At 45.9% G+C, this 71,874-nt stretch overlaps 1 protein-coding gene across 8 annotated transcripts; it reads left to right on the forward strand.

The window, feature by feature from the left end:
• Positions 1-25,122: 25,122 nt before the first annotated feature.
• LOC137806820 (alpha/beta-Hydrolases superfamily protein) lies at positions 25,123-36,436 on the forward strand. Of its 8 annotated transcripts, none has more exons than XM_068607118.2 (14): positions 25,123-25,396; positions 26,022-26,254; positions 26,960-27,041; positions 27,160-27,263; positions 27,384-27,510; positions 27,623-27,717; positions 28,295-28,418; positions 29,677-29,757; positions 30,378-30,476; positions 30,581-30,760; positions 34,679-34,816; positions 34,896-34,964; positions 35,743-35,880; positions 36,058-36,436. In XM_068607118.2, the coding sequence occupies exons 2-14, from the start codon at positions 26,214-26,216 to the stop codon at positions 36,274-36,276; spliced, it is 1,497 nt and encodes a 498-aa protein (XP_068463219.2). In that variant the 5' UTR covers positions 25,123-25,396; positions 26,022-26,213; the 3' UTR covers positions 36,277-36,436. The 8 variants fall into 8 exon arrangements, with proteins under 8 accessions (XP_068463219.2, XP_068463220.2, XP_068463221.2 ...); XM_068607119.2 differs by having other exon boundaries at positions 34,679-34,813; XM_090300303.1 differs by having other exon boundaries at positions 25,148-25,396; positions 26,960-27,045.
• Positions 36,437-71,874: the final 35,438 nt, after the last annotated feature.

Raw genomic sequence — 71,874 nt, forward strand, 5'->3', positions numbered from 1 at the left:
CCTCATGAGTGACTTCTAAGACTTCCCACATCTCCTTAGCTGACTTACATTGGGATATCCTGAAGAACTCATCCATTGTCAATGCAGAGGTTATGATGTTCTTGGCCACAAGATCATGTTGAGCCTTCCTCCTTTCGGTCTCATTCCATTCTGATCTTGGCTTTACCACTTCTCCATCCTTGACAACCTGCATTGGCACATATGGTCCATTGACCACAGCTTCCCAAATTAATGCATCAATAGATTCCATGAAAATTCTCATTCTAACTTTCCAAAATGCATAATTCATTCCATCGAACATAGGTGGTCTATTAACAGCAGATCCTTCATCAAAAAGCACATTAAACTCAGACATTATTACAAACAAACTTGATTAAAATACAAGTCCTAGCTCTTGATACCAATTGTTGGGTTTAATAGTGCCAAAGTTCAAGAGGGGGGTGAATTGACCTTTTAAAACTCTCTCGCAGAAACAGTGTTTAACACAGTTTACAGAAAATAAATCGATTTATGTGAAAATGAACAGATTTATTTCAGCACTGTTTTTGTTTGAAAAGCGTTTATACAGCAAGGTTAATCACAAGATTATGCAGATAGATTTTCCAGATGCACACACACTGATATTAGAACGAAAACCAGTGAAACACAAATCAGCAAACTTCAATTTCAAGCAAGTGATTAAGGTTCAATTGATAGCATGCCAATTAATTGAGTAACCTTTACAATCAACCTGAAAGAAACTTAATACCTTTTCAATTGATAGATGCCCACGCCCACGCGTCGATATGGTACCCTGACAACCATATTGCTTTGATTACGCACTCTAAGGGAGTCAGTATGTGGAGATGAACGGGCCAACGACGGGGTCCCCTTCTTTTACTTCTATCAGGTGGTTTTCAAAACCATCGGCGTGCGCCTGCCCTTCTCCAGGTTTGAGAAGGAACTGCTGACGGAGATCAATGCCGCTCCGGCCCAGTTATATCCTAACAGCTGGGCTTTTGTCAAGGTCTTTGACATCCTTTTCGGGTTTCTGGGTTGTGCACCCTCGGTTAACCTCTTTCTTCACTTCTTTGAGGTGAAGAGGCAAAGGAGCAACCTCTGGGTAACCCTTAGTAACGTTCCTGGCAGGGTTCTCCTGACCCCCTTCCAAAACTCATTCACTGGGTGGAAAGGCCGGTTCTTCAAGATCTGGTGCTCTGACCTCGTTCCCTCCGCCCTGGATGGTTTTCCACTGTACTAGGTGAGGGAGACGAGGGCCCTCAAATCCAAACCCTTCAAGAAGCTAGCCCCAAATGACCAGGTGGTTTGCCGGATTCTTGCTGAGGCGGGAGGTTTTGACTCCGCCACCTTGATCAATTTGGAGTTCAACGCTGGAACTCTCGAAAAGTATATAGGTATGAGTCACTGCCCTAGAAACTTCCGCCTTTATCGTTCTCTATCTGGGTGTGTTTTGCTTCATGGTGTGTCCGACACATTCATCTTCCTTGGTGCTGGTTCGAAAATAAACCAAGAGCGGAGGACACGACTTACCCGAGCTCTGCGGGCTGAGAGCGAGGCTTCGCCTTCCTCCCGTGCTGACTCCGATGGCCACTGAAAAGTGGTTCGTTTGTGTTTTTGTATGAGTTGTAATGTTTGCCCTACTCGCGTTTCTCCCGTCTGTATCGAAAACTGCTTGTAAAATCAACTTTACTATACCATACTTGGTTTCTGTAACGCCACTTTATTTTGCATACGTCTCATATATTGTGCGCTTTTCCTCCGTCATGTTTCTTAGCGGCGCCTGCACTCAGGCGACACCCTTCTTCTTGGCGACGCCCTTTTTACTAGCGACGCCTCACGCTACTTCAAACGGAGAAAGATAAAGACTGAGAACCAAGGCACGGTTTTTTCTCAAACTTGTTTTTTCTTTTATTTGGGTGACCTCATTAAAAAACCCCGGAAAGGGAAAAAGAGTGTCCGCTTTAACAAGGCTGTTACATAGCTGTTTTACATAACTCAACTAAAATAAAACTTAGGTTGGCTGCATTCCAACTGCGCGGGATGGGACCACCTTCCAAGGTCTCTAGGCTGTACGAACCGTTGCCCTTAGCCTCGGTAACTCTGAAGGGTCCGGTCCACTTGGGAGACAGCTTATTCTCCAGCTCGTATGGGTGGGCTTTCCTCATAACTAGGTCGCCAATCTGAAACTGTCGCGGCTTTACCTTAGAGCTATATTGCCGCTCTACTCTTCTCTTCACCGCTTCAGCTTTTATTCTGGCTTCTTCCCTGGCTTCGTCTAGTAGATCCAGGTTTACCCGCCTTTCTTCGTTGGATTCCTCCACCACAAAGTTTTGAAAACGTGGTGAGCTTTCAAGTATTTCTACCGGGATCATCGTGTCCGACCCATACACCAAACTGAAAGGCGTCTCCATGGTAAAAGATTGGGGCGTGGTGTGGTATGCCCATACGATCCTTGGAACTTCCTCCGCCCACGCCCCTTTGGCCTTCTCTAACCATCTCTTTAACCCCCTCAGCAAAACTCTGTTTGCTGACTCCACTTGCCCGTTGGTCTGGGGGTGTTCGACTAATGCGAACACTTGCTTGATACCTATCTCAGCGCACAGATTTCTCAACTGCTGACTGGCAAACTGGGTCCCGTTATCGGATATCAAGCGCCTAGGTACGCCAAAGCGACACACAATGTTCTTCCACACAAAGTGTTGTACCTTGTGCGCAGTGATCTGTGCCACGGGCTCTGCCTCTATCCACTTGGTGAAGTACTTGATGGCAACGGTCAAATACTTCATCTGCCTTATCGCCAGTGGGAACAGGCCCAGGATGTCGATTCCCCATGTATGAAAAGGCCACGGGCTATATATGGATCGCAGTTCTTCTCGCGGCGCCTTGTGCCAGTCAGCATGCTTTTGGCATTGCCTGCAGCGCTGGGCGTGTCGTGCGCAGTCCTCTTTTACTGTTGGCCAGAAGAACCCTGCGCGTATCACCTTGGAGGCTAAGGACCTTCCCCCTACGTGGCTCCCGCAAATGCCTTCGTGGAGCTCCGCCATTATCCTGGTACACTCGTCGCCACTTGCACACGTTAGGATAGGGTGAGTGAAACCATGCCTGAACAACACTCCATCCACCAGAGTATATCTTGCGGCATTTCTCTTGACCTTCTTACCCTCTTCCAGCCCCACGGTGAGCGCCAAATGTTCCATCCGGTTGACCTGGGGCGTCTTCGTGCGCAACCTCAACCGTCAGCTAGGGATTCCTTCCCACTGATTACCTGTGGATTCCTGCAAAGAAGGACAAAAGGGCGCCCTAGCGGCCGTTTGCACTCCGACGCTCAAGTCAGCCAGCAAGAAGCACCAAAAACTATGCACCTCCGTATCGGAGCACCGCGTATGGCACTCTGAAGGTGGTAAAAAAGAAATTGTGTCTAGTGTGTATTTCTCCTTCTAGCAAAGATCTTTCCCTAGTCCTATGTGCGTAACCTCAAGGCTCGAGCAAGCAACTAGAGTGTTTCTGGAAAATTTGCCAAAAGTTCAAACCCCGTTCCCAACATTCTCGGCGCTATTTAAACTACCCAAGCATTTAAAGCGCCTTAAAGCGCTTTTAATCATAAAATGTAACGCACTTAATTAACGCGTCTAATTAGAAAACGTAGCGCATTTAAGACGTTGAAACGCTTGGGAGCCTTTATAGTACCTTAAACGCTCGAAACAGAAACTGTATTAAATGACTTTAATTACCTGGTACCTGACTAAATGGTGTTTCTATTCTGACCTGGCTGTCGTACACGTGGAGGGCCTCACAGCGCCATGACCCCATCTGGGGACGTTTCTACGTGTGAGTCCTCCTGCTTGAGAGTGCTACTGCGCAAGGGGTGACTTTTTGGGTGCCAACTCATGCCCCCAATCATCTAGTCACTTACTTTGAGAGCGTATATGCCTTCCTCTCGTACCCTGCACCTGGCTACCCTGGGTGTGACCCTCCCCTTGAGTCGTATCTGTCCCAAAGGCGTCTCTGGGGCGGCAGGGGTACTTCACGAGTCAGGCTGCCCTACACTGGTGCTATCACTATGGCCTTGAAGCCACCTTTTCCTTCTCTTTATCACTACCCCGGATTATCGGGACCTAAGGCTTTCCCACAGCGTCGCTCCCTCCATGGTCTTTCCTACCCATGGGTATCGGGGAACCGCGCTGTGACTGCCTTGACTTAATGATATTTGATCTTAGCGACGCCCTAGTTGGGTGACGCCTCCACCTAGGCGACGCTTCCTCTTGGCGACGCTGGTACTTGGCATCTCTTCACCTAGGCGACGCCTTGTGTTGACTTTGACTCCTGGCGTTGACTTTGACCTTGACTTTGTCAACACCCGGATACGGGACGGTACAGTGTTTTTTGTAAAACATGTGAAAAAACAGTTTAAGAAAACTTATGCTTGTTCTTATCACATGGCCAGTGGTTATGAGGTGAGTTACTCAGCAAAAAGCCCACTCTTAGACAACTTCTAAGCACTACCTAAGACACACTTAAAGCATAGCAAAATACACATGAAATGTACATAGAAGTCTTCATCAAACACAATCTTGAAGGGGCAGCAACCATATTCAACACTAGAGACTTTGGAAGGGGGTCCCATTCCGTGCAGCTGGAATGCAGCCAACTTGAAGTTTTATTTTAGTTGACTTATGTAAGCAGCCATGTAACAATCTTGTTGAAGGGGACACTCTTTTTCCCTTTCGGGGTTTTTTAACGAGGTCACCCAAATAAAAAGAAAAAGAAGTTTGAGAAAAACCTTGCCTCATTTTCAGTCTTTATCTTTTTCCCGTTCGAAGTGGCGACAGGCATCGCCAAACACACGCGTCGCCAAGAAAGAGGACGCCGCCAGGCGTGCGCATCGCCAAGAAAGAAGGCGTCGCCAAGATAAGGCGTCGCCAAGGTAGAAGGTGTCGCCAAGAAACATAACGAAGCAAATACGCACAATATATGACGAGCGTGTGCAAAAATAAAGCGGCGTTACAGAAACCAAGCATGGTACCGTGGAGTCAAATTTACAAGTAGTGTTCGAGATAAATGAGAGTAAGACAAATGGGGCAAACATTACATGCCCTGTGCTCATACAAAGAGTACAAACAAACCACTCTTCAGTGGCCTCCGGAGTCGGGATGGGAGGAGGATGAAGCTCCGCTCACAGCCCTCAAAGCCAGGGTAAGTTGTGACCTCCGTTGCTGGTTTATCTTCGAACCTGCACCAAGGGAAACAAACATGGTAAAGACACCACGAGGCAAGACATGCAAAGATTTAGAGAGGATCGAAAGCGGAAGTTTCTAAGGCAGTCACTCGTACATATATACTTCTCTAGGGTTTCGGCATTGAACTCCAAACTAATCAAAGTGGCAGAGTCAAAACCCCCCGCCTCAGCCAGGATCCGGCAAACCACCTGGTCGTTCGGGGTCAGCTTCTTGAAGGGTTTGGATTTTAGGGCTCTCGTCTCCCTCACCTAGTACAGCGGAAAACCATCTAGGGTGGAGGGCACGAGATCAGAGCAACAGACTTTGAAAAACCTACCCTTCCACCCAGTGAATGAGTTTTGGAAGGGGGTCAAGAGAACCCTGCCGGGAACGATACTGAAGATCACCCAGAGGTTGTTCCTTTGCCTTTTCACCTCAAAGAAGTGAAGAAAGATATCAACTGAGGGTGCACACCCCAGAAAGCCAAAGAGTATGTCAAAGGCCTTGACGAAAGCCCACCTATTAGGATACAACTGGGCCGGAGCAGCATTAATCTCCGTCAGTAGTTCCTTCTCAAACCTGGAGAAGGGCAGGCGCACGCCGATGCTCTTGAAAACCACCTGATAGAAGTAAAAGAAGGGGACCCCGTTCGTCCCCGCACACCGGCTCCCCCAGGGTGCAAGGGAGTACGACAATGTCGTCGTCATGCCTCCTAGCGAAGGCACGATGATCGTAGGAACACAAATCCCCTTTGTGTTCCCTTATGGCCCTGGTAGAAAGCAAGCATGAGCACTTGTCAAGGAGCTCGCGCGAGGCCCATGCATACAGGTCCTTGGGGTTAACCCTAGGGGGAGGAACGTGGGAAGACATGGCGCTACGAGAGGTGAGCAAAGAGCAGGGAGTTCAAAGAAGAATGGCGCGTTAGGAATACGGGAGGTAAAGCGCCAACTAGGAGGAATGCAAAAGGAACTCTGTGTGTAGCGATGCAAGAAGGGTGCGAAACACAGGGATGATGAACGCAGGTATAAGATTCTGAAGATCTAAATATTACGGTTGGAGCGCCAAGCGACACAAATGGGAGCACCATGCGATGGAGCCACGTGTCAGATGATGGAAGGACGATCCTGGAGCCACTGGTTATCATTCAGAAAACGTCGCGTCGACAGAATGCCCAAGGGTACGACGCGCCGCCAACAATGGGAGCGTCTTGCCAGAAGCTCAGAAAATGTCAGGATGAAGTCAAGTGAGGGAGTGTCCCATCACCCACACGAGAAATGCCACGTGGATGGCGCGGGCGAGACCCTGAGCTCTCCTCTGCCCCCAGGCGTCGCCAGTATAAGAAGCTGATGGCATCGCTAGCATGAGACGCCGACGGCGTCGCCAGTATAAGTTATCAGCGGCGTCGTCTCCCTGATACCCACAGGTAGGAAAGACTGTGGAGGGAGACGAAATCGAAGAAGTCAAACTAGTCACCAACGGCGTCACCTCCCCGATACCCACGGGTAGGAAAGACTGTGGAGGGAGACGATATCGCCGAAAAACGAGTGAACCACCGGTGAGGTCGCTCCCCGATACCCATGGGAAGGAAAGACCATGGAGGGAATGATCCCCTGGGGGGCTTCGAGCCTCCCCGGTGCTTGGCATTTCCAGACACCCTGAGGACGATACGGCGCTGCTGTAGCAGACCTCTCCTTAGGCGTGGGCGCCAGGCACCAAGAATCAAGGGATAGATCGCCTCGGTGCTTAAGACAGCCCAGGGACGATACGGGACTGACAGATAGGCCTCTCCGCGGGCGTGGGCACCGAAGCACGACCTTGTCCCAAGTGTTTAAGACCCAGAGTAGGTCTTAGCTTTCCCGTTGCAGCAGTGGCGGAGCTGCCATCGCCTTCACGGGGCAGAGGCCTCATAGATACGAAGGCGGAACAGGTTCTGAGGTACACGATAGGAGTAAGGCACCGGATGTACAGGGTCACCCAACACAGCGAAAGAAACGGGTAAAGTGCAGGCAAAGCAATCGAAGTACGTAAAGGTGAAGAATGAAGGTAAAATCATACAGACAGAACTCGATACCTCAAAGGTACAAAATTGTCATGCAAAACCCATAGTTCTGACAAAGGTGCAAATAGTTCAAAGGAGTTACAAGTTTATCAAAGATTGGAAAAAACAAGTATAAAGCGCGAAAGGTAAAGGTGGCGGGTGAGAGTCGGCGATTCAGTCATCCAAGTCGAGAGGCACGACCTTCTCGTCGACGACATGGTGTGTGGAATCGCAGTTTGAAATGTTGATGCCAGGGTTCTCACAAGACGCCTGAGTCAGAGCCTCTTGGAACCCCAGTCAGTTCTTGGACCTCCCCCTCTAGCTCTGCAATCCTAGAGTCCTTGGACGTCAACTGTTTCTCCAAGAACTCCTTCTCCACACGGAGCTTATTGGCCTCGGCTTGGAGAAGGCCCAAGGCTTCGACCTTCACCGCCAAGGCGTCCTCTCTCTCACCTAACTTCTGCCTCCAAGCAGCGTCCAGTTCTTTGAGTTTTTTCCGCTGTACTTCGGAGGCAAGAGCCGCCTCTTGGAGGCCAATGCTTTGGATTTGGTAGGAAGTGAGCTGGGCCAGTTCAAATTCGCGCGCGTACGCCTTGGCCCCCTCCCTACCCTCGTGGGCCAGTTTTAGCGAAGATTGGGAAGCTTCCTCCTTGAGCCCCCAGTTTTGTTTCTCCTCCTTCAGCGCTCCTACTTCTTGTCTCAGTTTACGGAGAGCCTCCCTCCCCTTGATAGCGCTTCGGGCCTGGGTGCGCCACTTAAGTGCCACCGCCAGGAACGCCCCCATATAATAAGGCATGCCTCCCCCCTTGCGAGGATCCGTTGGCGACATTCCTTCAGTAAAACCCTGCGTCAACTCCCAGTGGATGGGACGGGGAATCCGTGGCCTGCGGGAAGTCGAAGCTGGAACTGATGCAGGAGGGGCAGAGCCCGAGGCCCCAGCCGCGTCACGAAGCGGTAGTGACGGGGGCGGGGGAACCGAATCAGTCCCCTCCTCTCGTTCCTCTTGGACTGTTTGGGGTGGAGGCGATGTGGCGCTTGGAGGGTCGTCCCTGAGAGAACTCCCGCCACTGGGAGACGCGACAGTCAAGGCAGGAACGCCCGCAGCCCTCCTCTTATTGGAAACCAAGGCGGCGCCCGAGTCTTCACTGTCAGAATCTATCACCAGCACCCTCTTTCCTTTGTTGGGGCGTGCTGGAGCAGGAGTCGACGCCACGGCCAATGGAACCACGGCAATGGGAGGAGGAGAGGCAGACGGAGGAGGAGTCGGCAGGGAAGCGACGGTTGGCACGTCGGGGGCGACGGCGTCTCCACCCCCTTTGGCAGATTTTGCCTTCTTCAAGAATTTGGCAAGTGCAAGTCGCCTCGAAGAAGTCATTACTGAGCCTGCAGCAGTGAGAGTAATAAAGCAAAGACCAATTCAGATAAAACAGAATGGGAGTGCTTATAGCCAAACACGTGCAGATATTCATAGGGGTACAAGCGATGCAAGTAAGTTCACATAACCACGACAGCCCATACAGTACAAACAATCAAGAGCAGGTACAGAAGTAAGTGGAGAGTCCATGGGCGTTGAATTCGTTGGCAATGAGCTTGGCGGTATCAAAAACCACCCCGAGCTCCACCAAAGCTTTACACACGTCCCGATCAGCCGGGGCGAGTTGATCCAAAGCCAAGGCCTTGATCGTTATTGGCTTGTCCGTCCAGTACAGGGGAAAGCCTTCCAGTGCAGTAGGATCGTACTTGGTCGCACGCACTTTGAAGAACTTCCCTTTCCAGCCTTTGAATGAATTCTGGAAGAGCGTGAGGATGATGCACCCGGCGACGCTAGAAAAACTCACCCACAGGCTTTTACCTTGTTTCTTCACCTCAAAAAAATGAAGGAAGACATCAACGGAGGAGGGAATGCCCAAATACCCGCAAAGAATTTGAAAACCCCTCACGAAGGCCCAGCTGTTGGGGTGAAGCTGGGCAGGGGCGGTGTTGATTTCGGTGAGCAGCTCCCTCTCGAAGGAAGTGAAAGGGAGACGCAGGCCCACCCTTTTGAATACCATTTGGTAGAGGAAGAAGAAAGGACTTCCCCCGGTGGCCCTCGAGTCCACACAAACGGGTACCCCGGGTTTCACACGACATACCAAGGCGTGGGAGTCATGAGTTTTGTGGAATGCATTGAAGTTGTAGAGCGCGGGGTCCCCCTTGTGGGCCTCCACGTCGTTAACAAAGTTTAAGGTGGAGCATTCATCGAGGAGATCGTCGGAGGCCCAGTCATACTCCTCTTTATAGTGAGACCTAGGGAGCGGAGGAGGCGCGGTGGTCTTGGTTTTCGCCATTGACGCAAGAGCTGAAGAGTAAAGAGAACAGAAAGGGTTCAGCGAAAAGGGGTGTGGAGAAGAAAAGGGGGGAAAAAGGAGAAACCCTAGTCAAACCTTACCCATGCGAAAGAAAGAGGAGCGAGAGAAACAAAGAAGCACAAGAACGACATCAAAAGACAAGCAGATGGACAATCCCAGGCAGTTCATCCGTACATCATAGTCATGCAGTAAAGGAAGTCAACAAGGGAGGGAAAAACCGTACCTTTAGGGGTCGAAGTGTGTGATGAGCGGAAGCACGCAAAAGCAAAGATTGCGAGAGAGAAAATTCGAAGAAGATGAACAGTGAGAGAAGGCAGAGAAAGTGGATGTAACAGTGGTTTCGAGCGCGGAGTTTGGGTAACTTAAAAGTTACGAGTAGCGCGAGGGGGAACAGATGGTAACCGTGAGATGATGCCACGTGTCGCAGGATTAGGCGCTCACTGGGAGCGTAAGAGACTCTTAGGGCTAACCGCGTGATGAGCCACGTGGCAAGCGATTAAGCGTGGCCCTAAAAGGTGTTGCTTTCCCCGTTTCAAAGGATGTCCAATCAGCCATTAAGGGCACCCCAATGGTTCAGAGAATGTCACGTCAATAGTTCGAGAAGTGTCACGTCAGCAAAGAATGACACGTCACCAGGGTGACACGTCGATGGCGTGGGCGAGACCTTAATCTTTGCGCTGAAGACAAGTCTTCAGCTTAAGACTGGGGGGCTTATGTACCGTCCCGTATCCGGGCGTTGACAAAGTCAAGGTCAAAGTCAACGTCGGGGTCAAAGTCAACATAAGGCGTCGCCTAGGTGAGGAGACGCCAAGTGCAAGCATCACCGAGGCGGGGCGTCGCCGAGAGGAAGCGTCGCCAAGGTAAGGCATCGCCTAGGTGAAGGCCTCGCCAAGTCAAGGCGTCGCCCAGCTAGGGCGTCGCCAAGGTCAAATGTCACAAAAGCAAGGCAATCACAGTGTTGCTCCCCGATACCCATGGGTAGGAAGGACCATGGAGGGAGTGACACCATGGGAAGGCCTCAAACCCCGATAACCCGGGGTAGCAATAAAGAGAAGAGAAGGGTGGCTTCAAGGCCATAGTAATAGCGCCAGTGTAGAGCAATCTGACTCGTGAAGTGCCCATGCCGCCCCAGAGACGCCCTTGGGATAGTTACGACTCACGAGAAGGGTCACGCCCGGGGGTAGCCAGGTGCAGGGTACAAGAGGAAGGTAGATACGCTCTCAAAGTGAGTGACTAGAGGTTTGGGGGCATGAGTTGGCACCCAAAAAGTCACCCCTTGCGCAAGTGCACTCCCAGGTAGGAGGACTCACGAGGACATACCCCCAGATGGGGTCACGGCGCTGTGAGGCCCTCCACGTGGACAGCAGCCAAGTCAGAATAAAAACGTCATTTTGTCAGGTACAAGGTAATTAAAGTTATTTAACACAGTTTACGTTTCGAGCATTTTAAGGTACTTTAAATGCTTCAGGCGGTTTCAACGTCTTAAAGGCACTGAACGTTTCATAATTAAATGCGCTTTAAGGTGCTTTGAATGCGGGAGTAGTTTAAATAGCGCCTTGAATGTTGGAAACGGGGTTCGAACTTTTGGCATACTTTCCTAGAACACACTCTGGTTGCTTACTCGAGTCTTGAGACTACGCACAAGGGACTAGAGAGAGAGAGAGGTTGTTTGCCAGGAGGAGAAAATAGACACTAGAGATAGTTTCTTTTGACCACCTTCAGAGTGCCATTCACGGTGCTCCGATACGGAGGTGTAGAGTTTTGGTGTTTCCCGCTAGCTGACTTGAGCGTCGGAGTGCAAACGGCCGCTAGGGCGCCCTTTTGTCCTTCTTTGCAGGAATCCACAGGTAACCAGTGGGAAGGAGTCCCTAGCTGACGGGTGAGGTTGCACACAAAAACGTCCCAGGTCAACCGGCCGGAACATTAAATATTGGAAATAGAAAGGAGAAATGAATACACGAAAAAAGAACTTATAGAAAAAGGAGAAACAACACTAGTATTCATATGACAAATACTATTCCATACTATGATTTTATTTTTGTTGGTGATAATTTGCATTGTAAAAATTTATTTAGTTTGATTAAAATTTATATTTAATCAAAATAAAACTAAGTTGAATAATCGGTAAATTTATCATGTATTACTACTATGTTAGCTATGTTTTGATAAAATTTGTTGTTCCTACCGGTTGACCAAATTGTGCTTCGTGCGTAGCTAAGACTCGCGTATCAATGACTCCTTCGTCTTTGTTCCAAATCTCCACCCTTCGTCGCCGTGAGTACCTGAAACAGAGAGAACAAAGGGCGTCCTCGCGGCCGTTTGCACTCCGACGCTCTAGTCAGTATGGCAGTAAAACACCGTGCACCTCCGTATCGGAACACCGCAACTGTAGTGTTCTGAAGGTGCGTAACTGTTTCCTAACTAACTTCTCTCTTGTGCTCAAATCACTCGTGTGTACAGAGTGTAAGCGCAAATGATTCAAAAACGTACCTCACTAAGCTTTCGGAAAAGCTTATATACCTTGGGTTTCAATCTTTTGTCACGAGTCACTCATGACTTAAGCACAACTCTGGGTGGAGGCCTTACGACGTTGTAACCCAACTTAGGGAAAACCCAGCGCGCAAGTCTCCCTTCCTTGAAGTGCATCTGGTGCAGGGGGTGACTACCTGGGTGCCGACTAATGCGCCCCATCCTCTAGTCATGCGCCCTGGGGATATCTCTGCCTTCTTCTCGTACCACGCATGCAGAATACCCCCTGGGACGTGGCCCTCTCCCGGGTCGTATCTGTCCCAGTGGTTCTCCAAAGGTGGTGTGCACTGCCGCGTCTCTACACCTCATGCATGGGTACTCCACAAGTCCGGTCTCTCCCTGCGGGTACTGGGAGTATGGCTTTGAAGCCACCTTTCTCTTCTCTTTATTACTCTTCTGAGGTACCGAGGCTCGAGGCCTCCACGCCCTTACCGTGGCCTCTTACCATGTCGCCCCCTACATGGTCTCCCCTACCCGTGGGTATCGGAGGGTGGCCCTTCCTATCTATGGGCGCGTCCTAGGGTGCCGCCTCCTCCACGGTCGCTCCTACCCGTGGGTATCAGGAGGTGTTACCCATTGGATGCAAGAACCCCTTGACTCGGACCCAGTCAACGCCCGAGGCCGGTCAACGCTCGAGGCCCGACCATCTTCCTTCCCATCTCCCTGTGCCCTCAATGGGTTCTACCAAGTGTTGACTTTGGTCAACGCCCGTGGACGGGTCGGTACATTTATGTTTACATGTATTCGTATTTATGAAAATGAACTTAAATTTATATTGATAATATAAGTGTGTGAATAATAATTGTACTGGCCAGACCTCAGACATCAACATCAAAGATCGGTATCGGACATTAACATCGGACATCAGTGGTATGGTCGCAATAATAGGCCACGTAAGCGCGACCTCGGGAATAATATGAGTTAAAAGCTAGATATAAGAAAGACCTAATTCACGGGAGAGTCCTTGCATGCGGTGTGTATAGTACATTCAGGTGCAGCACAAGGAAGTATTCCTTGAAGGGGGCCTAAGCCCACGAGCACTAGGGTTTCCAAGGAAAGCTGCATGCATGGCACGTGAAAAATTAGGGCACCTGCAGAATAGATGGCTCCGCAGTGGTGGTGCATGAATTGGTACCCTGACAACCATATTGTTAAGATTACGCACTCCAGGAGAGGAAGGTTTTGTGTGTCTGATTACGCTAAGATTGTGTAATGCGGCACAAGAATCTCCTCCTAGTAACCCTAATCCCTCTAGGGGCACGGGGAACAGTGAGTTGACCTACAAGACAACCTATAAAAGGGAGACGACATCCCTGGTAAAGGTACACCGTTTCTAAGCTTGAAACTATTTTACTTACTCATTGTTTTTTAGCCCAGTACTGACTTGATCGCCGGAGTGCAATCAATAGGTAGGCCCCCCTCTGTGTCAACGGAGTCGCTTTCTAGCATCCAGAAGTGAGCGCGGGAACTAGGAGGAGCCACCGCCAGCCTTTGAAGTCAACGGCGGCTGAGTCAACCAACGAGAACATTTGGCGCCCACCGTGAGGCCCGATAAAACTAGGTCTCACCCACAATTGTGTTGAGAGCCATCTAGCAACATGAGAAACACAAGACAAGGTGCATCTGTACTAGAAGGAGGAGACAGCGTCACCATGCAACAACTCATGGAGACCATTCACGCCCTTCAGCAAGCAGTGGCAACGTCCAAAGCTGACCAGGACAGGATTCTGGCCGAAGTTCAGGCTGAACAGGTAGCTAACCAGGACCGATTCCAAGTCGATTTGGCCGCGTCACAGGCAAGCAATGAAGAGTTGCGTGTGCCAACGAGGAACTGCACAGAGACTTGCAACACATAGGGGAGCGCACGAACGATGAGCCAAACCCAGGCGATCATGGATACGGAAATACCAGCTAGTTTCAAGGTTCCGAAAATCACCTTCACAGGTGTTGAAGACCCGGAGGCCCACATCACGACCTTCCACACCCAGATGATGATCTCGGGAGGAACTGGCGTTATGCACTGCAAGCTGTTCATGAGAGCATTCTCAGGAACAGCGTTAGACTGGTTCATTAGTCTCCTCAATGCACATATCACCTCGCTTGACCAGTTCTCAACCTTGTTTAGAGAGCAGTTCATTGTCAACCAGACTCCCCCTCCTGTCTCTTTCAATCTCTTTGATGTGAAGCAGTATTAGGGAGAGCCCTTGAAAGATTTCCTGAACCGGTTTGGGGCACTGGTGGTGAAGCTGCACACTACAGACGAAGCCATGGTGGTACACGCCTTCAGGTGTGAGATCTTGTCAAGGCCTTTCAGTGACTCCCTGATAAGGTGTCGCCCAAAGACGTTTAGTGAGATCCATCGCCGAGCCGTAGCCCACATCGGCGCAAAAGAGGAGGTGTCTGAAAAACGTGGAAGTGTTGGCCCAACTAGACCTCGGGGAACTGGTCGCCCTCAACCCGTGAGGGTGAATGAAGCCACGACAGGAAAGAAACCCCCAGCTAAACAGACAACGTATGAGCCCGGGAAGCATCAGACTAGGGCACGAACTAGAGAAGGCACACCCACCAAACACTGATTCAGAATAGACCTTAAGGAGTTGATCGTTATCCCCAATGTAGCGGATAGGCTGAAGTCACCCCTAAAGACCGATAGGAGATTGGGGCCAGGCAAGGACACTTGGTGCAAGTTTCACCAAGCCTTTGGCCACAACTTGCGCAACTGCTTAGCACTGGGGCACCAACTAGATGAACTGGTGAGGAATGACTTTCTGAAAGAATATCTACAAGAACAATAGGGAGCTCCGACATCAGCAGCCTCAGTAAGAGACCAGGGGCATGAGGTACCCATCCACGGGGAACTCAATAAGGGGGTTTCTCAGGAGGAGGATGCACCGCCTCCCAGCGAAAGAAATATGCCAGGAAAGTAATGGAAGTGGAATCAAAGGAGTCAGACCAATCCCCCGAGCCTGACCTCTTCTTCACCAAGGGCAACCTGCAGGATATGGTCCCACATGACAATGACCAGTGGTGATATCAGTGGTGACAGTGGGGAAAAGAGTACATTGTGTCCTTGTCGACCAAGGAAGCTCGGTAGACGTGATGTTCTGGTCCACCTTCAACAAGTTGTAGTTGTCGCCCGACCAGTTAAGACCTTATGACGGCTGCCTATACGATTTTGCTCGGGACCACGTAAAAGTGCGTGGACATGTAGAGCTAAGGACAACCTTCACTGACGACACGGCGTCCCCCACCGTTAACATAAGGTATCTTGTTGTCAATGCTCCTTCAGCTTATAACATACTTTTGGGTAGGCCTGCTTTGAACAGAATTGGAGCAGTAGCCTCTACAAGGCATATGAAGATGAAGTTGCTTTCCCTTGAAGAGACTGTGATCACCATCAAGTTCGATTAGAAGGAGGCAAAGAAGTTGTATCGTCCTGTATCCGGGCGTTGACAAAGTCAAGGTCAAAGTCAACATAAGGCGTCACCTAGGTGAAGAGACGCCAAGTGCCAGCGTCGCCAAGAGGAAGCGTCGCCAAGGCAAGGCGTTGCCTAGGTGAAGGCGTCGCCCAACCAAGGCGTCGCCAAGATCAAATATCACTAAGGCAAGGCAATCACAGTGTGGTTCCCCGATACCCATGGGTAGGAAAGACCATGGAGGGAGCAACGTCGTGGGAAGGCCTCAGGTCCCGATAAATACGGGGTAGTGATAAAGAGAAGAGAAAGGTGGCTTCAAGGCCATAGTGATAGCACCAGTGTAGGGCAGCCTGACTCGTGAAGTACCCCTGTCGCCCCAGAGAAGCCTTTGGGACAGATACGACTCAAGAGGAGGGTCACGCCCAGGGTAGCCAGGCGCAGGGTACGAGAGGAAGGCCGATACACTCTCAAAGTGAGTGACTAGATGATTGGGGGCATGAGTTGGCACCCTAAAAGTCACCCCTTGCGCAGTAGCACTCCCAAGCAGGAGGACTCGCACGAAGAAACGCCCCCAGTTGGGGTCATGGCGCTGTGAGGCCCTCCACGTGTACAACAGTCAGGTCAGAATAGAAACACCATTTAACCAGGTACCAGGTAATTAAATTCATTTAATACAGTTTCCGTTTCGAGCGTTTAAGGTATTATAAAGGCTCCCAAGCGTTTCAACATCTTAAATGCGCTGCGTTTTCTAATTAAATGCGCTAATTAAATGCGCTACGTTTTATGATTAAAGGCGCTTTAAATGCTAGGGTAGTTTGAATAGCGCTTTGAATGTTGGGAACGGGGTTCGAACTTTTGGCAAATTTTCCAGAAACTATCTAGTTGCTTGCTCGAGCCTTGAGGTTACGGACAAGGGACTGGGGAAAGATCTTTGCTAGGACGAGAAAATATACACTAGACTCAGTTTCCTTTTTACCACCTTCAGAGTGCCATACGCGGTGCTCCGATACGGAGGTGCATAGTTTTTGGTGTTTCTTGCTTTCTGACTTGAGCGTCGGAGTGCAAACGGCCGCTAGGGCGCCCTTTTTTCCTTCTTTGCAGGAATCCACAGGTAACCAGTGGGAAGGAGTCCCTAGCTGACGGTTGAGGTCGCGCACAAAGACGTCTCAGGTCAACCGGACAGAACATTTGGCGCCCACCGTAGGGCCGATATAAAACATTGGTCTCATCGTAAGTTTGAAAGGATCTATCAGGTCACGATAACGATCGAGAAAACAGTGAAGAATGGCCTCCACTAGACAAGCTACCGCACGCGCTGCGCCAGAAGAACTGTCCATGCAGCAGGTCCTGGAGATAATGCGGGGGCTGCAAGATGATATGGCGGAGTCGAAGTTGGAACAGGAACGCATGCAAGCGGATCTCGAAGCCTCGCATGTGAGGAACGAAGAGCTCCATCGTATAAATGAGGAGTTGCGCCGGGGCTTGCGGAATAATCGGGGGCAACGCGAACATGACGAGATGGAGAACCTCTCCCCGCCAAGGGAGTTTTCCACTCCCTTCTCGCAAGAGATTCTGGATGCAGTGATCCCCAACACGTTCGCAGGGCCCAAGGTGATCTTCACCGGGATGGAGAATCTTGAGGCGCATCTCTCTGCATTTCACACACAGATGGTCCTGGTAGGCGGCTCCGACGCTGCCAAGTGCAAGCTCTTTATGAGCACCCTGACGGGGATGGCTATGGATTGGTTCATCAGCCTCCCGGACGGCCATATCACCTCCTTCCGACAACTGTCGCGGTTGTTCAGGGAACAATACCTAGCAAACAAGGCCCCGCAGCCGGTTTCCTACGATCTGTTTGATGTGAAACAGTATCAAGGGGAGACCCTAAAGGAATACATCAACCGCTTCGGAGCCCAGGTAGTAAAGGTTGGTACGACAGAGGAGCCCATGATTGTGTACGCGTTCTTGAAAGGTGTATGCCCCGGCACTTTTGGCGAATCATTCGCAACCGCCCTAGGACTTTTGCTGAAATACGCCGTCGGGCGGTGGAACATATCGCTTCTGAGGGAGAGGTATGTGAGAAGCGCACCAGCGTCGTGCCCTCATGCCCGAGAGGACCGACGCGAACTCAGCCCGCCAAGGTCAATGAGACCACGACGGGAAGGAAGAAACCAGAGGGGAGACGCCCCTACGAGGCCAACAGATTTGAACAAAGCCTGCCCGAAGGACTCATACCTGTTCCCCAGCATTGATGCCCTAGTGGACAGTGTGTCAAGTTGCAGACTCCTCAATTTTTTAGATGCTTTCTCCGGATAAAATCAAATCCAGATGCATCCCAGGGATGAATGCAAAACAACATTCATGATAGAGCTTTCCAGTTATTGTTACGAGGTGATGCCTTTTGGGCTCAAGAACGCTGGCGCAACTTATCAAAGGTTGATGGACAGGGTGCTCGCCCTTATGATAGGGCGGAACGTCCAGGCCTACGTTGATGACATGGTGGTCACCTCTTAGGAGAAACACCAACACGTTGCCGACCTTGAGGAGCTATTCACCACAATAACCAAGAACAGGTTGAAGCTGAACCCGAAAAGTGTGTGTTTAGGGTAGAGACAGGGAAGTTCTTAGGGTTCTGGCTTACCGAGCGGGGAATAGAAGCAATCCCTGAGAAGTGTGCGGCAATCATAGCCATGAGGAGCCCGATCTCAGTGAAGGAGGTGCAACAACTAATAGGATGGATGGCAGCTTTGTCCCATTTTCTATCAATAGGAGGGGAGAAAGGACATCCATATTTCCAGTGCTTAAAGAGGAACAAGAGGTTCGTATGAACCAACGAGTGCGAGGAGTAGTTCCTCAAACTAAAAGAATACCTTGCCAGTCTCCCAATATTGTGTAAGCCACGACCAGGTACTCCACTCCGCCTATACTTCGCCATTACAGAACGGGCCATCAACTCGGTCATCGTCCAGGAGCATGACCACGTGCAGAGGTCCAACAGGTAAGCACCTCAGAAGGTGATCCTGCCTGTTGACCGGAGCGCTGGAGAATGCCTCGTCAAAGGATCGACGTGCGCGCCGCTTCTCACCTCCGTTCCTCCTCTGGATCTATCTCAAGAACCTGCAAAGAAACGATACGGCGCCGCTGCGGCCGATCGCACTCCGACGCTCAAGTCAGTGACGGTATCACCAAATACTAAGAACTGGAGCCGTGCAAATCTCTCTCACAAACAGCTCTGTCACTCGCAAGCGTAAAGTGTATGAACTGAACGTGCGTACCTTAGAAAATCTGTTAGGAACTCTTATATACCTGATGGTTTTCTCTCTCCTGGCAGTTACAGACTTGGACACGTGGCTTGTATCCAACTGTACACGTGCCATCATCTGGGGCTCCCTGACTTGGCGCTGCTTCTTCTCTCGTTTTGGCTAAGTTACCTATGCATGGTACTGCCCAGTGCATAGCTAACTCAGGAGTGCGATCTCTACTGAAACTGGCGAGGTAGGGCCTTCATACACCTTCCCTGTGGTCTCGCCGGCCGCCTTCATAATCTGCTTCTCCTTCATCTTCGGCGATGTGCTTGTTCTGGCGATCTCCGACTGCCTGGTCGCCTGAGTCCGCATCTGGCGACTTCATCCCCAACCTGGCGATCGCCTATTCTGGTAAGCTGGAGGTCGGAACACGCCAACTTAACTATCGGCGACTACACGTGCCTCCCGACTTCCTTCCCAACTGTCAACCTGGCGCCTTGTCAACACGCCTATACTGTAGCAGGATGCCACGTCATCGCATCCGACCACCAGGGCGGTACAGAAGGTGAAGGAAGAAGCCACCGATCGTTGACTTGGGAAACAGTGAGAGTGTACAGAATAAGCGCATACAACTTGTCAAGGGAAGAATTGTTGCACGTTTTCCTGGTCGAAGAGGGTAAAAATTGGATGACGCCCTATAGACGCTACTTGGCTGATGGGACACTCCCACTGGAGCCAACAAAGGCCAGGGTTTATATGATTCCAATAGTACATTATGAATGATTCTTGACATTCTTAAGAATCATCTTGAGTTGGATATGAGATAGGCACTTTATCATAGAATTGGATCAAGGTTCTATGAACAAGAACTCACCAAGACTAGTACCAAAACCCAAACTCATATGGAAGTTCCATGTATTGTCAAATTGAACCGATTAAAATGGAACAAAAGGCAAGATTACCGAATAGAAATGCTGGAAACTTAAAAGCACCGAACCAAAATCAAACAAAAGAAGAAGAACCAGCTGAGAATTGAAAAAGCCGAACCAAAAAAGGCAACACAAGCTAAGACATGAACATAAAAAGAGAAGGAAGGAAGGAGAAGAGAAAGCTCATGAAGATGGAGGAATGGTTGGATGATCACGCCACTTAGAGGATGGCGACTCCAAGATGAGTGTGCAAGCCGCCACTTGAGGTAATCATTGAACTCTCAAGATAAGACTAGTGAGGAAGGCACAAAGCTCTCCAATGCTCTCTCAAAAATTGAGTATAGTTTCTCTAATCAAAATTCAAATCTGAAAAATACAAAGGCAGCACCTTAATTTATAGCCTAGAGGTGCTAAAATGCAAAGCTAAATGAATTCAAAATTCCCCCCAAATACAAATGAAAGTGGCGCCAACTATAGTCATGAGGAAGGTGTGACCTTCTCTCTCACTTTGGCACCTCCCTAATTACTCCTACACCTATCTATAACGCACCCCCCGTAAGACTCCTAACTAAAGACCTAAAGATGCTTTAACAAAAGAGGTTTCTAATGTTTCCCTCTAAGCACCTTCAAACAAAGAAATTACAAAAAAAGAAAATAAACGTCCATTAGCTCCTAAAGCTTTGAACATGCTTCTTGTAAGCCTTTGAGGTGGGCTTTGACCTCCATGGGCGTCCTCCATTTGAGCCTCAACCTCTTCTTGCTCTTTACGATTGGCCTCCATGTCCACTTGAGCTTGATCTCCATCAAGGGTAGTCAAGAAAAATGCAAGTAAATATACCCTGGTTGACGGAAAATTGTTTAGACACGGGTACGCTCACCCTATCCTGCCCTGTGTAAGTGGTGAACAATGCACACGCATCATGACAGAACTCCATGAAGGTATATTGGGGAGTCACATCGGCGGCCGAGCTCTTTCGTCGAAGGCCGTCCGAGCAGGATACTACTGGCCAACTATGAGAGAAGACTGCACGAGGTACGCACGATGCAAGCAGTGCAAACAGCAAGCCGATTGCCATCATGCGCCCCTAGAAGAATTACGGTCAATATACAACCCATGGTCTTTTCACACTTTGGGGATTGGCATCCTGGACCATTCCCTCTAGCAATTTGTTAGATGAAATACCCCGTAGTTTCCATCGAGTACTTCACCAGGTGGATAGAAGCTGAACCCGTTGCACAAATCACATCACACAAGATTCAGCACTTTTTGTGGAAGAATATCGTTTGCCGCTTTGGGATTCCAAAACGCTTGGTGTCTGACAATGGCACCCAATTCGCAAGCCAACAATTAGGAAAATTATGCATGGAGCTCGGTATCAAACAGGTGTTCGCATCAGTCGAGCATCCCCAAACGAATGGGCAGGTCGAATCAGGCAACCGATTCTTGCTTGGGGGCTTAAATAGAAGACTGGAAAAAGCTAAAGCCAACCTCAGTGATCTCAGCCACCCCTTTGAGCCTCTTATCTTGGGTAGAGAGGCCAGGGGCAGAGAGGCCAGGGGCCTGGGGCAGAGGGGCCAGGAGCAGAGGGACCTGGAGCAACCTTCATTTGAGCTGCCACAACAGCCAAGTCTCTCCTCTTCTCTGCATTAAGCACCATGCCTGCATAAGAAGATAAAAACGCATAAGAGTCCAAACAAGCAACACACAAGCAAGAAAACACTAGCAAAAGTAGGGGGGAAAGGGGGGTACCAATGTAACCCTTAAAGGATTTAGGGTTGTATTCGAGCTTGAGTAACTCGACAGAGCTAAACACCACTCGAAGGTTGGGGAAGAAGTTGCACACCTCTTGTTCCCACAGGGTAAGTCCTCGAGGCATCTGGATTTCTTGAGCCCAAGTTCCTTCACCCAGTAAAGGGGAAACCCATCAAAGAGGGTGGAGTCTAACTTGCTGTAGAACTTCCCCTTGAAGCCCTTGTAAATTGCTGGAAGAGGGTCAGCAATACTCTCCCAACGACCCCATTGAAGCTCACCCACAACTTCTTCCCTGGGCTCTTGGCTTCGAAGAAATACAAGAATGCATCCATAGACAACGTATGGACAAAGTGGTCGCATAGGATGGAAAAGGCCCTAACGAATGCCCAGCTATTGGGGTGTAGCTGGGCAGGAGCGACATTGACCTTGGTGAGGAGAGCATGCTCGAAACCGGTGAAGGGTAGGCGAAGGGTAAGTCTTTTGAAGACAGTTCAATAGATGAAGCAAAATGGTCCCTCCGGGTCCGACGACTCATCAAAGTAGACAGGTTCACCTATCCTACAAGACACGACCTTCACGAATCTATCATGCTCCTTCCCAAAGATACGAGATTTAGGGCAGTCCTCGCTTTTCATAAAATGCGATCGTAAAACGAAGAACAGAAAAGCAGAAAAACGAAGAACAGCGATAGTAAAATGCGGAAAACATAAACAATCCCAGAACAGTTAAAGCATGTCAAGAGCATCAGAATGATAGAACAAAGGCGATGATGGAATAAAAAACATACCTTGGAGTGATTATGCTTCGGGGAGTTGAAGTGGTTGGGGAAGAAGACAGAGCGTTTGAGAGGCAGAAATGTTCGAAAAATGCTTAAGAGAAGTAATGAAATAATGAAAGAAGCGTAAGGGTTGAGGGGTTTAACGTATAAGGGGAAGCGCAAGCGGCAACAGGTCTCGACCGTTGATCTTGCCACGTGTACGCTGATTAAAAAGTATGGTGAAACGTCACTTCTGTACACGTCTTGTCATTCATTCGCCACATAGGTCGCCATAGGCGATCACTTAGCCTCTTCGCTGAAACAAGTTCCAACTCGAGCCTGGGGGCTTGTGTACTAGCCAGACCTCAAACATCAGTATCAGAGATCGGCATCGGACATTGACATCGAACATCGCTGGTCTGGTCGCAATAATAGGCCACATAAGTGCGACCTCAGGAATAGTATGAGTTAAAAGCTAGATATAAGAAAGACCTAATTCACGGGAGAGTCCATGCATGCGGTGTGTATAGCACATTCAGGTGCAACACAAGTAAGTATTCCTTGAAGGGGGTCTAAGCCCACTAGCGCTAGGGTTTCCAAGGAAAGTTGCATGCATGACACGTGAAAAATTAGGGAACCTGTAGAACAGATGGCTCTGTAGTGTTGGTGCATGAGTTGGTACCCTGGCGATCATACTGTTAAGATTACGCACTCCAGGAAAGGAAGGTTTTGTGTGCCTGATTACGCTAAGATTGTGTAATGCGACACAAGAATCTCGTCCTAGTAACCCTAATCCCTCTAAGGGCGTGGGGAATAGTGAGTTCACCTAAAAGACATCCTATAAAAGGGAGACGACATCCCTGGTAAAGGCACACCGTTTCTAAGCTTGAAACTTGATCCGATCGGTCATCGGTAGTTGATGACGTCAGCAGAAGATGAACACGTGGGCCACTCGTAGGGTGACGCGTGGACCGGGTGACAGAGAGATCAGGGAGCAGATCATCCAAAGAGGTGATCGGTGGTCAGTAGCCAAGTGGCCACCGACAGATCAGTCGGCAGAGAAGTCAGGGGACAGATCACCCAGAACGGTGATCGGTGGTCAGTAACCAAGCGGTCACCGACAGATCAGTTCCCAGATGAACACCTGGGGGCAGAACGCGAGAAGCAGTAGGGCACCGATCAGTCATCGAGTGCATGGTCATCGGGGTCTCATGTTACACGCAGTTAAGCTGGGACTGAGGTTCCCATCGAGAGCGTTACGCACGGACCTCGCATGAACATATCTAAGAGAATTGTGCATGAGGGTGGCATGAGGGAGCTAGCGAGTCGGTCAGTGATTGGCGACTCCCTCAACCCGTCACGTGCATGACATCGTGAAGGGGGAATCGTCAACGCCAGAGAGCAATGCTTGGTGAGTGTGCCTAGACCAGCCACACCTGGCGTTCTCCTGAGAGTATGCGATTTACCCAGATAAAAGGAATGCACTAAGTTACTCCGCAAGGGAATAACCTAGGCACACAGAGAGAAGTGCTAGAGCCCCTTGAGTAGTGACACGTGTGTGGTTAGTTGCATGCCTCCACGTGTCATCATCTGAGAGGGGCGCGGTCCAGATAAAGGTGCACTCCGTACCGCTAAAGGTACAGACAAGCGCAGACACGCGCAGACACTCCCGTTTTACTGATTATGGAGGTACGTTGCCACAGAAAAGCACAACAGGGTTCTGACACATGCTAGAGAGGCATAACAGAATTCTGTTAGGCGCAGATACAGAGGGAGGCATAAAAGAGAATCAGGGGGAGATTGAGAGGGGAGTTTTTTACACACTGTTTTTACACACATTATTTCTCTAGTGATTCTGGGATCTAACTTGAGCGTCGGAGCGCCACCGGCCGCAGAGGCGCCACTGTGTCTTTTTCAGGTTCTCAGAGAGGCTATTTGTGGAGCGGACTTGGAGGGCACGTGGTGTCAAGCTGGTGAGGAAGATCGTGACGAGGCAACGCTCTTGCGCTAAGTCAACAGGCAGGATCAAAACTATTGTACTTACTCATTGTTTCTTAGTCTAGTACTGACTTGATTGTCGAAGTGTAATCAACAAGTAGGACCCCCTCTGTATCAACAGAGCTGTTCTCTAGCATCTATAAGTGAGCACAGGAACCACTGTAGGTAGGAGGAGCCACTGTGTGCCTTTGAAGTAAACGGCGACTGAGTCAACCGATGAGAACAATGATATTGTTTATTCAATTTTAATATTAAATATAATTATATATAAATGATAAAAATTAAAAATACAGATATACAGACACTGATGTGCCTATATTCCCGCTAATTTATAATAATGATATTTATGTAAAATTGTAACTATAATAACTAAATTTTTTGTTTATTTTGTTTACAATCATATTTATTGATATTTATGTAAATAAATGTTACTATAGAAATTAAAAGTTATGTATAGTATATTTTAAATAAATATCACTATGATAGGTAAAAGTTGGTGTAGTGGCATCATTTAATGCTTACATATGTTTAATGATTTTACAGCCTAATACTTATATTTAATGAAATATATTATATTGAATATTATAATTTATATAACATTTAATTTTATGGATGAATGTTATTTTTAATTTTTATATTTTGTATACGTTAAATTTTTAAAGTCTCATAATGGTATTTTTATTTGTTTTTGAAAAATAACATTTCTTTTAGTTATTTAAGATTAAAACCCTAAATATGTTGAGATAATTAGTTGACGTCAGTAAAACATTAAATATGTAAAAGAAAAAACTAAACCATTGAATAAAATATATTAACATTACTTCATATAAAAATATTTATAATTTCTTAGCCACTTAGAGCTTTATAAGATCATGAAGGGGTAAGAAATAAAAGGAAAAAGAAAAAAAGGACAATGTTACGTTTTGATGAACAATAAACAGTACTGAACAGAAAGAAAGACAGCTGGCTATTCCTGCTCTTCTCTTCTTTCTTACAGTCATCTCTCATCTTTCTTCACTTCCCATCTTCTTCCATTCAAATTCAATTCTCCTTCTCACAAACCACAAAACCAACCAGCAAGCAAGAACCATCTTCTTTTTCAATCCACCCTCTTCATTATTTCATCTTCTTCTTTTTCTTCTTCAGACAAACATTTGCTTTTGGGTGGTAAGTCCTAATTCCGGTAAAGTTGTTTGCTTTTCTCCCATTCTTTGCAGCTTCTCCGTTTCTTTTGTGGAGAAAGTAAGAGGGGAACTGCATCCATAGGCTTCAACGTGGTAATTTGGATGTGGGATCTCATCTGACTTGGAATTCGTGCCTGTTATCTTACCCACATTTCTCCTTTACGAACTTTTGTCATTTTAAAAACTTTTTCTTGTTTTACATTTGGGACCCTTCTGTTGAATTGAGGTGTACCCAGTCATCCAAGTTTGATTTTTTTTATGACATTGGATAAATAAAGTTTTTTCCCTGCAATCATGGTACAACTACAAGGGTTTAAACTAAGCTTTTTTCTTTACTTTTCTTTTTCTTTTCTTTTTCCGGGGGAGGGTTGTGAGTGAAAATTTATGGTTACCGAACCTTTTTCTGGTTTTAGGATATGCATTACTTTTCAGGGCATTTGGATCTGGAAGAGCCTTTTGAGCCTGAAGATTCTTTTCTCTCTTTCACCCTCTCTCTTGAGTTCATATAATTCCTTGGGACTTGCTTCTTTCTAAATTTTTGAATTTTTTTACCACTGCTGACACTGGGTTTCTTGCTTATTTTTTTGTTATTGAAATGCAAATACCAGTCTAAGTGAGCACTGACAGCTTAGCTTGTGAGTCTGGCATTGACATTGATGAGTAAAAATATTTGTGAGATTTGAGATCTTTTAGTTGCGAAGATGGTGTGGCCATATGCCTGTGAGCTTCTTAGTGAGGTGAACTTGTAAGGTCATGAGGTGGAGTTGGTGGAGTTGCAGTGAGCTACATGTAGGAACAAGATGATTGAGCAATTCATCAATTTCGTTATTCGGCCTCCCAGGTATTAATTTTTCCTTCTCTGGTTGGTGGCATGACACTATTCATGTAAGCAGGTACCGTTATGATGTCTACAGGAAAGAGAATGTTAATTGTGTCATATTCATTAGGGCTCTTTCTCTTCACTAGAGGGTTCCTATTTTGTTCCCCACCCTTGTAATTACGTGTGTCCTGTACTTTTTTGTTTTTGTTCTCATGTTTATCTCCTGCCTTTAATTTCCATACCTGTTTTTACTAATATAGAATCGTATTAAATTTTCAAGGACATGTCATCTTAGTTGTTGAGAATTAAGGGGGAAAGTACTTGATATGCACCAAAATCATCTTTACCTTTTTAATATGCTGGTTCTTTCCTTGATAAGTTGTGTTTAAACAAGTAGTTTTTTTTATTTGATTTTGAAATTTCATTTACGGCATGTTTGTTTATAGGTTAAAGTTCTAAGCGTTCAAATATCTGTTCAGTCCAATCCAGATAGAGACATACTTTTCCGTTGAGATGCTTGGAAAGTTTTGAAACCTGTAAACCAAGCACACACTCATTCATCTTCAAAAAAACTATGTTAGACAGGCTTCACTATAAATCTTATCAGCTTTTTCTTTACTCCAGTAAATAACTATGAAAGTGCCCGTGCATCCATAATTGCTCAACTTGTTATTATCTTTTCCAGCAAATTTAGTTACAACTGTATCTACTTTGTCATATTTACAGGGCGGAGTATAATCCTGATCAGTACCTGTGGGAAAAGGAATTCACCCTTGCAAGTCGAACATACCAAAGGCAGGATTTGGAGGCAAGTATGGACATTATTTATTTGATGGTTTTTTGTAATTATTATCGTCTATATTTGGTTAAATCATGATTCCAATTGTTTTGCATACTGTTAAATTATCTGTTTTCCAATTGTGCAGCTCAAGAATGCTAGAGGCTATACCTTGAAGTGTAGCCATTATCTCCCATCTCCTTTCCCTGAAGATACTTCTCTTCCTTGTGTTATATATTGTCATGGAAACAGGTATCTGTTATTTAAATTGCTCTTGTCTTGGTGCTTTGTATATGCATGATCATAAATATAAATTTTTAGCTATTCTATTATTCTCCCTTGTGATATGTGTGCATATGTACAATTATGCAGTGGATGTAGGGCAGATGCCAATGAAGCTGCTGTAATTCTTCTTCCTTCAAATATTACTGTTTTTACCCTTGACTTCTCGGGTTCAGGCTTATCTGATGGAGACTATGTCAGTCTTGGTTGGCATGAAGTAAGTTATCTCTATATGCTTATTCCTTTATTAATTTCTGGATTAACTTAAGTTTTGGTCTATCCCATATTTTATGAAACTACTAATATGTGTCCATTCCTTTGGGTGGTAGAAAGATGATCTCAAGATGGTGGTGTCATATTTGAGGAGCAACAAACAAATATCTCATATAGGTCTTTGGGGACGATCAATGGGTGCAGTCACTAGGTATTACATTTTTACAAGTATTTCTGCTCCTTTTATACTTTATAGTTGCTATGTGTACCTGTACAAAAAAAGGTCCTAGGTGGATGATTTTAATGTTGGTTGTAGTATTATTTGATGACCTAAGTTATACTTCTCCCGTGCATATCCGTGTGTGTGAACAAAACTGTTGAGGCCTTCCTATGGGAAGTCATTTTTTTTTTAATTATTCAAGGAGAATGGTAACAAATGTCTTTAGGACAATGGTGAGGAAATCAAAAGTGGAAATTTTATGTGTACCTTCATTGTGATTTCCAATAGAAGTTTTTATCTATTAATTCTTAGCCAGTGTTTGTAACACATTTGTTAGCAAGACCCGCCACTCTTTGAGAAATTGGTACAGAAAAGAGGAAAATAGTTGAGCCCACCCCCCCTTTTTGGAATGCATATTTTTCATAATTTTGATGGTCAAGTTAGTGGGTTTTGTGGTATATCACATTCCCAACCTTACTCTGTATTAATGTCATTATGAGCTACCGTTATGCACATATTTCTTGTGTCATTGACATTGACTATTCACTTTTGCTTTGGTGTGATGTAGTCTTCTTTATGGAGCTGAAGATCCTTCTATTGCTGGAATGGTGTTGGATAGTGCCTTTTCAAATTTATATAATCTTATGATGGAGCTTGTTGATGTCTATAAAATTCGGCTTCCTAAATTCACTGTAATCTCTCTCTCTCTGGATGCCAACTCCCTTTGTAGTAAATGCTCAATCAAAAGAGAAAAAAAGGGACTCTATCTGGTCCCGTCCTAATATGATTCCAAGATAGAACTAACTGTAGAATTAGGAATTTAGGGTTTCGAAGTGAAATCAATTAAAAACAATAATAATGAAAACCTGGATAGAGGGAGTCGCCACAAAAAGGTTTGATAAGCCTAAGGATGATTGCCACAAGAATTGGTGAATTCTTGATAACGTTGCAAGATGCAGGGAAGAACCCTATCAGAGATATATTCTCTCTTAAATTGCCAAAACATTCATCCTCATTCTGAATTCCCTATATTTCAAGAAAGGATCATTTGTCCCAGTGGTTAAGTTGATATTTTTTAACTGGGCTTGGATGTCCTCATCACGTCCAAACAGTCATGCATGCAGTGATATGAATCTTTTGGGCATGATATCTGTTAGAGGTCTTTAAAACTATTTGTAAATTATGTAGTAAAATGGGGCGGTGTGTTGTTTGTCAAAGTTGTTCAGATTGAAAAAGTTTTTAAAGATGCTGCATTATTATAACTGCATTTAAAATCTAAATATGCTTTTCATTTGTACTAAAAAAATTGTCATACAGCTTTTCTTTTACATCCTTTTCCACTCATTTACTGGTTCTATATACCTCAATTTGTGTTTAGCTGGCTGAAGAATTTGATAGAATTTTGAACTGGCTCTTCTAATTTACAAATTGATTTGATTGACCTACTTAAGCAACATGCAAGGTGACTTTTGGTGCAGGCGTCTTAGATTAAAAATTTTCTTTGTATTAACCTGAATATTGTTGGAGATCCTACATTGACTAGAGATATGGTCAAATTATAATATAGATGGATGCAAACATCACCTTACCAAGCTGGTTTTGTAGGGTTTAGTTTGGGGTTAAATTTTAGTTTCTTAATATGATATTAGAGACATTTAGAGTCTATCTTAGTCAAGATATCTTTCCACCACTAACAACACACTGTCCCATTTTACTACATACACCACAAATAATTTTTAAAACCCTAAACCCTAAAGATTCATATCACTACATGCATGACTGGAATGATTGCTATACATGCAACTTTTTTTAACCATTATTGTTGTAAGGGGATATTGGTTAGTTTGCATGGTTTACTTTCTTCATGAAAACATTCAAGCAATATGGTAATACTATAGTTGTGAACTATGTTTATTTAGTCTGATATTCTGCTGGATTTGCCTCAATTAGGTTAAAATGGCTGTGCAGTACATGCGACGGGTTATTGAGAAGAAGGCAAAGTTTGATATCATGAACCTGAATTGTTTGTTGGTATGTATTAATTGTGCAGTTCTGTTGTTTTCCTTTTCAGAAGAATGGCAAGGCATATTTCAAGCTGTTCCACATTTTTTAATTATTAAAATTATTAATGTAATTATGTAAACTTCATTAACCATGAGAATGGTGCATTGACACTCCTCTTGTTTGAGGTGTTCGATGTTTTACCAACTCCCACATTGACACCTCCCTGATATCCTTATGACATGTGCCAGACAGTCTAGTCTTCACTATCTGTCCAATGAAAAATCTATTTTTTATCAACTCAGTTAAACATTTGAGTAAACACTTTGGTATGCATGGACACTTGCAAGGTCACTAGTACTATGATAAAAGTTTTCAATATTTTATCTAACTTTTAGAAAAAAAGATAGCTTAAAATTTAATATAAAAATATTTAATGACTCTTCTTGCAAGGCTTATATGTGTTTGTGTGTGTGTGGTCTCCCATTATCCTACATTTCGAACACTAGTCATGTTAGAATGTTCATATCATGACATGCTTATTTTTACCATGGAATCTGGGTGTTGTAGCTTTTATTTTCTGGCTAAACAATTTTTTAAGTTGAGCTATTTCCTTTCCATGTCTGAATTAATGTGTTTTAAACCCACAGGTTGCACCAAAGACATTCATTCCTGTTTTATTTGGCCATGCAAGTGATGACAAATTCATTCAGCCCCACCATTCTGATCTCATCTCTGAATCCTATGCGGTATTGCTTTATTCCAAATCTTTGAGGACAAACTTTTCTGAAAGCAATTTGCACCTTTTCTTAATTTGCAGCCAAAACATCTAACCTTGTTTCTGATTCTGTAGGGTGATAAAAATGTCATAAAATTTGATGGTGATCACAACTCCTCTCGGCCACAATTTTTTTATGATTCAGTTTCCATTTTCTTCTACAACGTCCTTTGCCCTCCTAATGTTCCTAGAGCTCATAAGCTTGAGAAATATTATGATTTGGGGGATTTGAAACTTGGTTCTGGTGTGGAGGAGGTAATTAGCATTTTGAATTTCATGCTCAGTTAAATTCGGATCATTCCCTACTACCACGGTTGCCTACTGGTCATTTTGTGTTTTCTTCACTTCAATTGTAGAATGTTATCAAAATACCAACCTACTTACTAAAATTGGCTATTGAAATATAGCCGAATTTGTACAATGTGCCTAGAGTGCAGCTTGTGAACTAATGAAATGATACATTAAAAGGATGCAAATTACAACCCTAACAGATTAGGTAGTACATTTTCTCAACCTCAGTGCCACCTTACTCAAATTGCTAGTCTATAGCTTGCCCGAAACCTCTAAAACGTGTTTAAGATATGTGGTGGTGGGTCATAGTTAGCATTGATTGATTCGGACCAACCTGATGCACCCAAGAATCCAAACCAAACCAGTTAAATTGTTTAGGATTTTTGTGTTAGATTGGATCCTACCAGAAAAAAAACTAATCAAATTTGATGTTAATTAGTTAAAGTGTCAGATTCACATTTTGTATACATGATGACCCAAAACGACACTTTTTCTGTTATTAATATTTATATTTTAGTTTTTATACTAACTAAATAGTGTGACTACATGAGTGAAACTGAGCTCAACAATGACCATTCTGTGTCATTCCTCATTTGTGAATCGGAGACTTTGCTTCCCAAGCCCCAAATGGCAGACAGTCACTTATCTCACTTGATGACCCAACCCATAGCAGCCTTAGACAATCGCTCCTTATGGTCACTTCAACAATACCTAGCAGTGACATGAACTTCGTCACAATTTGAAAGGTTCAAACATGTTTTTTTCTTTTTTTCATTTTTTGGGCTTTTCTGCTTTCTTTTGTGAGTTCTTCAATGGGATCAGTGGGAGACACCATCAACAACTGGAAATGTGTTAAACTTAAACATATATTTAAAAAATTAAAAAAAGTAGAACAATGATGTTTTAAATGGTATTCTCTCTATTTCTGACTCTTATAATTGTTTTAGAGTAAATTAAGTAAGCTTTATTCAAAAATTGTTTTGGGTAGTACCCATCTATACCTAAGATTACTTGGTTTTTACTTTCATTTATCATCATTGTATCACAAATCTACTTTCATTATATATATATTACTACCTAAGGGAGACTTTTCAAGCTCTCAAGATATACTTTCACTTTTTCTTTATTTTCTCAATTAGGGTGGGTCGATCACAGTGATCCTGTGTCTCTAGTGGTCAAAATGACTATTGTCCATCATTTCCTTGCAATGGTAGCTGTACCGACCCGTATTCGGGCGTTGACCAAAGTCAACATGTGGTAGGACCCACCAGGGGCTCCAAGAGGAAAAGTCAATATGTTGACCGCCTTGGGTGTTGCCAGGTTTGGGCGTCGCCAGGTATGGGTGTCGCCAGCTTTGGGCGTCGCCAGGTTTAGGCGTCGCCCACTTTGAAGGCGTAACCCGATTGTCTTAAGAGCGTGCTTTGGCTCAGATGATGCCACCCCCGATACCCACAGGTAGAGATGACCGTGGAGGGGGCGACATAGAAGGAGGCGGCACGGTAGAGGCCTGTAGGCCTTGGGCCTCTGTTTGTCAGAAAGGAAACATAGCTGAGAAAGGTGGATTGGAAGCCACACCTTTAGTATCTGTAAAAAGGGGCCCCAATCCACGGTCTACCCACACATGAAGTATAGGAATGCGGCAAAACGCACCACCGCTGATGACCTCTGGAGCAGATACGACCTGTAGGAGGCCACGCCCCAGAGGAGCATCTACATGCAGGGTACGTGGGTGGTTCAGGGGACTCCCAGGCGGGTGCATCAGTTGGCTCCCATGCAGTCACCCCTGGGCGTGCCAGCACTCCAACAGGGCTACCACACGCACTGGGATACTCCTAAGTCTGGAATACAGTGTCGTGAGGTACACTCGCTAATGAACTTAAGTCAGGGAAGCCACGTGGCAGAAACACCAACAAAGGTATATAAGGCACAAAGAGAAACAACATAAGGTACATTTTCCAGATACTCTGTCATTTGGCAAACGGTACGCAGTTGTGAACTTGAGAGAGAATAGGAGAGAATTCAGTTACGCACTTCCAAGAACACGGCGTTTGTCCTGTTCCGATACGGAGGTGCACGATGTTTTCTGCCTCGTTTACTTACTTGAGCGTAGGAGTGCAAACGGCCGCGAGCACGCCATTTGTCTCTGTGTTGCAGGAAATCTTCACAGGAGGAGTAATCTCGAAGGTCCGCGTTCCACCGTTGGAAGATACGCACGAAGGTGCTCAAGTTTCTGGCAGGAACAGTAGCCATTCATCTTTGGCCTCATCAATTGGATATTAAAAATGTTTTTCTTCACATGATCTAAAGGAAGAGGTCTACACAGAGCAACCTCCTGGGTTTGTTCCTTAGGGGGAGTCTGGTCTGGTTTGTAAATTGTGTTGCCCTCTGTATGCTCTAAAGCAATCTCTATGTGTTTGGTTTGGAAAGTTTATTCACATTATTCAAACCTTTGGGCTAGAACGCAAGTGAGGTAGATCTTCAGTTTTCTGCGTCATACCTCTCTAGGAAAATGTGTATATTTAATAGTGTATGTTGATGATATAGTCATTATAGGAGATGCTAGAATCCCTCAGCTAAAGGAACACTTATGCAATGATTTTCAGACCAAGGATCTTAGAAGTCTCAAATTCTTTCTTGCAAATAGAAGTAGCCCAATCAAAGGGCGGTGTTCTTATTTCTCAAAGGAAATATGATCTAGATATCCTAAAAGAGACTGGTATGGTTGAGTGTAAACTAGTGGATAGTCCTACGGATCCAAATCAGAAATTAACGGCAGAATAGGCTGAATCTTTCTCTGATCTAGAAAGATATGGAAGACTGGTTGGAAAACTTATTTATCTTACTACTACTAGACCAGATTTTTCTTCTGCAGTTAGTATTGTGAGTCAGTTTATGCACACTCCTTGATATCTCAAAAAGGTTTTAGGACAAGGTCTACTTTATAAAGATAAAGGGAATATACGTAAATTCAATCTGAGGTCCTTTCAATGATTTTGTCAACACACTTGCAAGTTGATCATTGGATCCAACAAACTAAGTACCAATTCTCTTGGATAACAACTTTTCTCAAATGAAATGATATTTGATCTGTTTTGTTCTCCCATGGAACACATGATTAGAAGCAATGTGAAGAGCTGCTTGATTAACTAATCCATTAGTTGCTACAGTGGTGCTTCTTCACCACATATGCCTGTCTTGGTTAAAAGGAAACAAATTGATTGGTGTTTTTATTTTTATTTTCAATGGAATGTGGTCTACCAAAAAAAAATATTGGTCGCCAATTAACTTGAACCAAACCAAACCCAATCAATGAATATGGATTTATTTGGGTTCACATCTTCAAATTTGATTCAAAGTGACGAGCCAACTATCCTAACTAGTGTTGGTGGGCACAGATTTGTTTGGTTTGACCTTGTTGGATATTTCGATTAGATCTAATCAATGGTCGTCTAGTTGGATTTGTTCAGTCTTGAATTTTTTGTCATTAGGTTGGTGCACATCCTGAGTAGATAAAGAAGTTTTTTTTTTTTACCGCAGTAGATACAAAAGTTTGAGACACTGTTACTGATATTGACCGTCTTATTTTTGTCACGGGACAAAAATAATTTTAGAATTATTTGTCATGGGACAATGTGGTATCAAGATGAAGATTATTTTAGAACTATTAATGAAGGACTCAGTGTTTAGGATCTTTTAATTTTGGAAACTGGCTAAAATTCTCTTTCTCTGACATTTATCTATCCTTTCACCTTTTGGAAATATTAACATAAGTAATTATTATGGGTTATGTATTGATATGGTCATATCATATGATTGAGCTTGTATTATTTGAGCATTTTTTTTTTCAGAACAGGAACTAATTTGCTCTTGTTTTCATTCTAGAGCCTATTGTATGAGATTCTCTCTAGTCTGAGGTCTGCATCAACCGATGCTGCAAGTTCATCTTCTCTGCTTCCAGCAATTTCCACCACAAAATCAGTTACAGAACTTCTTTCGGAAGTCGCACCAGTGACTGATGTAGTAGGGCCTATTCATGTCTTTTTCTTTAAAGAACTTTTTGATGTTTAATTCATTCATCACTTTTAAATTTATAATGCAGGAATCCTTTTTTAGAGAAGATACTGATGGCAATGGTGAAACTGGCCATGATGAACCCACGGATGTGCAGGTGATCTTATCAAACACTGTCTCAGCAGTTAACAAAATCTTTCAGGGATATTTTTTTATCTCTAGGTTTCTCTATTGGAACAAGTATCTCATTTTTAGGTCTAGACATTATGTGGTTATTTTGGTATGTTATATTTTAAAAAATGTCTACAATATAGGTACTACTATAATTTTTTAAAAGTTGTAAAAAATACAATTTTGAATAAAATTTTAGGTCAACCATATACTCAGTTGTATTGACAATGTTCAAATAGTATTCAATGAGTTACTATTCATTGGCTTAATTAACCCTTAGAGTCGTTAGTTTTCGTTGAATTGAAAAATATTATCTAGAACCCCTTCTTCGGGGCAATTTTTCTTTATTTATTATAAATTTATTTAATTGTTTTTTATTAATTGAAAGGAATTTGATTTCCTTATACTTCAAAGATGAAGTATGCAATGCAGTGACGTCATAATACCTGAGTTATTATGACCCAGAAACCAATACTAATTATATTCATATTTGATGTCCTAAACCTAATAGCACTCTTTGGAGATTTTTAGTGCCAACAAATCCATTCACGGACAAAATGATTAAAAAAATGCAAAATTAAAGTGTTGTGAATCAAAAAGTTTCCATAAGTGCAAGTTGATTGAGAAAAGACAGGGTTTTCAGAACAATTATAATTGATCTTAAGTCTTGGTTTAATGGGCCCTTGAAGTGATATTGAGACTATTACCACATTTTATAATTTTAGCATTCTTTTTTTGAAGTGTGGCATGGTTGAATTTGATAGGATAACCTAACTGGCGAGGGTGAAGATTGCTGTTCATATACGAGCTCAAATAGAGAAAGTTGGGGCAGATGTTCTTCTTTAGGCGGCAGTGATGAAGAATCTTGTGCAGATTTAAGGGCTGATGATACCCTCTCTCAGGTATAACATACATAGGAAATGATATTGGAAGTGATTGAGAGTACTATGGATTACTTCAATCAGAACTACTTGTTTCGCAGTCTGTGTGCTTCATATGCATGTATATTCCATGTATATGTAATGTAATAATCTATTCCTTGCCACTGACATGCTTCATTTGTAAATAAATAATGTCAGAATACTGTGAAGGTGTTTGCGACACCTATGCGTGGCACCAAAGAAAAATCGTTGTACCCAAAAGATGACAAAAAGCACAAGAAGAATAAGAAAAAGAAAGATGAAAGCGGTGTGAAGAAGCCGAAGAGCGAGAGGTTTGAGAAGCTGGAAGCTCTAAGCAGACGCCTGCGGCATTGCCTTATGAAGGGATCAAACCATCGAAGGCATAAGTCCTCTTAGACTCACCTCTCACCCCTTCTTCTTTTGTATTATATTATTATATTATTACCCATCCATCCTCTAACTCTAATGTTCTTTCAACATTAAATATTAGAATACTATTTGTATCCCGATTCAACTTTTTTTTAGGTTACTTTAGGAATTGGCAGACATTGGTTTCTCTTCGGCTTTCATTTCCCTACTGTGATTATTTGATATTTATGAAGGTGGCTCTCCCAATTGCCTAGGTGAGCTCCTTATTACACCGATCCCACACACAGATAAGACTATTCTAAAAATATATAATTATGAATGCCTCAAAAGTGTAGCTTCTTCTTCCTGCACCCCTACATTTTTCTTCCTGCACCCCACAATTTTCTAAATCCCGAAATTGGTCTTAATATTTTATTTGAAAAAGGACACCGTGGTTACCGGAAATAGGAATCTGGGAGTGTACTACGGATTCAGCAATCTAGAACTGAATATTTTTTTTTCCGGATGAGAGGGTGTTCTGGAAGCAATTTTTGCATAAATTATTGATTTTTGGATTGTTGAATCCGGAAGTCTAATTCTATTACGGATTCATGGATCTGGAACGTTTTTTTTTTTAAATTATGGATTTTTGAATACGGAATGCATATTTCTGTTACGGATTGGTGGATCCAGAATGTTTTTTTGAATGATGCATATTTTGAATTACGGATTGGTGGATCTGAAATATTACCGGAAGTGCTAATCCAAAATGTTTTCGGATTTCATAATCCATAATGCAAAAAATAAATACAGTTCAAATGCATTTTAGGGTTTTTAAAGAACAATAGGGACAATTTGATCTTTGCATAATATTGTGGATGTGGGGTGCAGGAAGAAAAATGTAGGGGTGCAGGAAGAAACTGCCCAAAAGTGTTCACAAGAAATATTGCGCCGGACAAGGACTGTTTCTCCCTGCATCCCAACAAAATGACTTTCTGCACTCCATATTTTTGGAAAAAACCATTTTACTCCACTTAAAAATACTTCCGGATTACTCTTTTATGAAATATTTCTAGAACATACTTTTTGGAACATATTTTATGAATTCCAGATTTATTATTTTGAAAATTAAAAAAATGTGTTTCAAAAAGGATATTCTAGAAATGATTTTTTACCTTTCAGATTTTTTATTCAGGAAATACATTTTCCTATTCTAGAATCATCCAAAATTATCAAGAATAATTCAGGTATTGCATAAAATGTAGGGGTGTAGAAAGAAAAATGTAGGGGTGTAGTAAGAAATACCCAATGACAAGACACCTCCAACTCTGTTTATATACTTGTTTAGAAACATTATTAATTTTTGTATCTTTTCGAGAGTTATAAAAAATAGTATCTTCGTAAAACGCATTTATGTGGTGGAAACTTGCAGCATTTAGAGCTTGTTATGCTGTCCGATGAATGACACTACTGTTTACATATTCTATGCTATTATAAAAACTATCATTTATCAAATATAACTATGGTATCTAAAGACTCATCTAAAAAAATCATCACCAAAAAAAATTATTTGATCCTGCCTGTTGACCGGAGCGCTGGAGAATGCCTCGTCAAAGGATCGACGTGCGCGCCGCTTCTCACCTCCGTTCCTCCTCTGGATCAATCTCAAGAACCTGCAAAGAAACGATACGGCGCCGCTGCGGCCGATCGCACTCCGACGCTCAAGTCAGTGACGGTATCACCAAATACTAAGAACTGGAACCGTGCAAATCTCTCTCACAAACAGCTCTGTCACTCGCAAGCGTAAAGTGTATGAACTGAACGTGCGTACCTTAGAAAATCTGTTAGGAACTCTTATATACCTGATGGTTTTCTCTCTCCTGGCAGTTACAGACTTGGACACGTGGCTCGTATCCAACTGTACACGTGCCATCATCTGGGGCTTCCTGACTTGGCGCTGCTTCTTCTCTCATTTTGGCTAAGTTACCTATGCATGGTACTGCCCAGTGCATAGCTAACTCAGGAGTGCGATCTCTACTGAAACTGGCGAGGTAGGGCCTTCATACACCTTCCCTGTGGTCTCGCCGGCCGCTTTCATAATCTGCTTCTCCTTCATCTTCGGCGATGTGCTTGTTCTGGCGATCTCCGACTGCCTGGTCGCCCAAGTCTGCATCTGGCGACTTCATCCCCAACCTGGCGATCGCCTGTTCTGGTAAGCTGGAGATCGGAACACGCCAACCTAACTATCGGCGACTACACGTGCCTCCCGACTTCCTTCCCAACTGTCAACCTGGCGCCTTGTCACCACGCCTATACCGTAGCAGGATGCCACGTCATCGCACCCGACCACCAGGGCGGTACACAAGCCCCCCAATCTTAAGCGAAGACTTGTCTAGCGAAAAGACTGAAAAAGCCTTCGTTAACACCGGTCTACGTGGCATGGGCGTAGAATTCCAAGCGATAGTACTTTCTGCTGCTCTGACGCTCCACCAAACCCTTCGCGCATCGTTCGACACGTGGCTCTCACCAACGGCTATCTTCATCTGCCGTTAGCGCTTCCCAAAACCGTTTCGAAAACCCTTAAACCCCTTACGCTCCTACTGTTCCATCACTTTCTTCACACTTGCATACGCTCTTATTTCCTTCTGCGAAAGCTCTCGACGTTCCTCGACGCTCTAGATCACCACCTCCCTTTAACATTCTCCCGATCATCGAAAGGTAACTACTTTCCTTCATCTGCTGGGTTTTCTTGCATTTTCACCGTTTTGCATCATCCTGTAACTGTCTGGTGCATACGCTGTGGGCTGTTTTTCCATTTCTCCTTCTGCGTGACTTAGGGCTTTGTCGATCGTCGCAACGAACTCACATTCGTTCGTCTTTCACCTTCCTTTCATGATCGAGTCAGCCTTTGTAACCCTCCTGATTATTTTTTCTTCCTCCTTCGTTTGCAGTTGCTATCATGACTCGCACGAAGATCACCCCGAATCCCCCTCCATCAGCGCGAAACCCTCCTTCACAAGCACACGACTCTACGCAAGTTCGTGGTGCTCCCTCTTCGCAGGCTGTGAGGCCTGCGTCTTCTCAAACCGCTTTGGCCCAGGCGACTCCACCAAACGCTGGAGGAGCCCCCATCCCACTGCCAGACTTCAAGACGTTATACCCATGGGCTAACTCAACCCTCTTAAAGGAAACGTCGTCGGTGAACACCGCAGGAGCGGTTCTGTGATTGACCAATGGGGACGAGGCCCACCAATCGTTCCACAAGGAGCACGATGAGAGAATGATGGTGCTGCCTTGCCCCGCCACTCTGCCAGTGTGCGCCGATGATAAAGTGAGCGCCGACGGGCCCTTCTGCTTCGTCTACACCACTTTCTTCAAGAAGGTCAAACTCAGGTTCCCTCTCACTCGATTTGAGAGGGAACTCTTAACCGAGCTCAATATCGCTGCCGCCCAGCTTCACCCCAACAGCTGGGCGTTTGTCCGAGCTTTCGAGATAACGTGCGCCCACCTGGGGTTGCCCGCGTCAGTGGACGTGTTTTTATTCTTGTTCGAGGCCAAGCACCCAGGAGATCGCCTGTGGGTCAGCCTGAACGCCATTGCTGGGAGGTCCATTTTCACCATCTTCCAGCAGTCGTACAAGGATTGGAAGGGGAAGTTCAATCAGGTTCGCGCAAATGACAAAGACACTTCCCTTCTCGACGGTTTCCCCTTGTACTGGGTGGACAAGGGGAAAAAGGAGTCCAAGAGCTGCTTCAGGAGGCCCAGAAGTCCTGATAGCATGGGAGCCTTGGACAGAGACCTTTGTCTCTTCTGGAAGAGGGTGGCAGATGCCCATATAACATTCTTGACCCCCACCCTGATTTCCTTCGAGTTCTTTGAGGACCAGTTGGAATTCTAAATAGGTTAGGACGCTACATCTTTGTCTTGACATTGCTTCTGATATTGTTTCTGGGCGTCTTGTGCGACACACACAAGACTTTGGTTCTACCTTTTCTGCATATGCCTGCTTTTGCTGTCTCATTGTCTTGTACACTTACCCCTTTCTCCTTTGAGCTAACTTATGCACTTTCATTTCATGCAGACACCATGTTGGGTAAGAACATGCTCGCCGATTTAAAGGCGCTCGCCCGCAACCACGGGTTGGCGACCGGCTCCCAGACGGTTCCCAACTCGGCGGTCGAGAAGGCCATCATCCAGGGGCGATCACCGCCTAAGGCGCCCACCCAACGAAAGAAACTGGTCCTTAAGAGGCCAAAGCGGAAAGCCCCCCAAGTTGTCCAAGAGGACGAGGAAGAGGACGACGAGGTCACAGAGGATGGCCTTGTCACGAAAAGGAAGAGGGTGGCACCATCTTCTCCACCTGCCCCGCCCCCTCTTCCAGCTTCAACACCACCGTCAACACCCGCTCCTCCTCCCTCATCACCAGCACCACCAGCCCCTTCACCACCAGTCCAAGCAGTTCCATTGGCCACTGCGCCGCCTGCAACTGAGGCCCCGGAGCCAAATTTCTTGGAGGACCCCCCGAGCGCCTCCACACCACATATATCAGCAGGAGGGGCCCTCCTTCCAACACTTCAGCTGCAGGAATCGCTCCAATCGGGGATGAGGTCGCTCACACCTCTCCAATCCTAATCACCGAGTCCCCGATTGCGTCGCCACGCCAGGAAACAACCACTGAAAATGTTGCTAAGGAAGGTGGCGACGAGAACCCTCAGCAAGCCCCCCTGGCGCCTCCCCAAGCCGCGAACCTTTCCCTCGAGGTTACAAGGATGTGGGAACCTCTGACCGCCAAACTCAAAACCATAGCAGAGGATATCCCATCGATCATAACGAGGGCTGTGGAGAGCTCCACCAGGCGGCTTCAAGACGATGTCTACCACCTCAAGACCGAAAACAGCACAATGAAGGTTGAGGTAGAGAAGGTGGCATTCAGCCTGACGCTCGCGGAAATGGAACATTCCCGAGTAGAGGATGCCCTCAGCACCGAGCTTAGGCTTGCGCGCAAGGAAGCTGCTGACCTTCGCCGCAAAGTCCATGAACTTGCCCAAGAAAAAGTTGAACTTGAAAGCAGAATCGTGCCTCTGCGCACCAAGGCGAGCGACCTGGAGGCTCACATTCAAGCTAATGCCGATAAGGTACAAAAACTGGAGCAAAGGTCAATCGACCGCGAGAAGCTGCTTGGGCAAGTAGAAAAAGCAAGGGATGACGCCATGGCTGATCTCACCGAGGCGAACAAGGAAAAAGAGAAGATGGCTGCCGAGTTGACCCAAGCTCGAACAGAATCCAAGAAGGTTACTGACGACCTTCTCCATGCTCAAGAGACCAACAAACAACTCCAAAAACAGATTGGAGAGCAGGAGCAGCAGAACAAGGAGCTCAAGAAACAAGCCGAAGAGCTGGGACAGCAGAACGAGGAGCTCAAGAAACAAGTTGAAGAGCTTCAAGGACAATTTGAAGAACTTAAGCTAAATTCTGCCCAGATTCTGACTGCTGGATTCGAAGCCGCTCGGGAGCAATTCGCATGCCTATTCCCTGATCTCGACCTCAGCATGGTGTCATTAAACAATGAAGTAGTAGATGGAAAGGTCGTTCCCGCCGAAGGCTCAACCAATTCCACCCCATCTGCTTCTTTATAAATTCACCTGTATTTACCTTGTAAAAACTCTTGCACACGTGTTTTGAACAGTTACTCATTTCAATAGCGAAACTTGGATATTCTTCCGACTTCTTTTGAGCGCTTTTACCTTCTTTGTATGTTTAACTCTGCTGCGTTTAACTTAGCGATTTTGCAAACATGACCTTTGGCGTAACTGCTTCGAGCCGATTCAAACTTAAGCAATGATCGCTTTAAGCAACTTGTACCCTTGAGGCACTAACCTGATCATAAGAAAAGTGTCCAAGCAACGAACTGTGACCCAATTACCGGTCCAAACAACGTCCCACTTGACCTGCTTTATCAAACAAGTCTTTCAACCTTCTCACCGTCGCTTGAACTTTTCCCGATCGCCAAAACCTCTTGGTAACACCAGCTTTTTCCAGCCTCATGCTTTGGCAGTCATTTCCTTATCTGAGGCAGAAATGCCCTTTGGGATCTCCCTTTACCTCCCTGAACTTCAGAGCTAGAGACTGGCTGGCTAGGCGTTCTCTTCGAACCTACCTTAGCCACCTTTCAAGCTTCTTCCACCCTCTTCGCCATACCTGAACTCGTTCAAGACGAGAAGGATTTTATCTTGCCTATACTCGCACACAAGCGAGAAGGTCTTTTAACTCGCCTGAACTCGCTCATCGGCGAGAAGGACTTTTACTCGCCTGAACTCGCTCATCGGCGAGAAGGACTTTAAACGGCCTTAACTCGCTCGACGGCGAGAAGGACTTTGTCTGGTGCCTCAACTTGCCCAGGGTGTACATCTCCTCCCCCCTGGATGCACTGAGGACCTTTTCTTTCTCACGCCTGCACTCGCTCGACGGCGAGGAGGTCTTTGATGGGCCTTAGTTCGCACAACGGCGATAAGGACTTTATCCGGTGCCTCAACTTGCCCAGGGCGTACATCTCCTCCCCCCTGGATGCACTGAGGACCTTTCTCGCCTGCACTCGCTCGACGGCGAGGAGGTCTTTCATCTGGTGCCTCCGATCGCCGATAAACGATGAGGACTTAAAAACTTAACTGGTGCCTCTAATCGCCGAAAAACGATGAGGACTTTAAAAACTTAACTGATACCTCTAATCGCCGAAAAACGATGAGGACTTTAAAAACTTAGCTGGTGCCTCTAATCGCCGAAAAACGATGAGGACTTTAAAACTTTAGAAAACACGCGACATATCTTTTCGTGCCTTAAATCATGTACGAATGACAAGGTCTTTCTTCGAAACTTTTGGGAATAACACATATGCAATCTGAAAACACCTTATACTTCGAAAACTCTTCTTTTATTGGGTGGCCTCATTAAAAACCCTCCTTAGGGAAAAAAGAGTGCCCCCTTGAAACTGTTTTAACAGAAACATTGCAATATAACATTTGTGTTTGTCTTTACTTACAAAGCTCTTAGCTATAGTACAACTTCAGGTGTGTGGCGTTCCAGGTACGAGGGATCGCCCCTCCTTCCAGTGTCTCTAAGCGGTAGGCTCCGTTCCCGAGCGCCTCGGTTATTCTGAACGGTCCAGTCCACTTGGGTGACAGCTTATTCTCCATCTCGTACTGGTGGGCCTTCCTCATCACCAGATCGCCTTCTCTAAACTGCCTTGGCATCACCTTTGAGTTGTACCTTCGCTCGACCCTTCTCTTCACCACCTCAGCCTTCAGCCTTGCCTCCTCCCTGACTTCATCCAGCAGATCTAGGTTCAGCCTTCTCTCTTCATTCGAGTCTTCCTCTACGAAGTTCTGGAATCTCGGCGAGCTTTCCTGGATCTCCACTGGAATCATGGCGTCACACCCATAGACCAAGCTAAACGGGGTCTCATGGGTCCCGGACTGCTCGGTGGTGTGGTACGCCCAGACTATACGGGGCACCTCCTCAGCCCAACTTCCCTTGGCTTTCTCGAGCCTTCTCTTCAAACCTCTCAGCAACACCCGATTAGCTGATTCCACCTGGCCATTAGTCTGAGGGTGCTCGACGGATGCAAACACTTGCTGAATTCCAACCCCTTCACAAAGCTTTTTCAACAGGTGGCTTGCAAACTGAGTCCCATTGTCCGATACCAGGCGCTTAGGCACTCCAAACCGGCACACAATGTTCTTCCATACAAAGCCTTCGATCTTGTGCGCGGTGATCTGGGCCACTGGTTCTGCTTCAATCCATTTGGTGAAATACTCAATCGCCACCACCAAGTACTTCATCTGCCTGATCGCCAGTGGAAAAGGTCCCAGGATGTCGATTCCCCAAGTATGAAACGGCCAAGGGCTATAGATCGACTTCAACTCCTCGGGAGGTGCCTTGTGCCAATCGGCGTGCTGCTGGCATTGTTTGCAGCACTGGGCATACTTCTTGCAATCTTCTCTCATGGATGGCCAATAGTAGCCTGCACGGAGAGTCCTTGCGGCCAGAGCTCGACCCCCGACGTGACTTCCACATATTCCTTCGTGGAGCTCTGCCATAATTCTCGTGCACTTCTCGCCGTGTATACATTCCAGGAGTGGGTGAGTGAATCCAAACCTGTACAGATCGCCATCAATCAATGTATACTTGCTGGAATTTTTCTTTACCTTCCTAGCTTCTGTTGGGTCTAGCGGGAGGAGACCATCCGCCAGGCACCGCTTGTACTGTGTTATCCAAGTGTCTGGCTCATGGGTGGCACAGACCTGCATCACGTCCACTTTCTCTCCTCGACATGCTCTAATTCTCGGCGATCTCAGAGTTTCTTGCGTCAAAGACTTATGGCTTCTCGCTGCTCTCTCCGTCGACCTGCTTATCTGAAGGACCAGGTGATCTGCTACAAATGCCCTCGGCGTCTTCAAAGTTTCTTGAATCACTGTCCTCTGCCTACCCCCCTTGCCTGAGCTGGCGAGCTTAGCAAGCAAGTCAGCTCGGGCATTCTGTTCTCGGGGCACATGCACCACTTCAAAAGAGGCAAAGGAACTCTTCAATTCCTGCACATACGCCAAGTAAGCTGCCATTTGTGGATCTTTAGCCTGGAACTCGCCTGTTACTTGCCCTGTGACTAGCAGCGAGTCACTCTTAGCCATCAACACTCTGGCTCCCATTTCCTTAGCCAGCAGAATCCCGGCGATCAGCGCCTCATACTCTGCTTGATTGTTGCTGGCTTTGAAGGCGAATCTCAACGATTGTTCGATCAGCACGCCGTTGGGTCCTTCCAATATGACTCCAGCACCGCTACCCTGCTGGTTTGACGATCCGTCCACCGAGAGTACCCAACGGAAATCGTCTCCTTCAACCCGCGTCGCCTCTGAAGAGAGCTCGACTACAAAATCTGCAAAGATTTGCCCTTTGATCGGGCCTCGAGGCTCATATTTAATGTCAAACTCTGACAACTCCACTGCCCACTTCACCATTCTTCCTGCAACGTCAGGCTTCTTCAAGACCTTCTGGATGGGCAGGTCAGTCATCACCAGTATTGTGAAGCTGTGGAAGTAGTGGCGCAACCTCCTCGCCGAAAACACCACAGCCAGCGCAGCCTTCTCCAGGGCCTGATACCTCGTTTCTGGGCCCTGCAACACCTTGCTCACAAAATAGATAGGCTTCTGAGCCTGATCTTGGTCCTGGGCGAGCACCGCACTCACCGCCCTCTCAGTCACAGCAAAATACAATCTGAGAGGGATTCCCGCCAGTGGTTTGCACAGAACCGGCGGGCTCGCCAAATATTCCTTCAGCTTGACGAAAGCTTCCTCGCACTCTTTCGTCCAAGCGAACTTGTTATTGCGCCGCAGACACTGGAAATAGGGATGTCCCTTTTCTCCGCTTGCTGACACGAAGCGGGATAGGGCTGCCATCCGACTTGTCAGCTGCTGGACCTCTTTCACTGTAGCCGGGCTTCTCATCGCCAAGATGGCGGCACACTTGTCCGGATTGGCTTCTATTCCTCTTTCAGTCAAGAGAAAACCCAAAAATTTTCCAGCCTCCACGCCGAAAATGCATTTCTCCGGGTTGAGCTTCAACTTGAACTTGGCGATCGTCGTGAACAATTCTTCCAAGTCTGCAACGTGCTTGCTTTTCTCCTGCGAGGTCACGACCATGTCATCGACGTAAGCTTGCACGTTCCTTCCCAGCATTGGTGCAAGTACTCGGTCCATCAGCCTCTGGTACGTGGCCCCCGCATTCTTCAGCCCAAACGGCATCACCTTATAGTAGTAGCACGACCTTTCCGTCATGAAGGCTGTTTTTTCTTCATCCATGGGATGCATCTTGATCTGATTATAGCCCGAGAAGGCATCCAGGAAACTCAGCAGCTTGCACCCTGCAGCACTATCAACCAGGGCATCAATGCTTGGTAAAGGATACGAATCCTTTGGGCAAGCCTTATTCACATCGGTGAAATCGACGCACATGCGCCATTTCCCGTTGCTCTTCTTCACCAGCACGACATTTGCCAACCACTCAGGGTACTGGACTTCCCTGATGTGGCCTGCAGCGAGGAGTTTCTGGGTCTCATCCTTGATCGCCTGCCTCCTCTCTTCATTAAATTTCCTCCTTCTTTGCCGCACCGGTCTCACCATGCTGTCCATCGCCAGATGATGGCACAAGAAGTCGGGATCGATCCCGGGCATGTCCGAAGCGGACCAGGCTAAGGCGTCCAGATGCCGTTCAATCACCTTGGCGATCTGGTCCTGGAGATCGACCTCCAGAGATCTTCCGAGCTTGAAAACTTTCCCCCCGATCTCCTTCTCGAGCCACTGCTCGACGGGCTTGGGCCTTGATTCTCTGGCGATCACCGCCTTGGCGATTCCGAGCTCCCTTGCTTCCTCCGGGCGATTCTGCGCCTCTTCTTCCTCCAGGCCAGCATTCCTCTCCCCCAGCTCAGCATCTACCATCTCTACGTCCCTTCCGGCGGCCTCCTCCATTATCGGCGGTCTGGGCTTTACACCGGGAGGTGGGGTGGTTGTAACATAACTCACTGATCTTTTATTTTTCAGGCTGTTTTTATAGCACTTTTTCGCTTCCTTCTGATCAGACTTTATCGTGATTACCACCCCTTCCATGGACGGCAGCTTCACCTTCATGTGCCGAGTCGATGGAATTGCGCCTATCCTGTTAAGAGTGGGCCTTCCCAGCAGGATGTTATATGCTGAAGGGGCGTTTACGATGAGGTACTTGATTTTCTCCGTCCTCGACCCAGCCTCATCGGTAAACGTGGTTCTCAGCTCAATGTACCCCCTGACTTCCACCTGGTCGCCAGCGAACCCATACAAGCACCCTCCATAGGGCCTTAGCTGGTCAAGGGGCAATTCTAGCTGCGTGAAAGTCGGCCAGAACATCACGTCTGCCGAACTTCCTTGGTCCACCAGAACTCGGTGAACCTTCCTCCCCGCCGTGATCAACGAAATACCAATGGGATCGTTGTCATGAGGCACAACGTCCCGAAGATCCTGCTTGGTGAACGTAATGTCCACTTCGGGCGAGTGATCTTCAAACATGTCCACTGACATCACCGATCGCGCGTACTTTTTCCTTTTCGATGCGGTGCATCCCCCACCTGAGAAACCCCCTGCAATGGTGTGGATCTCCCCATGGATAGGCATCTCGTGTTGCTGAGCCTCTCCACCTGCCGGCTGGGAACTCGACGCTCCTCCGGTTCTTCTGTCCAGCTGATAGTCGTTTAGGAACCCGCTCTTAACCAGATCGTCGAGCTGGTACCCTAAAGACAAACACGAGTCCAGGTTGTGGCCAAAGCACTGGTGAAACTCGCACCAGACGTCCGGCTTCGACCCTAGCACCTTGTCGCCCACCTTCTCGGGCGCCTTCAACCTAGCAGATATGTTAGGGATAGCAATCAGGTCCGCTAGTCCCATGACGAATTTGTGCTTAGGCGGGCGATTGTATTCCCGGCGTGCTGGTTGTTGGCGTGCTAGCGGTTGGCGCGCTTGGCCTCTTCCCTTATTTCTCCTATCGTAAGGATAACGAGTCCTTTGGTCCTTTCTGGCCGCCGCTGCCGTTTCCAGCACCCTCTGTGGCTGGATCCTGGTCTGGGCGCGTGGCCTAGCGGGAGCCACGCTGCCTCTCTTCTCGGCGACCTCACTCTCGTCGGCGATGTGGGCCACCGCAAGTCGCCTGACTTCAGCAAACGTCGCTGGATGAGCCCTGATCAAGGCTTCGCAGAATGGCCCTGGCTGCACGCCCTTCTTGAAGGCATAAACCAGCATTTCTTCATCCTTGGCCGGCGATCTGACCATCTGTGCTCCGAAGCGATTGAGGTAGTCTCTGAGGGACTCCCCATGGTACTGCCTTATATCAAACAGATCATAGGACACTCTGGGCGGTGCCTTGTTCACAATATACTGCTCGACAAAGATCTTCGAGAATTGTTGAAAATTAGTTATGTGGCCATTAGGCAGGCTCACAAACCACTCCATCGCCGTTCCCTGGAGCGTGCTCACGAACATCTTACAATAGACGGCGTCCGACCCTCCTGACAACATCATCTGTGTGTGGAACGTGGTCAGATGAGCCTCTGGATCCTCCACGCCAGTAAAAACAGCTTTAACCGGGACCACGCTCGTGGGAATTGGCGTGTCGGTAATCGCCTGAATGAAAGGCATTGGGAAAACACGAGGCGGCGTCGACGGTGCCACCTCCTCAGCGGAAGAACGAACCTGCTGCTCTTGGAGAGCTCGACGTAGCTCCTCAGCTACCTTGCTGAGCTCCTCGTTCCTGGCGCGAGAGGCGACCAGGTCTTCATGTATCCTTGCCTGCTCGACGCGCGAGGCTTCTACAGTGGTCTGCAATGAGCGCATCATTTCTGCCATCTGCGCCATGGTCATGGCGGCATCGCCTTCAGCTGCGACGGGAGCCACGGGGCTGGAACGATTGCTTCTCATCTTTCTCATTAACTTCAGCGAACCACAGAAATACAGCAAATAACACTTCAACCACGAACGAATCAGCGATCGATCGGAGAAGATTCAAGAAACTGCGCAAGAACTTCAAGAACACCGCAATCCTTCGAAGAAAATCGCAGCTTCACCAAAAACCACCGTTTCCCCGCGAACCAAACAACCAAACGAAAGAACTCGAATCCACCGATTGAAAAGCCAAGCGAACGGTTTAAAACAGAAACTTCACCGAACGAAACTCAAAGAAAACAAGAACGACGGTTGCACCAGCACACAACCGCGCAGAAAACCTCGAAAACCTCCACGAACTCACGCTGTGGATGGGAGCACGTTTTACACGGCCCCACGGTGGGCGCCTGATGATCCTGCCTGTTGACCGGAGCGCTGGAGAATGCCTCGTCAAAGGATCGACGTGCGCGCCGCTTCTCACCTCCGTTCCTCCTCTGGATCTATCTCAAGAACCTGCAAAGAAACGATACGGCGCCGCTGCGGCCGATCGCACTCCGACGCTCAAGTCAGTGACGGTATCACCAAATACTAAGAACTGGAACCGTGCAAATCTCTCTCACAAACAGCTCTGTCACTCGCAAGCGTAAAGTGTATGAACTGAACGTGCGTACCTTAGAAAATCTGTTAGGAACTCTTATATACCTGATGGTTTTCTCTCTCCTGGCAGTTACAGACTTGGACACGTGGCTCGTATCCAACTGTACACGTGCCATCATCTGGGGCTTCCTGACTTGGCGCTGCTTCTTCTCTCATTTTGGCTAAGTTACCTATGCATGGTACTGCCCAGTGCATAGCTAACTCAGGAGTGCGATCTCTACTGAAACTGGCGAGGTAGGGCCTTCATACACCTTCCCTGTGGTCTCGCCGGCCGCTTTCATAATCTGCTTCTCCTTCATCTTCGACGATGTGCTTGTTCTGGCGATCTCCGACTGCCTGGTCGCCCAAGTCTGCATCTGGCGACTTCATCCCCAACCTGGCGATCGCCTGTTCTGGTAAGCTGGAGATCGGAACACGCCAACCTAACTATCGGCGACTACACGTGCCTCCCGACTTCCTTCCCAACTGTCAACCTGGCGCCTTGTCACCACGCCTATACCGTAGCAGGATGCCACGTCATCGCACCCGACCACCAGGGCGGTACATTATTGTTTCAAGTTTTTTCAAGTTAAGTTTTTGCAAATAAAATTCTATCACTATTCTTTGCTATCTAAAGATTCATCTATCAAATATCACTATTCTATGCCATCTAATGACTCGTGTATTAAGTATCACTATTCTATGATATCTAACGACTCATCTATCATACATCACAATTCTATGTTATCTAAAGACTCACCTATGAAATATACAATAAATGCATGCAACTCCAAAAAAATTACCCTTTCTAAGTGTTTTCATTTTAATTTTTTTTGTAATTCAAAAGCTATCACTATTATACGTTATCTAAAGACTAGTCTATCTAATAGGTCATATTCAATTTTAAATTTCTCCACAATAAAATATAGGTCCCACACTATAATAAAAAAAATTGTTTTTTACGCCATGTCAGAAGTTGTATTGTGGAGCAACAATATTTAGTGTCTAAATATCAGTACTCTATTCAATTTTAAATTTCTCCACAATAAAATATGGATCCCACACTATAATAAAAAAATTATTTTTTACGCCATGTCAGCAGTTGTATTGTGGAGCAACAATATTTGGGTTGTCTAAATATCAGTACTCTATAGAATAAATGCATGCAACTACAAAAAAAAATAAAAATTATTCTTTCAAGTCTTTTCATGCTAATTTTTTGCAACTCAAACAAACTATCACAATTTTGTGCTATCTAAACACTCGTTTGTCAAATATAACTATTATATGCTATCCAAAGACTAATATATCTAATATGACTATTTTATGTTATCTAAAGACTCATCTATCAAATATAGACTAAATGTAAGCATCTATGTTTAATTTTGGTGGTAAAGGAGAGAGGGGTGTCACAATGCAGTGAGGTTCATGTGAACCAGTTGATTTTCAATCTCGACCTATATTTTGTCCCACGTGGGCGAATCTTATTGGGCGAGTGTTTGTTATTATTACCTTGGAGACTAGGGGATGTTACTGGAGTGGAGGTGGGAATCATGAGTGAAGAGTTGGTTTGGAGGCAGTCTAAGTGTGAAATTGTTTTGTGGGCGTTTTGGCTTTTGCTTTGGTTTTAGCAACTCTGATAGCTTATGAATTATTATTATTATTATTACTAGTGGAAACAAAGTGCATTTGAGTATCCACATTTTTTATTTTTATTATTTACATGTATTTATGTTTAATATTAAAATTTGAAAAACAATGTCATTATTCACACACTTATATTAACAATATAAATTTATAGTTCATTTTAATAAATATTAGATCATATGGGAAGATACATAGATTATCTAAGAGCACCTACTGATCAATAGTTTATTAAGATTTTACATTAATTTTTTATATTTTTCTTTTATTGTTTTTTAATGTTAAATTATGATTTGACTTGAGTGTAATGCTAAACTTTGTAAGGATTCTACTGACTTCGTTGTAAGATGGGGTTATCAAGATTAAGATTAAGGCTTAAAAAAATTGGAGCAGAAAACAATGTCAAAACGTAATGCACATGTCAATGTTCCTCAAGATCTTCCCATCTCAAGTTTAGAGTAACGACTTAGTAACTTTCATGTTCATCAAACGCCTTTTGCAACCGTTGTATTTTGGAAGTTGTAGAATTTATCACCAGAGCAATTGAATCCGCATCTTCCATGCAAAGAAGCTAAAAAAAATAAACTATATACAAATTACCAAACTTCAACTTATGTAATATCTAATAGATAAAAATAGCAGTAGGCATAAAAGCTTTGCATCCTATCTGGACTTAGGATTCACTAAATTTAACATCTTATTTAAGAAGTATTATTCACAAAATTATCCATTATTAATTTCTATACAATATCTCTTGTGACTTGGTTGATCACTAAGATTTCCAAGAACAATATACATAAATTTGACATCAAAACAAAATAATAATTTAGGATCCAAACTGAGTCATAGTAACATAAACCCTAAAAGACCAAAATTTTTATTTAAAGAGATAGAAGGAAGCAAAATTGGCACAAAATATCAACACAACAATTAAGTATGAAAGAAGATAACAACAAAGAGAATAAGTTAAACTAAAAATCAATTAAATATTATTACATTAATTAATTCAATTTCATATAAAAGAAACAAAAAACACTAAAAAATCTTCCATTGTTTTGTTAGGTGTGTACTTTTGCAGTGCAATGTCAAGAAAATCCCTCGAATTAAACAAAATTGGAGAGAGAATTGAATGGTAAATAAAAACTCAAATTTGATTCGAATAAATGTGTACCGTCCGGGTCTCGGCCGTTGACTGTTGACCAAAGTAAAAATGGGAACCCCGAAGGAGGGGCCCACGAGGAGGGTTCAGTTGGTTAGGAAGGAGCCTCGTCAGGCTCACATGTAAGAGGAGCCGAGGAGGTGTCGGCTTGGGGGAAAGGCGAGGACTCCTCGGCCCTCGACACCCAAAGAGAAAGACGAGTCAGAAAGGAGGCTTGAAGGCTACCTCCCAGCTATCAGTATAAAGAGGCCCAGATCACAAAGACCATGCATAAAGGTGTAGGGAAGCGGCAGTACGCCCCACCACTAGAGAACCACTGGAACCGATACGACTCGGTAGAGTCTCGTTCCAGGGGCGATCGGCATGCATGGGACGTGAGGGGGCAGTGTATGCTCAATATGGATGATCCCTCTGATATTGGGCGTATGAGTTGACGCCTGAGTGATCATCTTGCGCGAGTTGCACTTCGAAAGGGCAGCCTCACGCACTGGAGTTAACCTTAGCTTGGGTTACGATGACGTGAGGGCCTGCCTGCAGTGATGCTTGAGTTAGAGGCAACCACGTGGCAAAAACGTTTAAGTTAAAGGTATATAAGCTTTTCTGAAAGGCTTAGAGAGGTACGTTTTCACACTTTACACACAAGTAATCTGAGAACGAGAGAGAATTCAATTACACGCTTCCCTGAGCACGGTGTTAATAGTGTTCTGTGACGGAGGTGCAACGGTGTTTTATGCCATAATTGACTTGAGCGTCGGAGTGCAAACGGCCGCAAGGGCGCCCATTTGTCTCTCTGTTTCAGGTATTCACGGCGGAGAAGGGTGAAGATTAGAGCGAAGGCAAAGGAGTCCTTGAAACGCAGCTCGTAGCTACGCACGATGGTGATCGAGTCAACCGGCAGGAACATTTGGCGCCCACCGTGGGGCCTGATCTAAAACAACAGTCCCACCGCAAGAAGTTGAAGATTCAGAGAAGATCGTGAAGTTCGTGGAAGCTTTCCAAGGTTGTTGAAAGATTCATCAGGAATCCTCAAGATTTGCTCAGTTTCACCGAAGGAAGTTCTAAGATTTGTAGAAATAGTTCAAAATTCTCCAAGAAACAGTGAAGAATGAGGACTACGAGGCAGAGTTCTACAGCGCGCGCAAATAGTGATAGCATGACCTTGCAGTAGGTCATGGAGGTGATGCAAGGCCTTCAAGAGGCGATGGTGGCGTCGAGGGCGGAGCAAGAACACATTCAATTGGATCTTGCGGCGTCGCAGGCAAGAAACGAGGAGCTGTGCCGTGCGAATGAAGAGTTGCGCCGCGGGATGCGCAACCACCCTGGGAGTCGCGAAGCAGAGGATCACGAGTGCTTCACACCACCCATGGAGTTCCCCATGCCCTTTCACAGTCCATCATGGAAGCAGTGATACTGTACCGACCCGCTCTCGAGCGTTGACCAAAGTCAACATGTGGTAGGACCCACCAGGGGCTCCAAGGTGAAAGTCAACGTGTTGACCGCTTCGGGTGTCTACAGGCCTTGGGCGTCGCCAAGATCGGGCGTCGCCCACCTGAAGGGCGTAGCCAGTTGTCCTAAGAACGTGCTTCGACTTAGATAGTTTCTCTATGAGGTTATTGAAGTTTCTGTGGTTTAATTTTCATAATCCAGTTCGCTCTACATCATTCCAGTTAAATCAGTGAATATCAAGCACAGTTTGCATTTTAAATTTTTTTTTTCCAGTAGCTAATTTTTTGTTTTCTTCATCTACTCTAGAGCTTTTCCTTAAGTATTCTTTTGTGTGCCTTCTATCCTCATTGAGTTCTTTATTTTCTTGCTTGTCTTTCATTCTTTAATCTTTGAGTTTGTCTTACATATAGTATTCCTTTTGCCATTACCTTTCTTTGCTTATACCTTTTCTTGTTTGTCTTTATTGTTTCATTGGTTTTGTGGTGGTTGCCTTTGAGATTGGTGTGCTTGCTTTGACATCTTTCATTTGAGGATTCCAAGGCCTCAAGATCAGATTGGTGCAAGAACATTATTTCTTTGAGAGTGACCTCTTTTTCTACCTCATTTCACTTCGGCAGTTTCAATTGCCAAGCTCACTGTTTTTGCTAATTTTGTTTCTTAACTTGTTTGCTGTTTTTGTGTGTTTGCTGTTTTTTATTTGCAAAATGGCTGGCTATTCAAGTGGTGCATCTTACAAACAACATTCTCCTTCCAAAGCTTCAGTCCTTGGTGAAGAAGAACATAGAAGAAGGAGGCATCACCATCATTCTCATGAAGAGAGCTATAACCGTGACCAAAGATATCACCAAGTGTTCAACATTGCTTGTAAAAAAGTCCCTAGTTTTAATGGTGATAGTGATCCTAATGTGTATTTAGATTGGGAGACTAAGGTTGACCATTATTTTCATGTGTATAGGGTCCAAGATGACGATAAACTTAGGATAGTTTCTTCATCCTTTTTGGGCTATGCCAAAGAATGGTGGCATAAAATTGTAATGGACATTATATATCGCAAGAAACCTCCCGTGGTTTCTTGGAATGCTTTGAAAGAGTGTATGCGCGCGAGGTTTGTTCCTCCTTCTAGGAAGGAACACTTGTTGAAGTTCCAAAGGCTTCCTCAAGCACATAGGATGGTAGAAGAATACATTAAAGATTTTGAAACAACTTTGACTAAAATGAATATGCATGCTAATGAAGAGTCAAAGCTAAAATGGTTTGTACGTGGTTTGAGAAGAGATATTAGAGAAATTGTAGAATTAAATGAGTACTCTTCTTTAAAGAAAGTGTTTCGCCAAGCCATCAAGGTAGAATCCTATCTTTTGAAAACAACTTTAAAAAATACTCATGATTACAATTTCTACAACTCTTCTAGGAAGGATGCCAACAAAATGTCTACTCAAAATTGTCCTTCCACTTTTTCCAAACAAACCATGTTTCCAAAGAAAGTTTCTACTACAAATCCTTCTAATCCTAAGTCACCTACCCAACCTTCAAATATTAAATGTTTTAAATGTTTAGGTTTTGGGCACATAGCTCTTCATTGTCCACAAAAGCAAATCTTAATGATAAAAAAGGTAAAACAAGACCTACCTCACCCACCTACCACAAGTAAGAAAGAAAAAGACAAAGAAGGCCAAGTTGACATGGATCTAATCCTTTCACCTCCAAGGTGTTTTCCTTCCTTATCTTTTTCCTTACCCAAGGTTCCTATTTCACCACCATCTTGGTTAAAAACTGTTAGGGATAATTTGTTCATACCTCCTAATGGTTGTAACCATTTAAGAGGTCTTTTTCCAAAACATCACATCATTCCCAAACAAATTTTTCCAACTTGGTCGATTTATAGAACCTCATTTTCTGAAATCCCATTATTTACAAATGCTAAGTCATGTTTACATTTTTCTTCCACTTTTAATTGTAAAACTAAACTGACTTTGTTATATGCAAGGATTCAGAATTCGTGGACAAATTCTCTCCAACTCGAGGAGTATGATGAGAATCAAATAAAGGAGGCTTTTATTAATGGAGGAAGAGGACATCCACCCTCACATTTGAAGTTCTTCCTTCTAGTCTTCTCAAAATTAAAAGAAGACATAAAATAAAGATGAGGTCTAAGCCCAAAGCCCAAAGAGCCCAAGTCCATCCCATGAGGGGCAAGGCCAAGCTTTGAAATACTCTTGTATAGTTTTAGGAGGTGTGGTTATTAAATAAAGGAGTGTGAAAATGTAAAATAAAGTCACATTACTCATGTGACTTAGGAGAGTGGTGTAGGTGTTGTTTTTGGGAGGTGTCATAGTAGAAAAAGGTCACACCTCCCATGTGACTTGTTTTTGGTGGGAATTTCAAATGAGTTTATTTGAAATTTCCCACCTATTTTTCAGCACCTTAGGCTATAAATAGAGGTGCTTCCTTTGTAAAATTCAGATTGGAATTAATCTGAGAAAACTCTACTCAAATTTTGAGTGAACTTTGGAGAGCTTTTGGAGCCTTCTTCTCTAGTCTTATCTTGATGGATCATTGGAGTCCTCAAGTGGCGGCATCACTCTCATCTAGGAGCATTCCACACTTCTAGTGGCGAGATCATCCAACATTCTTCCATCTTCATGAGCATTTCTTCTCTCATTCCTTTCTCCTCTTTCATTTGTTTTTGTTAGCTTGTGTTCTTGAGTTTGGTTTGGTGTTCTTGCTGTTTTTTATGAGTATTTTGGTTCGGCAGTTTTATAATTCTGTCCATTCATCTTGTTCCTTTGCTTTTCTTACTCTTTTGTTCGGTTCAATTTGACTAAGATTGGTTCATCCAAATGAGTTTGGGATTTGGTACTAGTTTTTGGTGAGTTCTTGTCTTAGAACAATGATCCAACTCTAAGAAAAGTGCCTCTATAATGTCCAACTCAAGGTGATTCCTAAGAAGGTCAAGAACCTTTCTCTATGAGGTTATTGGAATCACATCACAGTCCTTGGACCTCCCATTCTAGTTCCGCAACCCTAGAGTCCTTGGATGTCAACTGTTTATCCAGGAATTCCTTCTCCACGCGGAGCTTGTTAGCCTCGGCTTGGAGAAGGCTCAAGGCTTCGACCTTCGTAGCCAAGGCGTTCTCTCTCTCGCTTAACTTCTGCCTCCAAGAAGCGTCCAGTTCTTCAAATTTTTTCCGCTGTACTTCGGAGGCAAGAGCCGCCTCTTGGAGGCCAAGGCTTTGGATTTGGTAGGAAGTGAGCTGGGCCAGCTGATCGACATGCGCCTGTTCAAGTTCGCGCGCGTACGCCTCGACCCTTCCCTGCCCTCGTGGGCCAGTTTTAGCAAGGATTGGGAAGCTTCCTCCTTGAGCCCCGAGTTTTGTTTCTCCTCCTTCAACGCTCCCACTTCTTGTCTAAGTTTGCGGAGAGCCTCCCTCCCCTTGATAGCGCTTCGAGCCTGAGTGCGCCACTTGAGTGCCACCGCCAGGAATGCCCCCATATAATAAGGCATGCCTCCCCCCTTGTGAGGATTAGTTGGCGACATTCCTTCAGTGAAACCCTGCGTCAAATCCCTATGGATGGGGCGAGGAATTCGGGGCTTTCGAGAATTCGAAGCTGGAACTGATGCAGGAGGGGCAGAGCCAGAGGCCTCAGCTGCGTCACGAAGCGGTAACGGCGAGGGCGGGGGAACTAAATCAATCCTTTCCTCTCGTTCCTCGTGGGCTGGTGGAGGTGGAGGTGAGGTGGCACTTGGAGGATTGTCCCTGAGAGAACTCCCACCACCGGGAGACGCGACTGTCAAGACAGGGACGCCCGTAGCCCTTCTCTTACTGGAAACCAAGGCGACGCCCGAATCTTCACTGTCAGAATCTACCACCAGCACCCTCTTCCCTTTGTTGGGGCGTGCTGGGGCAGGAGTCGACGCCATGGCCAATGGTACCGCGGCAATGGGAGAAGGAGAGGCGGACGGAGGAGGAGTCGGCAGGGAAGCGACGGTTGGCACGGCAGGAGTGACCGCGTCTCCACCCTCTTTGGCTGACCTTGCCTTCTTCAGGAATTTGGCAAGGGCGAGTCGCCTCGACGAAGTCATCACTGAACCTGCAGCAACGAGAATAACAAAGCAAAGACCAATTCAGATATAACAGAATGGGAGTATTTGTAGCTAAACGCATGCAGATAACCATAAGGTTTCAAGCGGAGCAAGCGAGTTCGTATAACCACGACAGTTCATGCAGTATAAACAAGCAGGGGCGGATACCGAAGTAAGTGGAGAGTCCGTGGGCATTGAACTCATTGGCGATGAGCTTGGCAGTATCAAAGACTACCCCAAGCCCCGCCAAGGCTTTGCACACGTCCCGATCAGCGGGAGCAAGTTGGTCCAAAGCCAGGGCCTTCATTGTTATGGGCTTGTCCGTCCAGTATAGAGGAAAGCCGTCTAGGGCGGTAGGATCGTGCTTGGTTGCACGTACTTTGAAGAACATCCCTTTCCACCCTTTGAACGAATTTTGGAAGAGCGTGAGGATGATGCGCCCGGCGACGCTAGAGAAGCTCATCCATAGGCTCTTCCCTTGTTTCTTTACCTCGAAAAAATGAAGAAAAACGTCCACGGAAGAAGGGACACCCAGATATCCGCAAAGAATTTGAAACCCCCTTACGAAAGCCCAGTTGTTGGGGTGGAGCTGGGCGGGGGCGGTGTTGATCTCTGTGAGCAGCTCCCTCTCGAAGGAAGTGAGAGGTAGACGCAGGCCCACTCTTTTGAGTACCATTTGGTAAAGGAAGAAGAAGGGGTTTCCTCCAGTGTCCCTTGAGTCCCCACAAACGGGTACCCCAGGTTTCACCCGGCATACCAAGACGTGGGAGTCATGAGTTTTATGGAAAGCGTTGAAGTTGTAAAGCGCGGGGTCCCCCCTGTGGGCCTCCACGTCATCAACGGAGTTTAGGGTGGAGCATTCGTCGAGGAGATCGTCGGGGGCCCAGTCATACTCATCTTTATAGTGAGACCTAGGGAGTGGAGGAGGCGCGTTGGTCTTAGTTTTCGCCATTGATGCAAGAGCTGAGGAGCAAAGGAGAAAAAGAAAGGGTTCAGAGAAAAAGGGTTTGGAGGAGAAAAGGGAAAAAAATGGAGGAATCCTAGGTGAACCCTACCCACACGAGAAAAAAGAGGAACGAGAGGAATGAAGAAGCACAAGAACGACATCCAAAGAAATGCAGTAACATAAACAGTCCCAGGCAGTTCATGCAGTAAAGGGAATCGTCAAGGAGAGGAAAAACCGTACCTTTGGGGATCGAAGGGTGTGGAGAGCGGAAGCACGAAAGAGCAGGGGTCGCGAGAGAAGAAATTCGAAGAAGATGAACAGTGAGGAAAGGCAGAGAAAGTGGATGTAACAGTGGTTTCAAGCGCGGGGTTTGGGTAACTTAAACGTTACACTTGCAACTCAAGGGGAGCGCAAAAGGCTCTTAGGGACGACCGCGTGATGAACCACGTGGCACGCGATTAAGCGTGGCCCAAAAAGTGTTGTTTTCCCCGTTTCAGAGGATGTCCAATCAGCCATTAAGAGCATTCCAAGGGTTCAGAGAGTGTCACGTCAATGTTTTCAAGGTTGCCACGTCAGCAAGAATGACACATCACCGGGTGCCACGTGGATGGCGTGGGCGAGGCCTTAGTCTTTTCGCTGAAGACAAGTCATCAGCTTAAGACTGGGGGGCTTGTGTACCGTCCCATACCCGGGCGTTGACGAAGTCAAGGTCAAAGTCAGCGTCGAGGTCAAAGTCAACGTAAGGCGTCGCCCAGGTGGGGGTGACGCCAAGCGCAGGCGTCGCCAAGAGAAAGCGTCGCCAAGAGGAAGCGTCGCAAGGATAAGGTGTCGCCTAGCAGGGCGTCGCCAAGATAAGGCGTCGCCTAGCAGGGCGTCGCCAAGATAAGGCGTCGCCTAGCAGGGTGTCGCCACGGTGGAATGACACAAAAGCAAGGTGACCACAGCGCTGCTCCCCGATACCCATGGGTAGGAAAGACCATGGAGGGAGCGACGCCGTGGGAAGGCCTCAGGTCCCGATGATCCGAGGTAGTGATAAAGAGGAGAGAAAGGTGGCTTCAAGGCCACAGAAATAGCGCCAGTGTAGAGCAACTTGACTCGTGAAGTGCCCCTGCCATCCAGAAACGCCCTTGGGATAGATACGACCCAGGAGAGGGGTCATGCCCGGGGGCAGCCAGGCACAGGGCTCGAGAGGAAGGTAGATACGCTCTCACAGTGAGTGACTAGAGGCTTGGGGGCATGAGTTGGCACCCAAAAGGTCACCCCTTGCGTAGTTGCACTCCTAGGTAGGAGGGCTCACGCGAGGAAACACCCTCAGATAGGGTAACGGTGCTGTGAGGTCCTCCACGTGTACAACAGCCAAGTCAGAATGGAAACGCCACGTTGTCAGGTACAAGGTAATTAAGGTTATTTAATACAGTTTTTCGTTTCGAGCGTTTAAGGTACTATAAATGCTCCCGAACGTTTCGAACGTCTTAAATGCGTTGAGCGTTTTTATAATTAAATGCGCTTTAAGGCGCTTTGAATGCGGGAAGAGCTTAAATAGCGCTTTGAATGTTGGGAACGGGGGTTCGAACTTTTGGCAAATTTCCCAGAAACTCTCTAGTGGCTTGCTCGAGCCTTGAGGTTACGCACAAGGGACTAGGGAAAGATTTTTGCTAGAAGGAGAAATATACACTAGACACAGTTTCCTTTTTACCACCTTCAGAGTGCCCATACGCGGTGCTCCGATACGGAGGTGCATAGTTATTGGTGTTTCTTGCTGGCTGACTTGAGCGTCGGAGTGCAAACGGCCGCTAGGGCGCCCTTTTGTCCTTCTTTGCAGGTTTCCACAGATTGCCGGAGGGAAGGTGTCCCTAGCTGACGGGCAAGGTTGCGCACAAAGACGTCCCAGGTCAACCGGACGGAACATAACCCAACTTAGGGTTATTCCATTGTGTGAGTCCTCTTTCCTCGAAGTGCATCTGGCGCGTGGGGTGACTTTCTGGGTGCCAACTCAGACCCCCCAACCTCTAGTCACTTCCCCTGGGAGTGTATCTACCTTCCTCTCGCACTACGCATGTGGTTTGCCCCTGGGCATGGCCCTCTCATGGGTCGTATCTATCCCAGGGACAAGACGGTACACAAGCCCCCCAGTCTTCAACTGATACTTGTTTTCAGCGAAAAGACTAAGGCCTCGCCCCCATCGTCCACGTGGCACCTCGATGTCGTGGCATTTCCTGAGTGGCTGACGTGACATTCTCTTGAGCAGCTGACGTGACATTCTCTGCGCTAGAGATGTGACGCCTTAAGTTGCGTTTTACTCCCTCGACACGTGGCTCGATCCTACGGGTGGGGACGAGCGTCGTTAGCGCTTCCAAGTTAACGTTATAACCTTTCGAAATCGCGCGCTCAAGGTACTGTTCCATTCGCTCTATTGACATTCCTCACTGTTCATCTTCTCAAAGCTCCTTCTGCGCTCTCTGTTCTCTCTTTTCCTTTTCGATCTTCACCAACTCAGAACACTTAAAGGTATGAACTTTCTCATTCGATGACCCTCTTTCTGCTTATCGTGCCTGATATAACTGCCTGGGGTTGTTTATCTTTCTTGTATTTCTGTATTCTTCTTCTTTTCTCCACATTTCTTCGCTCACCCCTTTTTTCTGGATTTCTCGCGTGGGTGGGGGTTTTCTTAGGATTTCATCCCATTTGATTCTTCAAAAATCCTTCACTAAGCCTTTGCTTTTTCTTCCTTCTTCAGTTACTTTATCAATCTATGGAGCGTACAAAAACAACGCCCAATCCTCCTCCCCCAAAGGTCTACTACAAGGCCCTTTATTCATGGGCTTCTGACGAACTCTTGAATGAATGCACCACCTTAACTACTGTTGAAGACATAGAGAAACATCTGGGTGACCTGCGATTGTACAAATTCAACGGCTTCTGCAGAACCCATGATTCTCACATCTCCATCCGTCATGGCACCCCTGGGGAGCCAGTTTGCGTGGACGACAGGTCAAATGGGGGGAAACCCTTCTTCTTCTTTTACCAAGCGGTACTTAAACACGTCGGTCTGCGCCTCCCCTTCACGGCCTTCGAGAGGGAGCTGCTTACGGAGATCAATATAGTCGTCGCCCAACTACACCCCAATGGCTGGGCATTCGTCAAGGCTTTCCAAATCCTGTGTGGGTACCTGGGCATCCCACCCTCAGTGGACGTTTTCCTTCATTTCTTTGAAGTGAAAAAGCAAGGGAAATGCCTCTGGGTGAGCTTTTCCTGAGTCGCTAGAAGAATTCTCCTCACCCTCTTCCAGAACTCGTTCAAAGGTTGGAAAGGTAATTTCTTCAGGGTGTGTTGTGCCAAACACGACCCTGCAGCCTTGGATGGCTTTCCTCTGTACTGGACGGAGAAGCCCAATCCGACCAAGCCCAAATCTTTGGACGAGCTATCCTTCGCTAATAGAGAGGTGTGTGTGGCCTTAGCTGGCCTGAAGATCGTTTTCCACACCTCGACACTTATAGCTCGCGAATTTGATGCCAACGCCCTTTCTGCATATTTTGGTAGGGAATCTCGCCCCTTGCTTGTCTTCTCTATATCTGATTCTTAATCGTGCTTTCTCTGATTATTGCAAGCAATGTTTATCTGCTCTAATTTCCATACGTGCTGTTGATCTGTGAATTTGCCTCAGTAGTAGAGTTGATATCCTGTACTTGGCCTTGAGTTCAAATCTTAACTCTAAATTTCTATGCATCGCCATATGTATTTGAAACTTCATGCTTAACTAACCTTTGTTGCTTGGTTTGTCTTGGTGCAGCATCAGTGATGGACTCCTCAAGGCGAGTTGAACTGGAAAAGTCCTTGAAGGCTCGCTTTGATGCATCACCTGCAAAGGCTGGCGCCTCCACTACCCCCACTACCGAGTCCAACCCACTACCACCATCACCACCACACCACACTGCCGAAACACCCAGCTCTCCCCATTCCCTCCAAACACCAAACTCCCCCCTCATGCTCCAAGCGCCTTCCACACTCCAAACATCCAACTCTCCCCCCACACTCCAAACACCCAATTCTCCCCTTCCCATTGTTGCAGTCCCACTGGCTGTAGCTGGCACTCCTCCCGCAGCCCCCCTTGACAAAGGCAAAAGGGTGCTCACCATTTCCTCCGAGGAGGAAGACTCGGATGTGGGGCCTTCCTATAAGAGGAGGAGGACCAACCGCATCGTTTACTCACGCTCTCCTTCACCTCCCCATGGGGGATCTTTGATGGACAACCCCCCCAGTGCCACATCTCCCCCACAGGAAGCAGTCCAAGAGGATGGGGTGGTGGATTCTGCGCCTCTACCAGTACCAACACCAGCCCCTGCGTCTGCCGCCCCTACGCCTACCTAAGAATTCTTGGAGATTCCCCCGCCAATTAGGCAGCTAATAAGGGGTTTTGCTGATAGGTCGACACCCAAAAGCTCCTCCGTGGAGAATAAGAGAGAAGGCATCACCCTCGAATGGCGTGCCCAAGCAAAGTCCAAAGCTGACGAGGCACGCGCCCTCCAAGCTCTCCAGCAAGAAGTGGCTACCCTAAAAGAGGAGAAGGAGTGTCTGTCGCGCGGCTGGGCGTGCCAAGAGGAGGTGTACAAGGCCTCTTTGAAGAGGCCCCAAGAGATCAATGAGGAAGCCCGTAAGCGACTACACGGTGCAGGGCATGCTAACGCTGAGCTCCTCAATCAGGTGGCGTCTCTCCAATCCAAAATCGCCGATCTTGAAATGGCGGTGAGAACTTCCGAGGCACAACAGAAACATCTTGCAGATCAGTGCGCTGATCGGGAGCAATCGCTGGAAAAGACTGAAGGGGAGCTAGCTGCACAGATGGAAGCGCTCAACCTTCTCCAAACTGAGCATGGTACGTTCCAGGCTGAATTGAACAGGCTTCAGGTGGAGAAGGAAGTTCTCGAGAAGCAGCTAGCCTCTTGGGACTCCGCGATTGAAGAGCTGGAGAGGGCCAAGAAAGAGCTCATCGTGGAGAGGGAAATCCGGGACTCCACAATTGAAAAACTGGAGAAGGCCAAAAGGAAGCTTATTGACGACATGGCCGACACCTTTGCAGAGGGGTTCAAGGAGGCCCTAGCTCAAGCCGCCTGTGAAAACCCGGGGATTGACACTTCGAACTGCAACCCCTTCAACCATATCATCGACGGGAAGGTCGTCCCCCTCGACCTTGGGGAATGAACTGATACACATTTTGAACCTTTCCCCTGTAACTTTGTATATATATTTGAATTTATTCGCAACTCTGACAATTGGCTCTGTTTAAATGCTTGTTCGTCTTTTGTCTTTACATCCTTGTTCGTTTTAACTTCTTTTGCACCTTTTATCTGCTTCTGCTTTCTTATCTATATCAAAGGCGCCACGGATATTCACCATCAATGTATCTCTTCACCGCTTCACCTTTACCTCTTTAGGTAGCACGTGATTTTCGTTCTCACTCTTTCCTTCTAAGTCGTGACGCATACCCTTCTCTTGGTCTTTCACTCAGAACCTTGCCTGGCCTTCGTATCTGTGAGGAATCTCCCTTACGAAGGCGTCGCCTGCCTGGTCATTGCCCAAAGGCAAAGGAGGACTTAACTTCGCCTATCTTTAACTATTTCTTTACTTACTTGTTCTTGAGCCCGGGGCACTCGTGGCCAAAGGCATTGCCGGCTTTATCATCGCTTAAGATGCAAAGGGGGCTCATCTCCTTTCTAGCCTCGACATCGCTCAAGGGCGGGGAGGACTTATCCATTATTTCGTGGCCTCGACATCGCTCGAGGGCGAGGAGGACTTATCTTACCTGTACTGGGTGTCTACGCTCGAGGAGAGACTTGCTCTGGGTGTCCTCAGCGTGTCTAAACACTCGGGAAAAAATTCACGCTTTGGTGTCCACGCCCGTGGAGAGGCCTATTACAACAACGTTGTATTGCCCACGGGGTGTCTAAACACCGGAGCAACTTAGCCCTTATCTCTTCGCGCTTGGTGCCCACGCTTGAGGAGGGCCCACTACAACAACGCCGTATCGTCCTCAGGGTGTTTGAAAACACCAAGGCGAAGTGTTCTAAACATCAGACGCTGGGGCTAGCTGTTCCTACCTGAGGATGGCGCGTCCCGAAGGAATCCCTTAACCCCTGCTCAGGGACTAGGCACCCAAATTTTTAGCCTACGTCTAACGTCTGATACCGGGGCTAGCTATTCATACTTGAGGAGGGGTTGTCCCGAAGGAATCCCTTAACCCGTGCTCAAGGACTAGGCACCTGGATTTTTATGTCTAACATCTGATACTGGGGCTAGCTATTCATACACGAGGAGGGGGCGTCTCGAAGGAATCCCTTAACCCTTGCTCAAGGACTGGGCATCCAGACTTTTAACTTATACTGAACATACCTGTTATCTTGCTTTGAATATGACCTCCGCTCCTTTATCTAGCGATGCCTACTTTGGCGACCTACCTCACCTCACCCACCTACCACAAGTAAGAAAGAAAAAGACAAAGAAGGCCAAGTTGACATGGATCTAATCCTTTCACCTCCAAGGTGTTTTCCTTCCTTATCTTTTTCCTTACCCAAGGTTCCTATTTCACCACCATCTTGGTTAAAAACTGTTAGGGATAATTTGTTCATACCTCCTAATGGTTGTCACCATTTAAGAGGTCTTTTTCCAAAACATCACATCATTCCCAAACAAATTTTTCCAACTTGGTCGATTTATAGAACCTCCTTTTCTGAAATCCCATTATTTACAAATGCTAAGTCATGTTTACATTTTTCTTCCACTTTTAATTGTAAAACTAAATTGACTTTGTTATATGCAGGGATTCAAAATTCGTGGACGAATTCTCTCCAACTCGAGGAGTATGGTGAGAATCAAATAAAGGAGGCTTTTATTAATGGAGGAAGAGGACATCCACCCTCACATTTGAAGTTCTTCCTTCTAGTCTTCTCAAAATTAAAAGAAGACATAAAATAAAGATGAGGCCCAAGCCCAAAGCCCAAGCCCAAGCCCAAGAAGGCCAAAGCCCAAAGAGCCCAAGTCCATCCCATGAGGGGCAAGGCCAAGCTTTGAAATACTCTTGTATAGTTTTAGGAGGTGTGGTTATTAAATAAAGGAGTGTGAAAATGTAAAATAAAGTCACATTACCCATGTGACTTAGGAGAGTGGTGTAGGTGTAGTTTTTGGGAGGTGTCATAGTAGAAAAAGGTCACACCTCCCATGTGACTTGTTTTTGGTGGGAATTTCAAATGAGTTTATTTGAAATTTCCCACCTATTTTTCAGCACCTTAGGCTATAAATAGAGGTGCTTCCTTTGTAAAATTCAGATTGGAATTAATCTAAGAAAACTCTACTCAAATTTTGAGTGAACTTTGGAGAGCTTTTGGAGCCTTCTTCTCTAGTCTTATCTTGATGGATCAATGGAGTCCTCAAGTGGCGGCATCACTCTCATCTAGGAGCATTCCACACTTCTAGTGGCGAGATCATCCATCATCCTTCCATCTTCATGAGCAATTCTCTTCTCCTTCCTTCCTTCTTTGTTAATTCCATGTCTTAGCTTGTTCCTTGTTGTTTTTGGTTCGGCATTTTCAGATTTAATTTGTGTAGCTTCGGTTCTTTATGTTCTTTGCTGTTCTACATCTTATTCTCTTCTGTTTCCAGCTTTTGTTCGGTTCAATTTACTTTCCAGCTTTCAAATTCAGTTTGCTTAGTTTTTGTGCCTTTTTGTTCGGTTCAATTTGACTATAATTGGAGCATCCTAATGAGTTTGGGATTTGGTACTAGTTTTTGGTGAGTTCTTGTCTTAGAACAATGATCCAACTCTAAGAAAAGTGCCTCTATATTGTCCAACTCAAGGTGATTCCTAAGAAGGTCAAGAACCTTTCTCTATGTGGCTAGTGGAATCACATCATCTTACATGAGAGGGAAAAACTATGGCAGAAATATCTTAAACTTCTCTTTTCTTTATTTGGGTGACCTCGTTAAAAAACCCCCGGAAGGGGAAAAGAGTGTCCCCTTTACAAAGTTTCAACTGAAATAAAACTTTAAATTCGCCGCATTCCAACTACGTGGGATGGGGCCTCCTTCTAGAGTCTCTAACTTATATGAACCATTCCCCTTGGCTTTGATTACTCTGAACGGCCCAGTCCATTTGGGAGACAACTTGTTTTCCAACTCATAAGGATGAACCTTCCTCATGACCAGATCACCAACTTGGAATTGTCGCTGCTTCACCTTAGAGTTGTACTGACGCTCTACTCTTCTTTTCACAGCCTCAGCCTTTATTCTCACCTCTTCTCTAGCTTCGTCTATTAGATCCAGGTTCACTTTCCTTTCTTTGTTGGATTCTTCTGCCACGAACCATAGGAAACGAGGCGAGCTCTCGTGGATTTCCACTGGGATCATGGCGTCCGACCCATATACTAGGCTGAAAGGCGTCTCCGTGGTGGAAGATTGGGGCGTGGTGTGGTAAGCCCACACAATCCTCGACACTTCTTCTTCCCACGCCCCTATAGCTTTCTCTAATCTTCGTTTCAAACCTCTCAACAAAACTCTATTTGCTGACTCAACCTGCCCATTCGTCTGGGGGTGTTCGACTGATGTAAACACCTGCTTGATTCATACTTCTGTACACAACTTCCCCAACTGTTGGCTCGCGAACTGGGTGCCATTATCTGAAATGAGACGCCTCGGCACCCCAAAACGACACACAATGTTCTTCCAAACAAAGTGCTGCACCTTGTGCGCAGTTATCTGTGCCACTGGTTCTGCCTGTATCCACTTGGTGAAGTACTCAATGGCAACGATTAAGTACTTCATCTGCCTTATCGCTAGTGGGAACGTGCCTAAGATATCAATCCCCCAAGTATGGAAAGGTCATGGGCTGTATATAGATCTCAGTTCCTCTGGCGGCGCCTTGTGCCAATCAGCGTGCATCTGACACTGCTTGCAACGCTGGGCCAATCAGCGTGCCTTCTTCTGGTTCCGCTGGGAGGACTCCATCCGCGAGGTATCGCCTGTAAGGGGTCATCCATGTGCCGCCTTCCTCCAAGGCGCATATCTATATGCCCTTCTCTTCCTCCGGCGAGGTCGCGTAGGTACTGATGCAGGGTGCCCTCGTTGTATCTTGACTCAAAGAGTGATGGCTTATTGACTTTCCTCTTGCTGTACTAATGTGAAGGACATCCACCCTGTTGTCCTCCACAAACTTTCACGGCGTTTTGAGGGTCTCTTGGATGAAAGTCCTCTGCCTTCTCCCCTTGCCTGAGCTGGCCAGCTTGGCAAGTAGGTCAGCTCTGGCATTTTGCTCCCTAGGGACATGCACCTGCTCGAACGCAGCGAAGGCTCTCTTCAACACTTCGACGTACCTCAAGTAGGCGGCCACCTGTGGATCCTTCGCCTGATACTCCCCTGTTACTTGCCCCGTGACCAATTGTGAGTCACTCTTTGCCAAGAGGCTTTGAACACCCATTTCTTTAGCCAAAAGCATCCCAGCAATCAGCGTCTCGTACTCCGCTTGGTTATTGCTTGCTTTGAATGCGAAGCGTAAGGCTTGTTCGATCAACACTCCGTTAGGTCCTTCCAAGATTATTTCAGCACCACTTCCCTGCTGGTTGGAGGATCCGTCCACTGAGAGCATCCACTGCGCCCCCAACTCCACCTCTTGATGGTCTCCTCCTGGTGAGAGCTCTGCCACGAAATCTGCATAGACTTGCCCCTTGATGGATCCCCTGGGTTCATACTGGATATCAAACTCTGACAGCTCCACCGCCCAGCGAACCATCCTTCCCGCTACGTTTGGCTTCCGAAGTATTTTCTGTATGGGGAGGTTCTTCATCACCATCACTGTGAAACTGTGGAAATAGTGGCGGAGCCTTCTAGTTGAGAACACCACTGCTAGTGCCGCCTTCTCTAGTGACTGGTACCTCAATTCTGGGCCTTGCAAGGCCTTGCTTACGAAGTAGATGGGCTTCTGTACTTGGTCTTGCTCCTGGACCAGCACATAGTTAATCGCCCACTCTGTTACTGCAAAGTATAATCGGAGGGGGACGCCTACCTGTGGCTTGCAAAGCACAGGTGGCGTCGCCAAGTACTCCTTCAACTTAAGGAACGCTGCTTTGCACTCATCTGTCCATGCAAAACGACTATTCCTCTTGAGGCATTGGAAGTATGGGTGGCCCTTCTCTCCTCCAGCAGACACAAACCTTGACAAAGTTGCCATCCTTCCAGTCAATTGATGAACTTCTTTAACTGCTGTTGGGCTTCTCATGGCGATGATAGCTGCACACTTATGGGGGTTCGCCTCTATCCCCCTCTCGGTGAGCATAAACAAGAACTTCCCTGCCTCCACGCCAAAAACGCACTTTTCTGGGTTTAATTTGAGGCGATACTTTGATATGGTAGCAAACAGCTCTTCCAGATCCGCTGCGTGCTGCCATCTCTCGTGTGAAGTCACCACCATATCATCTACGTAGGCCTGCACGTTCCTTCCCAGCATGGGTGCAAGGACCTTGTCCATTAGCCTTTGGTAGGTGGCGCCTCCATTCTTTAACCCAAATGGCATCACTTTATAATAGTAGCTGCATGTCTCCGTCATGAACGCTGTCTTGCTCTCATCCCTTGGATGCATCTTGATCTGATTGTAACTTGAGAATGCATCCAAGAAACTCAGCATCTTACAGCCCGAGGCACTGTCCACCAATGCGTCGATGTTGGGCAGTGGATACGAATCTTTTAGGCACGCCTTGTTCAAATCTGCGAAGTCGACGCACATCCTCCACTTCCCGTTCGCCTTCTTCACCAGAACTACATTGGCCAGCCACTCAGGGTATTGTATCTCCCAGATGTGCCCGACACTTAGCAGCTTCTGCGTCTTTTCCCTCACGACGAGGCATCGTTCTTCGTTGAACTTCCTCCTTCTCTGTCACACAGGGCGAACCTTGGCGTCCATGGTAAGATGGTGGCACAAAAAATCTGGGTCGATGCCTGTCATGTCCGCCGTAGTCCACGCAAATGCATCTAGGTGGCACGAGATCACTGCGGTCACCTCTTCTTGTTCTCTCTGTGATGGAGATCAAGTTCAAGACCAAATGGAGGCCAATACTCAAGGACAAGAAGAGGAAGAGGCTCAAGTGTTACACGCTCAAGGAGTTGGTAGCCCACCTCAAAGGCTTACAAGAAGTCAATTCAAGGCATTAGGAAATAATGGAAGGTTGTTTTCTCTTTTTGTAATATCTTTGTTTTAGAAGGTGCTTAGAGGGAAACATAAGACACCTTTTTTGTAGAAGCATCTTTAGGTCTTTAGTTTAGGAAAATAATAGGAAGCTTGGGGGGTGTGAGCTTAGTAGAGGGGTGTAGGCGTAATAGGGAGGTGCCAAACTAAGAGAGGAAGTCACACCTTCCTCATGCTCTAAGTTGGCGCCACTTTTATGTCATTTGGGGGGTAATTTGAGTTTAATTAGCTTTTCATTTCAGCACCTCTTAGGCTATAAATAAAGGTGCTTGCCTTTGTAAAAATCAGATTGGAAATTAGTAATAGAGAAACTCTACTCAATTTGAGAGAGAATTTGTGAGAACTTGTCTTCTCCTTCACCTTGTCTTATCTTAAGTGCAATTGGTTCTCTCAAGTGGTGGCACTAGCTCACTCATCTTGGAGCCTTCACCATCCAAGTGGCGTGATCACCAAACCAAGTCTTCCATCTCCATAAGTTCTTCTTTCTTTCATCTTCATGTTCATATGAAATTCCTAAAACATGTTTAGTTTCTTTATGTTCGGCAATTCAGTTTAATTCCAGCTTTGCTTCAGTTCATTGTTTCCTTAGCTGTTTCTATTTGTTTCTTTTTCAATTCTAGTTGATTTGTTCGGTGCATTTCTGTTCTTGAGCTTTTTAAACGGTGCTTTTGCCTTTTTACACATTTTAATCAGTTCAATTGACAATAGATGGATCTTCCATGTGAGTTTGGTGTTTGGTGCAAGTTTTGGTGAGTTCTTGAAACATAGAACCTTGATCCAATTCTATTAAAAGTGCCTAAGATATCTCCAACTCAAGTTGATTCCATAGAATGTCAAAGAATCATCTCTATTTGGCTAGTGGAATCGTATCATCACTTCTTGTAGTACTTTTATTGAATTTTTTGTTTCTTGCTTTGGTGTAATACAGTTTTCTGAGTTTGATACTTGATCCTTTGTCCATTTTCTGTCTTAGTATTGAGTTCATACTTGTATTTTAGATCTATACAAGTTCCTATACATCATTTCCATTATGTCTTTGCTAGTTCTTAATTCTGTTTTTCATTCCTGTTAGGATTCCTTTTTTTTTTTTTTTTCTGAAAACGTGCTTACTGTTTCGATTTATTGCAATTGATTTACTCATTGGAAATTTCTGAAATTCTGGATTTCTGTTCTTCAAAGTGTTATAAAACAGTAGAAAAAAATAAGTACTTCAAAATTCCAAGTACAAAAAAAATGATAAATCAAAAACAAAGAGTGTGCAATTCTGCCGAAAAAAATATGGTAATCTGGCAGCGATTTTAGAAAATTTATCTCAATTAATTGGCTTACTGTTTTTGAGTAATTCCAGTGCCATTGTTGAGCTAAGATCTTGAACTTTCTATGGTTAAAATTTCATAATCCAGTTCACTTTATATCATTCCAGTTAAATCAGTGAACATCAAGCACAGTTTGCATAAAAAAAAAATAAAAAATTTCCAGTAGCTCTGTTTTTGTTTTCTTCATCTACTCTAGTGCTTTTCTTTAGGTATCTTTTGTGTGCCTTCTTTTTCATTGAGTACCTTATTTTCTTGCTTGTATTTTATCCATTACTCTTTTGAGTTTGTCATACATCTAGTATTCCTTTTGTTATAGCCTTTTATTGCTTATACCTTTTCTTGCTTTATTTTCATTATTCATTGGTTTTGTGGTGAAGTGCTTTGAAGATTGTGTGCTCTTGCTTTGACACATTTCATTTGAGGTTACTCAAGGCCTCAAGATCAGCTTGGTCAAGGGAGTATTCTTTCTTTGGAGTGATTTAAGTGACACTTCACTTCGGCAGTTGGTTCCAAATTCTTTTGGCTAACTTTGTTTTCTTAACTTTGTTTGTTGTTTTGTTGTTTGCTATTTTCTTTTCCAAATGGATTCATATTACAGTGATGAGTGTTACAACCAGCATTCTCCTAGCAAAGCTTTTGTCCTTGGTGAATTAAAGGAGGCCAAGCGAGCCCTTACACAAAAAGATGAAGCTATTAGACGGTTGGAGGAAAGATTGTAAAGCCTTGAAATGAAGCAAGC

Source organism: Phaseolus vulgaris, chromosome 3 (assembly GCF_051622355.1).
Source record: "Phaseolus vulgaris cultivar YP4 chromosome 3, ASM5162235v1, whole genome shotgun sequence".
Taxonomy (NCBI): Eukaryota; Viridiplantae; Streptophyta; class Magnoliopsida; order Fabales; family Fabaceae; genus Phaseolus; species Phaseolus vulgaris.

Excerpts from the sequence above, each read along its gene's own strand:
- LOC137806820 (XM_068607118.2), top strand. The coding sequence starts at position 26,214 with ATGATTGAGCAATTCATCAATTTCGTTATTCGGCCTCCCAG. Across the intron at positions 27,511-27,622 it reads TCAGTCTTGGTTGGCATGAA|AAAGATGATCTCAAGATGGT; the intron begins GTAAGTTATCTC and ends TTTGGGTGGTAG. Across the intron at positions 30,761-34,678 it reads TTGGTTCTGGTGTGGAGGAG|AGCCTATTGTATGAGATTCT; the intron begins GTAATTAGCATT and ends TTTTCATTCTAG.